Source organism: Oncorhynchus keta, chromosome 13 (assembly GCF_023373465.1).
Source record: "Oncorhynchus keta strain PuntledgeMale-10-30-2019 chromosome 13, Oket_V2, whole genome shotgun sequence".
NCBI classification, from domain to species: domain Eukaryota; kingdom Metazoa; phylum Chordata; class Actinopteri; order Salmoniformes; family Salmonidae; genus Oncorhynchus; species Oncorhynchus keta.
Window position 1 is genome coordinate 50,361,238 of NC_068433.1, and position 70,291 is coordinate 50,431,528.

The following is a 70,291-nucleotide window of genomic DNA, read 5'->3' on the forward strand; positions in this document are numbered from 1 at the left end:
ACAGCACTGAGCTGTTAGTCTGTGTTGTACGTGTCCCTTAGGAGCTCAACATTTCTATCATAACTTGAGTTAAAAATACATATGAATATTAAATACAACACCATACAACACCAGTCAAAAGTTTGGACACATACTCCTTCAATGGTTTTTCTTTACTTTTACTAGTTTCTACATTGTAGAATAAGAGTGAAGACATCAAAACTATGAAATAACACATATGGAATCATGTAGTAACCAAAAAGTGTTAAACAAATCAAAATATATTTTATATTTGAGATTCTTCAAAGTAGCCACCCTTTGCCAAGATGACAGCCTTGCACACTCTTGGTATTCTCTCAACCAGCTTCACCTGTAATGTTTTTCCAACAGTCTTGTGGGCTGATTTTCCTTCCCTCTGATGTCCAACTCATCTCAATTGGGTTGAGGTCGGGGGATTGTGGAGGCCAGGTCATCTGATGCAGCAATCCATCACTCTCCTTCTTGGTCAAATAGCCCTTACATAGCCTGGAGGTGTGTTTTTGGTCATTGTCCTGTTGAAAAGCAAATGATAGTCCCACTGTGCGCAAATCAGACGGGATGGCGTATCACTGCAGAATGCTGTGGTAGCCATGCTGAATAAGTGTGCCAAGAATTCTAGATAAATCACTGACAGGGTCACCAGTAACACACCTCCACACCATCACACCTCCTCCTCCATGCTTCACGGTAGGAACCACACATGCGGAGATCATCCTTTTAACTACTCTGCATCCCACAAATACACGGCAGTTAAAATCCAAGAATCTCAGATTTGGACTCATCAGACCAAAGGACAGACTTCCACCAGTCTAATGTCCATTGCTCGTGTTTCTTGGCCCAGGCAAGTCTCTTCTCATTATTGGTGTCCTTTAATAGTGGTTTCTTTGCAGCAATTCGACCATGACGGCTCCTCTGAACAGTTGATGTTGAGATGTGAATGTTACTTGAACTCTGTGAGGCATTTATTTTGGATGCAATCTGAGGTGCAGTTAACTCTAATGAACTTATCCTCTGCAGCAGAGTTAACTCTGGGTCTTCCTTTCTTGTGGCGGTCCTCATGAGAGCCAGTTTCATCATAGCACTTGATGGTTTTTGTGACTGCACTTGAAGTTCTTGACATTTTCTGCATTGACTGACCTTCATGTCTTAAAGTAATGATGGACTGTCATTTCTCTTTGCTTATTTGAGCTGTTCTTGACATAATATGGACTTGGTCTTTTGTCAAATAGGGCTATCTTCTGTATACCCCCTACCTTGTCACAACACAACTGATTGGCTCAAACACATTAAGGAAAGAAATTCCACAAATTATCTTTAACAAGGCATACCTGTTAATTGAAATGCATTCCAGGTGACTACCTCATGAAGCTGGTTGAGAGAATGCCAAGAGTGTGCAAAGCTGTCACCAAGGCAAAGGGTGGCTAATTTGAAGAATCTCAAATATAAAATATATTTTGATTTGTTTAACACTTGTTTGGTTACTACATGATTCCATGTGTGTTTTTTCATAGTTTTGATGTCTTCACTATTACTTTATAATGTAGTAGAAATAGTACAAATATTGAAAAACCCTTGAATGAGTAGGTGTGTCCAAACATTTGACTGGTACTGTATATTATCAGCAATGAACCAAGTTATTTGTGCACAGCTGTGTATTTTGCCACCATCGTGTGTCCTGGGATCTAACTGCATTAGTATAGCTTCATGAGACCTACCTTAAAGAGATGTGTGGTGCTGCAAAGATTGCCTGGTGTGGTACTGTGTTGTAAGGACAGTTTAGGGATGATGAGGCCTACCTTTCAGGGCTTTGAGGTGCTGCACAGCCATTCGCAGCACAGTGAGTTTGTCAAGCTTTCTGGCCATGGGGTTACAGGAGGGGATCATGGCTGACAGCTCGTCGATAAGGGTGTTCATTTTGTCCCTCCGCCGCTTTTCAATTTGGCTGTGTGGCTCCCTTTGAGTGAGGGCACAAATACACTTATTTGTCTCTCTCACACATATCTCACACACTTAAGTATACAGGTGTCTGATGGGTTGCTATCAAGTCAGCATGATATAATTTATAAAAGCAACAACACATGAAAGCGTGTGTGTTATTGTTATTATTGGCGTTACATTTATGTGGTCATTCGCATCATGCCACCAGCTTCAACTGTATTATTAGAGTATTAGGTAATATATAATATTAAAGTATCCTCCTGTTTTTTAACGCCAGTGCAGCAAAAATGTGATTTTCCTGTGTTTTATATATTTTCACATGAGGTTGGAATAATACTGTGAAAATTATGATAATGTCCTTTTAGTGTAAGAGCTGTTTGAAATGACCGCCTGAAATTTCAGCCAGTTTTGGTGGGATGGAGTTTTGGCCTGTCTGGTGACATCACCAGGCGGTAAATTAGTTATGAGACCAATAAGAGAGTTCCAAATTGCTTTTCAGTTTTCCCCTCCCCACTCAGACCACTCCCAGACAGTCCTAGAGAAATTCTTGCTTGAGAAACTGCTCTTGCTAAGAAGCTATTTTTGTTTATTTTCAACCATTTTGATTGAAAACCATCACAGTAAGGTACTTATTTGTTACCCAGAAATGATTTTATATATTTTTTAAACGGCTGCATTTGGCCTTTAACTCCCTTTTCAATATACCAAATGAATATGTATGCCCAGGCTCTTACCTGAAGCATTTTATTTTCACCTGTTGATCATCATCTTCCGATCTGAATTGGAATGGGAAATATATATTATTTAAAATGATTCATTTCAACACTTGGCCTGGCCCTGAGAGATCTTGCCAAGATTAGTGCTGAAATAAAATTAATTACTGCAGAATCTTCAAATACCTGCTCTGTTCCTCCTCTATTTGAGCATCACCATTTTCCCTGCAAGACATGGAGAACATAAAATATAAGTCCACCGGGTAAGAGACAAAAATAAGAATGTTATTTTTATCCTGCTTTATGAAAGGTGAGGTCTCTCTGCTCTTACCTGTTGTCTATATCCCCCTTCCGTTTCCTAGACAGCTCTTGGATTGGCATGGCTCCTGCCAGGTGGGGCGTTATGACGTCAGGCCGAGAAACAGGAAGGCTATTGGTTTCTCCTAACTGCAAGGGTCCTAAACCACAGGCACAAGAACCATACAAAACTGATACATTAGTTTTGATTTCTCATCATTTGTAATTCCTCCAATGTCAAAAATCTCCATGAAGAACATTCACATATCCCCGATAATCAACTGAAACCATCAACTGAGGACTGAGAAAATAAAATAAGGAATGCTTGCAGTTACTTGCTTTCCTCAGAAGATGGCACAAATACCAACTCAATGGATGACCTCAAACTGCCTTGGATTGTAACTTAATATTGTGCAAAAAGTTTTAAAAATAATAATAATTTTAAACCATCTTATAAATGTAAATGTTCTTGTGGTGATCAGTCACATGATAAGTGTGTATGCACTAACTAACAACCACTTGAGAGGACTGTAAATAAACTCTCAATTGTAAGCCCATTGACAAATGTTCCTCAGTGTAAATTAATTTCAGTTCAGTTCAGATAACTGGAAATGGCCTTCCAGCTTGTAACTAGTAATCTTGAAAGCCATAAACCTGGCAGGTGGGGTGAATGAACTCTCCAACCTAAATCAGCCTACGAGACACCAACCTCTGGCACTGACAGTTTCTCCCGGCTGTCATGCAGCACGTGATGAGTTTCCATGTAGCATGTAAAAGTCACCATAAGAGGGCGTCTAACCACTCACTGGCTTTATCCCAGTTTCCCCCAGCATGCAGCACGTGATGGTTTCTGCTATCGCCTTACTTCACTGCTTATATAATGCTGTAACATTGACCTACTTCCTGCACAACTCCCCATTATACTGTAAGCGGTGATATTTTATATAAAATATTGTTTAAAAGGGGGAAGATCTTTTGGGATTCTAATGCAAACAAATGTTTACGAATAATGAATAATGAACTAACCTTGGCTATGTCTAGAAATTTTGGGGTCATTACTGATAGAGGTGGAATGCAGAAAATATTCCGGCCCTGCCCTCTCTCTTCCTTTTCCTGCAGGCATCTCACCAAGCATGAGAAACTGTAGTAGCATAAAAGCAAAACAAGTGGAAATATTCCACAGGTAGAAATGGTAGTGGAACTATGGTAATTGTAATCATTTAGCTAATGCTGTAGTTGTATCATCATGTAGGGTTAATCTCCATTTATTTATTTTTCCATTTTCATGAAAATAGTTAAGACAAATCTGACAAAGTTTGTTGCCCAATCAAGTAGAAACATTGTGGCTTTTGGATGTTTGACTATGACAGTGAGCAGCTCAGGGTTGAGGTAAATTTAGAATGTACATTAACATTACCTAAAAATTAATATAAATTAGAAGATCATACATTTCATAAAATCCAACACAATTCTAAAGGGAAGAGTGAAGATCCCTATTTTGCAGTAACTAACTAAAGGGGAAGACAATGTCATATCAAATACAATTAGGTAGTTATGTGGGGAAATGGTTGTGCTACACGTCCATTTCGTTGACCCAGTTTGGATCAAAGTTCATCAGGGGACCGGAGCAACCCCTGGTAAATACGCAGCAGTCATTTCCTGGCTTGGCCAGCCTCTCTCCATGTCATATCCTGCTGTTGTGATTGAGCAAAGCAGTTAACCCTTAAATGCTCAGAGTGCTTCCGACCCCTTAGGGTGTGTGTATCTTGGGGGGATTGGGATGCAAGCAGAAACTCATTTCTGTTCTCTGAAAGTAAAGATTCACAGTACTCTTCTTAAATGTTGATCGAGTTCTTGACGCTAATAGGAGATGCAGAGGGAAACACAAACACACTGACAACTGAGAACCAGACATCAACAAGTTCACTGGTTGTGCAGGACATGAGTGGGTGGTGCAGAAACCAGGTCAATTGAATCACCTTGATTTCACTTCTGGTCCTGGCTTCCTAAGAGATGACTGTATGGCAAGTGAGGCCTGTGTGACGGAGTGAGAAGGCTGTGCACTGGAGCTCGATAACGCAGCCACGGAACCTTCCATGGATGATGCTCTCTCCTGGCTGGATAAATGTGGCGAGGATCGCACTACTCCATTGGTCCAAGTCTTCAGCTGATGATGATAATGATGAAGACCCTGGCAGTCACAGCCATATAAATGGACCCTCAAAAGGACTCTCCCTCATCAGATGAGCTTCCTGTGGCTGGTTCTACTGGTGCTGGTGCCTCATAATCAACCTCCCCTATCCCTCACTACTCACCTGTCGCTCTCACACAAGAACCCCAGTGTGTCGATAGGGTCTATGGTACAACTAGAACATTCATGTCTAAAAGTTGATTAGACAGCACAGCAGTATGATGTTATGGCAGTATCTAGTTAAAGCTGTATGCCATTATGGCAGTATCTAATTAAGGCAGTATGAAGTTAAGGCAGTATGATGTTATGGCAGTATCTAGTTAAGGCAGTATTGGTCAGTGGTGAGTATCCGAGTTCAGATTCTCTATTATATTCACTGTAAAAAAGCATGTAGTTTATTACCTGAGAGTTATTAGGTAATAGTGTCCAGGTTTACACTAGTTATTAGTGTCCAGGTTTACATTATGCACTTTATTCTCATCTCCCCATCATAACCCCACCCCCACATGGAAAAAGGGAAGTTCCATTGAAGTTGTCCTGCACAAACCTCTTCAATTTTCTTACATGTAAAAGCCTAGAATTAATTATGGGTTAATCATTAATTGCTAATCATACCTCCTTGTGTTTGCACATTTTCTTTCAGAGGAATCTGAGCTTTACACGTCACTTAATTTAAGGAAGCTTGTTTTTCTTATCTGAAAATAGATCCAATCCTTTGGCTGTCTTTTAAGTCAAGAAAAGAAAGGCAACTCTACACTGGTCACACTTGCCAATCTGACTACTTCACCTGAGAGCCATTCCCCTTCACTCCCACAGGAATCGCCCCCACACCAACCACTGCACTGGTTTTGAATAATACTATGGGCCAGGCAAAATGGCAATACCATGTTGGACACATGCATACATGAGATGAGGTACAATATTAAGAAAGAGGGCTGACAGTAGAATACATTTTGTTTATTCAATATACAAAACAGAGGGAATACATCTTGTAATGGAGGAATCTATGCTATTCAGGTGAAGTACAGTTGACTGTTGGCAATACGGTTTTAACAATTGGTTGCCTAACAGAGTGCTATGTAATACATTATTTCCTATGTCCATTCTCTTTATCCATTCCTGTGTAACGTTTGTCATCCTAGAACACCTTTAGGTCTGGTACTACTTTAAGTGCAATCATTATTAAGTCAGGAATAAATCAATATCGTTACAGAAATTGAGTGTTAAGCCTACAACACCATTAAGATTTGTCAACCAATGTCAAAATGTTTGCCTCATATTTGACACGTGCAGCTTGTGTTTGAAAAGTTATCAAATTATAGGCTCTGGTGTTTTACAAAATAACTGAACACTAGCCTACATAGCCTAAACAAGTTACTACAGTCATATTGGCCAAAGCGCAGCTAGCCTATTTGATGTAGCGTATAGGCTCAATTAAAATGTGTCAGGCAGGCCTATACATTTTTTACTCATGTTTTATGCTGCAAATAGCTATTATTTTCAAAGGAGCGTCCTGGGTTACCATATTCAACTACATTCATAACACGTACGGTATTGGATGTTATGGTCAACTTACAGAATGGGAAATTGCGTTATTAAGCATGAATGCAGAATATTAGCCTAGCTTGCACGTTCGGGAAGGATACTTGTTTTGGGCTGCGTTCCAATAAATCCACCCACCCACTTTAAGAATTTGGAAACTGTTTCATAACCCAATTCTTGGAAATATTATTTAACATTTTACCATGCATCGCCAAAGATCACAGTGTGGTCATGGAGATCAGTTTACGAACATGTGGCAATGCATCAGAATGCTTTAGACATCGGAAATTCTCGTCACCAAAAGTACAAACTTGCCGCGATACATTGAAATTCTACAACTATGAAAACCGGTAAATATGACTTTAGGCTATCCAAACACATAAAACACAATTTAGGCAATACGTGCGACTGAACAGGATATGGTGCAAGCATTATCCACGCATAAATTACGTGATTGGTGCCATTTTATTTGATTAACAGGCTAACCGACATAGACTATTAGTCTAAGAAAAAATACCAAAGGGATGAACATAAGATCTATTGACCGCCAATGAAAAGGCAGCTGAATAGTTTTACACCAGGTTTACCATAAATACAATTCCACCATGCACATATTGTTATAAAATCACAACAAATCCTACCTGCGAAATTACATGGTAGAATGCCACAAATATGGCCAAAATTATAAAATTTCCACGAGCGCGTCCCAGGACTTCCTGGTGTGCATTTGCTCCACTGATCTACTGACCTACATTTTGGGGAATAACCAGAATTGTTTTCAAAGCGAAAGAAACAGCTCCCCTCAAATCCCAAACGGCGCATAGCATCGACTACAATAAACTATTATCACCTCATAGTCTAGAGAATTCACACGTGGTGCTTTCAAGACAACTCGGAAAGATCAGAATCTCCCAAGTGAGAATTTGCGTACGGTTTTTGCGTAATGTTCCTATTGGTTGATTCTGAACCTTTTCAAACGTGAAACCCAGAGCTCAGTTCCCGAGTTCCAAGTTGTCTTGAACGCGGTACAAGTAGGTCTACCAGTACCTACCTACCTGTTCGTTTGTCTGAGGTCCCGTCATTGCCGCCGGCGGCAAAATTCTCTTTCGACATGGCTGGAGCCGGTCAGCAGCAGCCCGGCGCCGCAGAACATGAGGAAGTGGTAGTGTAGCCTAAATGTGGTAGAAATAGCCTACTGTAGAAGAGGCGGGGGATTGTAAACGTACTTTATTTTTTCCTCCTCTCTCTGTACTAAGGCGGGGAGGGGATAGACATAAAAACGTAGACCTACACGTGCAAGGATAAAGTAGCATCCTGGGTAATGAGGACACAACTCCAGGAAAACGCGGAAGAGGTCAATCTGTCTCCTCCTATATCACCACTACACTCGCATTCATTCACCCAACCACCCGTGAAGGGGACACTCTTGTCCATTGCATTCACACACACACAATCGTTTCGTAGGCTATAGTCTAACCCAGAGCAAATAGGACAAACATTCATGAAACACAGATTCGTTCATTTGATCCTCTAAAATGATAGGCTACAAAGTGTAATTTTTCACGTATTTGAGGGAAAAGTGGTTGTCTAAATAGGCTACGACGCAGGCTCCCTATAATTGAATGGTTTCGTGTTGTGAGTGAGCACTACTTTCTCATTTAAATATCCGTGTCCAACCTGAGAAATTACCATATAAATCAACTCATTCGAGTTGTATTTTTCCCCTTCTTTCGAACATGTTTTTTGTCTCACCTCAGTGTTATTCGAGACCTCTGCACGAGACTTTATGTAAGTGTGCACGTGCTAAACAAGAATCGCGCTGACCTAAATATTGTTGCGTTATACAACCATATAACCGTCACGTGTAGCAGCTGTCTCATTAACCCGTCTGAAGCCCGGTGTGTAATCATTAGTCCAAACAGTTGCATTCCGTTTGGCAACTAAAACGAGTTTCTGTTGGACAAATTGAGGCAAGTCACTCCACGTTCGTTCCGTTTAAGAAACAGTTTGAAACAGAATCGGCGGAATTGAATACACCCGTCTACAGCGAAAGTTAACGTGCGTCCCAGAACACTTTACAGCCCCCCACACAACGGTATATAAATGTGTGTGTGTAAATTGAACCACAAATTTGCCTACATGTATTTACGCTACTATTTAGCCTACAAAATATTGTCATATCTGTAAAATAGGCTGTGTTTTGGCAAAACGTCTTGCCTTGGCAAATATAATAGGCCTATGTCTCTGAGTGACAATAGGTAAATCCAATGACGGGAAAATCATAGGCTACAACCATGAGACATTTATTATTGTGTAGCCATAGCATTGTAGTTATACATGCAATGTCACAACATCCGTCATTTGAATAAAAAGGCACAACTGTATTTGCGTCATCAGTGGCTAAGATCCGCCCCGTCTCTAAAAGTGCATGCGATCTTCCTACATGAATGTTTGGAAATTAACAAAGGCTACCATCAATAGAATGGTATATATTCCTTACTGTATATATTCCCAAAATATTTTGGGGGGAGAGAAATATTGGTAATACTTTATAATAAGCGTAATTAATAATGTATAGTGTATATAGCATTAATACATGCATTTTGTTAATTGTGAACATTTAAAAGCATTATAAGCACTAATAATTCAGTAGTAGTGGAGCCAAAATACCGGCAGATGCGATATAGAGTAATTTCATTTTACTGTCCAAAGGGAATACATGCAGCCTTCTATTCTCCATTCAGGCTGCTGAGGTCAACTTCCTCCTTAACTCGATTTAATGGGGAGGCGAAAAAAAAAGAAATGGAATTCTCTGGCAACAGCTCTGATGTACATTCCTGCAGTCAACATGCAAATCGCACACTCCCTCAACACTTAAGACATCGGTGGCATTGTTTTGTGTGACAAAACTGCACATTTTAGTGGCATTTTCTTGTCCCCAGCACAAAGTGCATCTGTGTAATGATCATGCTGTTTTATCAGCTTCTTGATATGCCACAACAGGTGGGTGGATTATCTTGGCAAATGAGAAATGCTCACTAACAGGGATATAAACTAATTCCAGAAGCTTCTAATAGGCTAATTTACATCATTTAAGTCAATTGGAGGTGTACCTGTGGATGTATTTCAAGGCCTACCTTCAAACTCAGTGCCTCTTTGCTTGACATCATGGGAAAATCAAAACAATTCAGCCAAGACCTCAGAACATTTTTGTTGTTGTTGCAAAATGACTTAAGGAGTGGCTTAAGGAGTGGCCATCACAAAGCCCTGACCTCAATCCTATAGACAATTTGTGGGCAGAACTGAAAAAGCGTGTGCGAGCAAGGAGGCCAACAAACCTGACTCGGTTACACCAGCTCTGCCAGGAGGAATGGGCCAAAATTCACCCAATTTATTGTGGGAAGCTTGTGGAAGGCTACCCAAAACTTTTGACCCAAGTTAAACAATTTAAAGACAATGCTATCAAATACTAATTGAGTGTATGTAAAGTTCTGACACACTGGTTATGAGATGGAAAAAAATAAACGCTGAAATAAATCACTTTATTATTCTGACATTTCACATTCTTAAATAAAGTGGTGATACTGACCTAAAACAGGGATTTTTTTACTAGTATTAAATGTCAGGAATTGTGAAAAACTGAGTTTAAATGTATTTGGCTAAAGTGTATGTAAACTGTACATACGTAACATGTTTCACAAGCACGTGGTGACAAATGAAAACTACATTCGACTTCATTCAGAAAGAAGTTGACTGTTTTTTGATTAAATTGTCTGCGCTCGACTGATATTGTTTTTAGCGCAAGTAAATGGCGCACCCTACTGGGATACTTTCAGCAGCATAAATCTGACTGCATGCTCATTATTTCTTGTACCCAACACAGTAAAATCGTCAACCGATGTAGTGACTTACCCATTTAAATCATTTTTGTACCAATAGGAGCCTGGTTCTCAAAATTGTAAATAATTCTGGGCTTTGTAGTTTTGGAATCGTTTATTTTGAGTATGAGTGAACTCAAATATTCAAAAAGCTTAGTACATATATAGTTCTACAGTGAATATATTAATTACCCCATCCATCCTTACTATACCTATTACAAACAAACAACATAAAACACTTAGACATCCTTGGTCAGTATTCACTGACAGTTATTTCCTTTACCATTCAGTAACACTGGATCATTGTCCTGAGGCAATGGCCGATTAATGCTAAGATTAGAACCTATTAAATAAAACAAATCTATAAAACTAAGGCTGCGTTTACACAGGCAGAACAATTCGGATAATTTTTTCACATATGTCTATTTATTTTTTAACCAATCAGACCATATCTGAAAAATATCTAATGTGAAAATATCTACATGTGTTTGATCAAAAGACTAATTAGTGGGGAAAATATCAGAATTGGCCTGCCTGTGTAAGACCTTCTTTGACAGAGGCCATTAGATCAAGTTCATTTGGTTTTGGCGTGGTACTCAGTCATTACCATTTATCACCCAGTGAAATATATACATCACGTTCGGTTTCCAGTTCAGTCATATCCTTTATGTGGCTCCCTAACTATTTAATAAAAACAGCGATTATAAATGTAACAAACAAGCAATCTATTGCAAGTATCTATTGCACTTATACAATATGCACTACAATCGCTTAGTCCAACTGTCTTCAAGACCATTATTCAGAGTAGCCTATATTATGCGATTGTACCTATGGAATATATTGCTGTTTGCTGTGAAAGACATTACAACTAATGATTTACTCTGATGGAAATCAAGTCTTCCAAGGAAATCCTCTTGCGATCTCCTTTCCCAGGAATAGAAAACAACAGGGTTCATTAAAACACTTTTGCACATACCTCACAGGATTTTTTTGGGGAGGGGGAAATATGTTACCAACCATGTTTCCATCCAACCTTTTTACGCGAGTAAAATAGTTGAATAAAACGACACATGTCGACAAAACACGGTAGACAAGGTGCGATCTTTGTGCAGATAAAATGAATTACCGCTATAAATGGCGGTGGAAACTCCTTTATGGACGCGTATTGCTATAATAAACATCATTCGAAGTAAATTTGGAGTCACGCGATGATATTGAGTGGTCCTCCCACCACGACTCGGGAAAACATGCCGTTTATTACACTACAGATTAAATAAACGAGGATTAATTCCACCCGTAGTGAAAGTGAACAGTGATGAGCTTGATGCTCCTTTCCAATATACATTGAGGGTCTTATTCTGGTGACATGATGATCGATGCTTGGCTGCCTTTTCACAACAAAATAATAATAATCTTGCGGCAGGTTGCCTAGTGGTTAGAGCGTTGGGCCAGTAACCGAAATATTGCTGGATCGAATCTCCGAGTTGACAAGGTAAAAATCTGTATTTCTGCCCCTGAACAAGGCAGTTAACCAACTGTTCCCCGATAGGCCGTCATTGTAAATACGATTTTGTTCTTAACTGGACTTGCATAGTTAAATAAAAAGGTTAAATCGATGTTGTTTTTTACAAATGTACATTTATCCATAATAATCTCATCATGTAGGTGGCTTTCCCGCACTGTAAATACGAGCTGTTGGCTAGAGCGCACGTGCCAATACCAGAGTGGGCACATTCACTATATAACGCAACATTTGTTGTGACAAAACCATCAGTAGAGTTGAAAATGCGATAGAAACCCATCTAACATGTATTTTTTATTCGGTACATAGGAATTTAACCGCAAAAGTTTTTGTATGTGCACTGCGTCATCACGCACAGTCTTATCCACAACAAGTCGATTTGATGGAAACCTTTCTGGTGGGAAAATGCACATATTGTTTTAATGCAGATTGGAGAATATTCACATGAAAATCTGTCACCAATTGGATAGAAACCTATCATCATTTGGTGCAAATCACCTACCACACATACACAACCCGTCCCTGTTCCCGCCCAGTGCCAATCAGTTATATTAAAAGGGATAGTTCACCTAAATTACAGTTATTTGTGCCACAAATGCTAAAACATTAACATTTGGTAACAGTGCCAGGGAAATTAAAAACCAAAGCGTAGACTGCTTAAAGGGTAAGGTAACCAATGTGTAATTTGGGTGAACTATCCCTTTAATATATTTGTAACATGTTCCAGTGAAAGACAAATGAAGTTAAGAATGGACAAATAATGAATTTGAGTTAAACTACTTTTTTTATAAAAGTTACCTTAACTCTTCTTCTCTATGTAAACAATTAGTTTTTATTTCCATTCTTGAATCATTTACAAGTTAAAGGGATACTTCGGGATTTTGGCAATGAGGCCATTTATCTACTTCAATGCTAACTAGCATTAGCACAATGACTGGAAGTCTACAGGTATCTTCTAGCATTGTTATATTTTAGGTATTTCGTTTTAGTTATCAACAATAATTCCTCAATAACACATGATGCACCCTAATTTGTGGTGTGTTTGGGTGTTTATTTCAGCAAACATTTGGGGATTTATCAATTTGTTCATGGTCAAAATAAATAATTCCATACATTGAATTTACACCTACTCCAGATCACATTGCATTTGAACTTTGAGTGGTGCCAGATACAGTGGCTTGGGAAAGTATTTACCCCATTTTGTTGCCTTACAACCTGGAGTTTGTATAAATTAGATTTACACAACATGCCTACCACTTTGAAGATGCAAAATATTTATGTGTGTGAAACAAACAAGAAATAAGACACACAAAAAACTTGAGCGTGCATACCTATTCACCCCTCCAAAGCCAATACTTTGTAGAGCCACCTTTTGCAGCAATTACAGCTGCAAGTCCCTTGGGGTGTCTCTATAAGCTTGGCACATCTAGCCACTGGGATTTTTACCCATTCTTCAAGGCAAAACTGCTCCAGCTCCTTCAAGTTGGATAGGTGTACAGCAATCTTTAAGTCATACCACAGATTCTCAATTGGATAGAGGTCTTGGGTTTGACTAGGCCATTCCAAGACATTTGAAATGTTTCCCCTTAAACCACTCGAGTGTTGCTTTAGCATTGACCTGCTGGAAGGTGAACCTCCGTCCCAATCTCAAATCTCTGGAAAACTGAAACAGGTTTCCCTCAAGAATTTCCCTGTATTTAGCACCATCGTCCCTGCCGATGAAAAAGATCCCCACAGCAGGCTGCTGCCACTACCATGCTTCACTGTGGGGATGGTCCTTGGGGTGATGGGAGGTATTTTTCCTTGATGGCCAAAAAGCTCAATTTTAGTCTCATCTGACCAGAGTACCTTCTTCCATATGTTTGGAGAGTCTCCCACATGCCTTTTGGCAAACAGCAAACGTGTCCGCTTATTTTTTTCTTTAAGCAATTTTTTTTCTTCTGGCCACTCTTCTATAAAGCCTAGCTCTGTGGGGTATACGGCTTGAAGTGGTCCTATGGACAGATACTCCAATCTCCACTGTGGAGCTTTGCAGCTCCTTCTATGTTGTCTTTGGTCTCTGATTAATGCCCTCCTTGCCTGGTCCGTGAGTTTTGGTGGGCAGCCCTCTCTTGGCAGGTTTGTTGTGGTGCCATATTCTTTCCATTTTTTAATAATGTATTTAATGTTGCTCTGTGGGATGTTCAAAGTTTCAGATTTTTTTAATAACCCAACCCTGATCTGTACTTCTCCACAACTTTGTCCCTGACCTGTTTGGTGCGCTCCTTGGTCTTCATGGTGCCGCTTGCTTAGTGGTGTTGCAGACTCTGTGGCCTATCCGAACAGGTGTCTATATACTGACATCATGTGACACTTAAATAAAGTCCACCTGTTTGCAATCTAACTAATTATGTAACTTCTGAAGGTAATTGGTTGCACCAGATCTTATTCAGGGGCTTCATAGCAAAGGGGGTGAATACATATGAACGAGCAACGTTGACGTTTTAAGTTTTTTTAAAACAAGTTATTTTTTTCATTTCACTTCACCAATTTGGACTATTTTGTGTATGTCCACTGCATGAAATCCAAATAAAAATCCATTTAAATTACAGGTTGTAATGCAACAAAATAGGAAAAACGCCAAGTGGGATGTAGCAAGGGCAACATTACACGAGTTTAGATTATTGGATATGCAAGTTGCACAACTAAATCAGAATCACTGAAATGTTTGACCCTTACGTTTGAATATCTATTTTTATGACATCACCCACAGCGGGTTTTCACTAAAGTTTAGTAAATGTTTACTATAAAAAAATTAATTTAATTGAAAATGTAGTTCCTAACTTAAATGGATGCATTTTGGGGAGAGATGTGAAGTGGAGATCAAACATGATTTCCAATGTTCTTAAAAAAAAAAAAAGTGCCATCTGATATCTTTGTCAATAAATTTGAACAGAAATGTAACTAATGTAAAGTGACATTGCCACGAGCAGCACCGCAGATACGGAGATGAGCAAGACGTTGCTCTCCCGCAGTCACACATAGCATCTGCGCGGGTTCGCTTCACACCGTATACAGCGTGGTAGCCACTGGACCAAAAAAAACAGAGAAGTTAAGCATCACGCTTCAACGCACTTAGTTGTTGCAGAAATTGACCCAATATACTGTTTACTTTCTGCATCATATTGCTACTTTTTAGTATTAGTAGCATTGAATTTTCATTGACATCCATGACTTGTCCTCTAACTTGCAAAAACAAAATCTGCTTCTACATTACCGTTTCTTATCTCAACCACTAGAATGCAACACTTTTCTATGCATCTTTGACACCATTAAATAATTTACAGCTATTAAATTCCAGATTATCAAGGCATTAAATAGACACCACAATGGATGAATCCCAGAGCCAGATACATGTACGGATGGCTCACCATACTCCATGTTAGCAGCGAACGTTCCATGACGGAAGGATTACTATTTGCATTGTAACTAGAATGAAACTTTTTGGCTAACATGGCACCCATAAAAGACTTGAAACGTTAGAACTTTTTATACCTACAAGTTTAGCAAACCACGTTTACTTAACATTAACTACATGCATTTTTCTGCAGTCATACATGAGGTCACTAGGATAACCCCCAACGAATACCCTGTGTGTGGGGCAGTCCTTCTCCAGCGTTTTAGACCCTGCAAATCAGTGTGTAAACATGCAGATATGATGGTCGCGTTCCCCTGCTCAGACGTTGCATCAACCAATGGTTGCGTACCTCGTCATCGACTATGCCGCGGGACACCAGATTGCTATAACATGTGGTTAGCCGATAGGTAAAATACCTATCCAGGTGTTGTAAGATCGGGCATAATTCAGCAACGCCTGGGCAGAAGAACCACCCGTTGATTTAGTAGTAGTCACTTCAAAGGGGAAGTTCAGTTTTTTCAGGTTGAGGAACCATCTAACATCAAGTTGTAAAACACAAACTTCCCCTTTAACAGCCCAAGCAAGGCCTAAGACAAAATATGATATATGTATTATTTATATCCCTGTTCCTCTTGCCGTTGGTGCCCCAATGGATGTGGCCAAGCAGGAAAACCCTGGTGAAGCATGTAGCCAAGAACCTCCTCACCATTATTCTTGATCCTGTGCCTTCAGCACAGCAGGGGTTTACCGCCCAATCCTGTGTCTACATTGTCTCTCCCATTTCCCTCATGCCCTCATTTCAGGCCTTCCCTGCCTTCATGTATGTGGGGATGGTGCCTCGCTGAGTCAGCCCCTCAAACCTCTTGTAGGTGTAGTTCAGGAACACCCAGTCCTTGGATTTGTCTGGCTCCGTCACGTTGGAAACTGAAACAACAAGATGGTAAATTATTTACAACAGTGTATTAAGGTTAATACCAGTGTTATTGTCGCCTCCTTGCCACTAGAGGGCAAAACTGAATAGGAAATTAATCTTGATCTCAGAAGTGTAGGAATGTATGAATAACAACAGGACTGTGGGTCCTACTTCATCTAACTTGGAGATGACTCAAAGATTCCTGTACATCAAAGCAAACCTGCACTGCAGCACAAATGTTTCTTCTGCTTTCATAGTTTTTACATTTTATCATTCATTTCATAAATATTGGGAAAAACTTTTCATACATGAAATGTAGCTCAAAGTAGCAATAGAGATGTAACGGATGTGAAACGACTAGCTAGTTAGCGGTGGTGCGCGCTAAAATAGCGTTTCAAATCGGTGACGTCACTTGCTCTGAGACCTTGAAGTAGTGGTTCCCCTTGCTCTGCAAGGGCCGCGGCTTTTGTGGAGCGATGGGTAATGATGCTTTGTGGGCGACTGTTGATGTGTGCAGAGGGTCCCCGGTTCGCGCCCGGGTATGGGCGAGGGGACGGTCTAAAGTTATACTGTTACAGAGACAAAGTGATTATTATTACCTGGCTGAAGGATGTCTGATTCTGGGAACTCATCAAAGTTCGATGTGTCATCGATGCTCTTGATCTCAATGGAGATAGCGGCTGGTCTTTCCCTATGGAAGGAAAGCAAATGTGAGTCGGTCTATTTAAAACCTTTTTCCTAATGCATTTTGCTGAAACGCACCAAAGACAACCAATTTAAAGCTAAGTGACTTGGCTTTTGTTTGGGCTGTGATTTCATGTTATACCTCCTTTAAGATATTGCCATCACACATGCTTAGACACACACACACACGTATGTACTGAAGAACAAACACATACCTGATGTGTTCCCAGTCCACAGGCTCAAAAAAGGCGTGACTCTTCATCTCCTCAACACTCACAGCACCAACACGGTTCTCAGCATCATTACAGTACCTGAAATGGGTTCATGTTGTTGGAGCACCAAAGCCTTTTTCACAAAATAGGAAATTTATTGCGCTGAAATAAAATGTCTACTTTACTGCAGTTTGATACGGCGTGTTTTTGTGGATGTGAGCATTTTGGTAACTCAGCCTGCAGATGTGACTTACGATCCAGTTCTAATGTATTATAAGACATGTCATTAACATGCATGACCACCTTATGTCTTCGTCATTAACATCTCATAACGATCAAGAGTCCCAGCTATTTTGAGTTCTCCCAATCTAGCAGATGTGAAGCTATAGGCCTAAAATATAAGACGTTATAAAAGGCTCACACATCTTTATAACAAGTATTAAAGCACTAACTATAAGCGTTAGCGGTCAGAGCAACTTACAGATCACTCCACCTGTACACAGCCCACGCAACTACCTCATCCCCATATTATTTTTTTGCACCCCAGTAGCTCTACTTGCACATCATCATCTGCACACCTATCATTCAAATCACGTTTATTTATTTATATAGCCCTTCGTACATCAGCTGATATCTCAAAGTGCTGTACAGAAACCCAGCCTAAAACCCCAAACAGCAAGCAATGCAGGTGTAGAAGCACGGTGGCTAGGAAAAACTGTCTAGAAAGGCCAAAACCTAGGAGGAAACCTAGAGAGGAACCAGGCTATGAGGGGTGGCCAGTCCTTTTCTGGCTGTGCCGGGTGGAGATTATAACAGAACATGGCCAAGATGTTCAAATGTTCATAAATGACCAGCATGGTCAAATAATAATAAGGCAGAACAGTTGAAACTGGAGCAGCAGCACGGCCAGGTGGACACTGGATTCCAGTGTTAATGCTAAATTGTAATTATTTTGCCTATATAGCCTATTTATTGCCTTACCTCCCTAATCTTACTACATTTGTGCACAGTGTATATAGATTTAACTATTGTGTTATTGACTGTGCATTTGTTTATTCCATGTGTAACTCTGTTGTTTTTGTCTCACTGCTTTGCTTCATCTTGGCCAGGTTGCAATTGGAAATGAGAACTTGTTCTCAACTGGCCTACCTGGTTAAATAAAGGTGAAATAAAAAAGTATACCAGTAAAGTGTTAATACTTTTTTCCTAAGAGGACAATACCCTTTGATACATACACACAAGCGGATATCCTAGAAGGTTTCATATGACCACAAACCTGAGAATCAAGTCCTTGGCCCGCTCTGAGATGGGCACCTCAGGGGGGAAGACCAAGGTCTCCTTCCAGTTCATCACCTTCCTATACGTCTCCTGGGGTGTTTCAGAACAGAACGGGGGATACCCTGAGACACACAACAGGGGAGAATGTCAGTATGTTACAAAGTAGGAGCAATGAGTTAGCCAGCTAACTTTCTGAAAAAACATCCTAACATACTTGGGCATGTTGTAATTGACTCGGTTACATAGACATACCTATCAGCATCTCATACATGATGACCCCCAGAGACCACCAGTCACAGAGTTTGTTGTATCCCGTCTGCAGGAACACTTCCGGGGCAATGTAGTCCGGTGTTCCCACTGTGGAGTAGGCCTGTTGGTTAAACAAACAGATGGGGAGACACTAATAAATAAATACAACCCAAAGGCTACAGTATTGGGTGTGCTTGTTTCACAGTCCATGGTCTGTGGTGCTCAGAGGATCCTTAACAAAAACATTAATGAGATCCCTGAGAGGGAGCCTGCTCAAAGGACCAATGAGAAGGGCGGTACCAATATATAGTCTCTCACGTGCACAAACTTACCAGTTGCCTCCGGTTCTTCTTCCACGTCTCTGCTTTTCTCTTTGAGTTCATGTTTTGGAAAGCTGTGGAATATTTCAAGTTCAAAGACATGGCAGTGTTCTATCATTAAAACGACTGAATAAACAAATTATATTTTGTCTGAATGAAAATAAAAGTGAATGATTCACAAGTAGTAAAGAGTGACTCACAGAAGTCACTGGGAGGGTTGTGTGTGAGGTTCCTGTAGAACTCTGTGCGGTGGGCCTTCTTCAGTCCCGTACACAGACCAAAATCAGACAGCTTTACATGGCCCTGCAGAAGAAAAAGACTCTCCGATCACACCTTCAATACAAACAGTTATTATATACTTTAATTGAATTGGCCATCTGTAAGTGAATGCTTCTCTGTGTGCGTGTCTCTGAGCATGTGTCTGTTTGTGTACAGGGGTAGGCCTGGACCAGGCCAGTGTCTCACCCTGGAGTCCAGAAGCAGGTTATCAGGTTTGATGTCTCTGTGGATGAAGCCCAGCTGGTGGATAGAGTCGATAGCCAGGACAGTCTCAGCTATGTAGAACTGGGTAGCCTCTTCAGACAGGGTGTCCTTTTTCATCAGCAGGGTCATCATGTCACCTGCACATATTAATGACACTATGCCACTAACCCTGTTTTTTTTTTTACATGATGTGTGTAACAGATGACCAATTAAATTAAATAATAAACAGCATATACTCATTGGCCAGTTTATTAGCTACACCCATCCAGTACTGGGTAGAACCCCTTTTGCCTCCAGAACAGCCTGAATTCATCAGGGCATGGATAGTACAAGGTGTGGCATTCAGACGTTGCACAATTGGTATCAAAGGACCTAACGTGTGCCAGGAAAACATTCCCCACACATTACTACCAGCCTGTACCGTAGACACCAGGCCATGGACTCATGCTGCTTATGCCAAAACCAGACGCTGCCATCAGCATGACGCAACAAGGACCGGGATTGGTCGGACCAAATTATTCATTGTTCTTGTTAACTACACTCAGTGGAGCTGCTAGTAAAACTTTCTTAATTTGGACATTCATTTTTGGCTATGTTAAAGTTTATACTTCCCTCTCAATTATCATGTGGGGAGGTTAAAATAATGAAAAACGATCTACCAAATCTATTCATTGATTGCTTCTCCTTGACATTATCATTCACCCGATAAGATGTGAAAATAGTTTGTACTACTAACATGATGGGAAAGGTTAAAGAACCCTGCTCTAGATGTCTCTATGTACAATGTGTAATGTCACTATATCTATTCCTAATACAAAATGGTTTGATGTAATTTGTGGAGTCAGACTGTGGCCAGCAAGAGAAACCCACCTCCAGGTAGAAACTCCATGATAAGGTAGAGGTTCCTCTTATCCTGGAAACTGTAGAACATCTTGACCACCCAGGCCCCGTCCGCCTCCACCAAGATGTCCCTCTCTGCCCGAATATGAGCCACCTGCTCCTTCTCTAACATGTCAGCTTTCCTCAAGATCTTCATGGCATATATGTGCCCGGTGTCTTTTTTCTGCACCAAGCGGACCTGAGGACAAACGTAGAAGTCACACATGAGTATGCCACATTTGAGAGGCTTAAGTGTAATTAGTTGCTAACTGCTTTATAAAATGAGTGGTCAGACCAAACCATGCATTGCAAACTTTTTGGAAAACTTCAGTAAAGACAATATTAATCCACAATCAATAACAGCATACACACAAAGGTCCATATAAAGAAAATAAACTGGAGAGCGAGAGAGATATAATAACCTACCTCTCCAAAGGCGCCTCGACCAATGACCTTTAGTGACTCAAAGTCGTCCAGGCCCAACCGGGTCCTCTTCAGCCGCAGGAACTCTGTCTCCTTCCTGGCGTGCTGGGAGCGTCGCATTACCTTCTGTTGAGAAACGGGCACAGAGACACCGGTAATCAGTTCCATTTGGTTTCCTCTAAAATAGTAGATGTGACAAACATGCAAAGAAAGTGCTACCAATGACATTGATTCCAATCCCTTATTGGAATTAAAGCCATCATTCCACACGAGTGGAGGTTTACCTCTTCATCTATCAAGCCTTCGTCATCCATAACTTTCTCCAGCTTCTTCTGCCTGGAAAAACAGAGGGGAACATGCAGGTATTCTGAAGCCAGTCGACCCCAGTGTTGTTACTCTGAAGCCAGTCGACCCCAGTGTTGTTACTCTACAATTTTATTTCTGGAGTCCTTTGACAGCTCTTTGGTCTTGGCCATAGTGGAGTTTGGAGTGTGACTGTTTGAGGTTGTGGACAGGTGTCTTTTATACTGATAACAAGTTCAAACAGGTGCCATAATACAGGTAACGAGTGGAGGACAGAGGAGCCTCTTAAAGAAGAAGTTACAGGTCTGTGAGAGCCAGAAATCTTGCTTGTTTATAGGTGACCAAATACTCATTTTCCACCATAATTTGCAAATGAATTAATTAAAAATCCTATAATGTGATTTTCTGGATTTTCTATTCTTATTTTGTCTGTCATAGTTGAAGTGTATGTAACGGATGTGAAACGGCTAGCTTAGTTAGCGGTGAGCGCTAAATAGCATTTCAAATAGTGACGTCACTTGCTCTGAGACCTTGAAGTAGTAGTTCCCCTTGCTCTGCAAGGGCCGCGGCTTTTGTGGAGCGATGAGTAGCGATGCTTCGTGGGTGACTGTTGTTGATGTGTGCAGAGGGTCCCTGGTTCGCGCCCGGGTATGGGCGAGGGGATGGTATAAAGTTATACTGTTACATGTACCTATGATGAAAATTACAGCCCTCTCATCTTTTTAAGTGGGAGAACTTGCACAATTGGTGGCTGACTAAATACTTTTTTGCCCCACTGTATGTTATTGTTGTGTGTTACGGTTTCACCCTCCATAGTAGAGATGTCCTACAAAAGCCACCGTACTTTGGCTAATCAGTTGGGATTGTGATGCTAGCTCACAAACGTGAGGATGCTCGGGTTGGAATAAACCCCATCCATTTTATAAAGAACAAAATCTCTCCCATTCTCTCAACATAACAACCCACTATTTGGGTCCTCTTAAAATGTAGCCAAAACAAGCTTGCGCTGCCAAATGCAAATATTCGGAACACCTGGCTGTCACATTCATGGGTGGCCTATAGAAGACACGTACCTTGTCTCTCGCTCCTCGTGTTGTGTCAGCAGAGTGCTGTAGAAGTTCTCCAGTGTCAGCTTTGCCACGGTCACTCTCTCCCGGGTATGGTTGCTCATGGGAAGGGCAGCTGCAGTCCCTCCCGTCATGGCCATACTATCCTGTAGAGCAAAGGGAAACAATGACAACACTGACTGACTGAGGCCCAACACACATGTACTGATATTCAACATAAGCCTACTGTACATCCAATAGCTTTTAGTTCCAGTTGAGTAATATCTCAGAGACATTGTATTGCTACCGTCTATTACTAGCAGTGAGGAGCCTGTTTTAACTTGTCTTTGCATAGTACAGACCAGTTATGCCCACACTAAAACATCTAATCTTACTGCTGTACCCATTCGTAGTATATCTTATGTAAATTCATCCAATGTAGATACGTATAGATTGCATTTGGATGACTGTTAGTGGCATTTGGGTTGTTAAGTTAATTGGATTCATTCTGATATTTCTTCACCTTGTATTATTTATGTTCTTGCTTGACATTTTACTGCATTTTTAGGTGCTAGTAACATAAGCATTTTTCTGCACCTGCTATAACATCTGGTAAACTGTGTACGTAACCAAGAAAACATTGATTTGATGCAAGTTCACTCTTTCTTGAAAGACAGGTGCAGAGAGAGGGGCCATTGTGTGCAGTGTGGGGGATGGGGTGTTAAACATGCAATCAAGAAACCAAGTGGTCTCCACCCTGTGAGTCAGCATCGGACAGGAAGCAACCCCCCTTCACCATGAAAAGATCCAGTCATGATGCCAGAAGGAGGGGGACTGTCTGGTACACATACACACAGCCAAGAACAACACCAAGCTCCATGCCCTCAGAAACATCTCAATGGGCAGTGAGGAAGAGTGTCTTGGGGGACTGGTCCATAGGGTTGAGCTCATGTACCAGTCCAATGCCTGTTTTCATGAGTTGTGCACCAGGCTCCTACTCCGGTTGGCTAAAACTTCACCCTTAATTTCTTCTGCTTTCCCTATGCAAAGGCCATCTTTAATTATACTATTAGGTATGTCGATTTAGCAACATCGACATATTGTATTTTCCTGAGATTTAAGCTAGTAGTTAGTACTAGTAGTAATGTCCTTTGTTGTGTGGATTTCAGACATTCTGTATCCATCACTACTCAGGCATGATTGAAATAGGGATATTTCTGATGGCCTTACCAAAGCTTGTGAATTGTGATGTTTGATTTGAAACCAGTGCTTCGGAGGTCCCATTGTTATTTGTGAATTTTTAACTATTGAATTTGATACATAGCTAGATCCAAAATAGAAACGGATTGGACGTAGACGCAACATTGGAATGTTTTCACATGTTATTTCATTCAATTCCAATGACTCAATGTATATAACAAGATGGCCATGATGAGGACGCTGCTTATGTGGCGCCAGTGTTAATAATAAGGACTGTACGAGCAGGTGATGATGAACACGTCATTGCCATGATTTGTGCATTGAGTTGCGTAACAGACGTAAACATGACAAAACCACAGGTATGCATGCACCGAAACAAGTCTGCCAACGAGAAGATAACTGTATTGAATGATGTCATTGCAATTTGACATCTAGGCTAGGTGTAGGCTGTCTATGTCTTGATAGTTGTTGATCGACGTCAAAACTATCCAGACTTGGATTTAATAATAGCTTTCAGTTACCTACCTCTGTATCCTGCTCCAGATTCAATTGATGGCTAGGCTAACTGCCCAGCCCTGCTCCAATATGACAGAATTCAGGTCCGTCAATTTGGCTAGGGAATGAGGGGAAAGACTCGACGTTAGGTACTAGCTACCTAGCGTTAACGAGATACACACACTGCAAACACGGACTGTGTATGGAGAAAATAAAAGACTCGAGTCAATGACAACTATTTTTTGATATTTAACAAGACAAACAGTACAAGGGTTTGGTAAGCGTTGCTCGTCTCCGCTCGTCTCCACTCATCAATCTTCGACCTCAACCCTCCCTGTAAATAGTAAAATAGCCAATTAGTACCAGAATGGATGCACTAAAAACATAACGGTCACTCCACGATAGTACATGCTACAGAAATGACACCGAGATTAGCCAATAGAAGAAGAGAAAATGAAATAAATGTTTATTTTAACCAATCGGTCGTGGAAATATTGGGGGACGTAACCTAGCTAGCTACCAATCAGAGGAAAGTAATATGCCTTTTTTTCAGGTCCGTCCACCGGTTGACCCTAAGCGTGGTTGCGTTCCAGGCTGCCTATATTGTAGTAATTGAAAATACAGTACATTACAGGGAATGGTTTCACGATGATAGGACTACAATGTAGCCTGCCTCTGGAACACTTCTCACTCAATTAAACGTTGAAGGCCGGTTTCCCAGCTCGTGAGGGAGTTTTATCAATGTCCCGGGTGAATATTTTATGATAAATAATACATTGCTGAAAAAAATAAAGGGAACACTAAAATAACACATCCTACATCTGAATGAATGAAATATTCTTATTAAATACTTTTTTCTTTACATAGTTGAATGTGCTGACAACAAAATCACACAAATTATCAATTGAAATCAAATGTTTCAACCCATGGAGGACTGGATTTGGAGTCACACTCAAAATTAAAGTGGAAAACCACACTACAGGCTGATCCAACTTTGATGTAATGTCCTTAAAACAAGTCAAAATTAGGCTCAGTAGTGTGTGTGGCCTCCACGTGCCTGTATGAACTCCCGACAACGCCTGGGCATGCTCCTGATGAGGTGGCAGATGGTCTCCTGAGGGATCTCCTCCCAGACCTGGACTAAAGCATCCGCCAACTCCTGGACTGTCTGTGGTGCAACGTGGCGTTGGTGGATGGAGCGAGACATGATGTCCCAGATGTGCTCAATTGGATTCAGGTCTGGGGAACGGGCGGGCCAGTCCATATAATCAATGCCTTCCTCTTGCAGAAACTACTGACACACTCCAGCCTCGAGGTCTAGCATTGTATTGCATTAGGAGGAACCCAGGGCCAACCGCACCAGCATATGGTCTCACAAGGGGTCTGAGGATCTCATCTCGGTACCTAATGGCAGTCAGGCTACCTCTGGCGAGCACATGGAGGGCTGTGCGGCCCCCCAAAGAAATGCCACCCCACACCATGACTGACCCACCGCCAAACCGGTCATTATGTAGGATGTTTCAGGCAGAAGAACGTTCTCCACGGCGTCTCCGGACTCTGTCACATCTGTCATATGTGCTCAGTGTGAACCTGCTTTCATCTGTGAAGAGCACAGGGCGCCAGTGGTGAATTTGCCAATCTTGGTGTTCTCTGGCAATTGCCAAACATCCTGCACGGTGTTGGGCTGTAAGCACAACCCCTACCTGTGGACGTCAGGCCCTCATGGAGTCTGTTTCTGACCGTTTGAGCAGACACATGCACATTTGTGGCCTGCTGGAGGTCATTTTGCAGGGATCTGGCAGTGCTCCTCCTGGCACAAAGGCGGAGGTAGCGGTCCTGCTGCTGGGTTGTTGCCCTCCTACAGCCTCCTCCATGTCTCCTGGTAGCACCTTCATGCTCTGGACACTACGCTGACAGACACAGCTCGCATTGATGTCCCATCCTGGATGAGCTGCACTACCTGATCCACTTGTGTGGGTTGTAGACTCCGTCTCATGCTACCACTAGAGGGAAAGCACCGAAAGCATTCAAAAGTGACCAAAACATCAGCCAGGAAGCATAGGAACTGAGAAGTGGTCTGTGGTCACCACCTGCAGAACCACTCCTTTATTGGGTGTGTCTTGCTAATTTCCTATCATTTCCACCTATTGTCTATTCCATTTGCACAACAGCATGTGAAATGTTTTGTCAATCATTGTTGCTTCCTAAGTGGACAGTTTGATTTCACAGAAGTGTGATTGACTTGGAGTTACATTGGGTTGTTTAAGTGTTCCCTTTATTGTTTTGAGCAGTGTATGTTTCTGAATGATGCACAATGTTGACAATATCACGAGCTATGCAGATTACCGTTCGATTTGAGCAGGTTGCGCCTCACTCACGAGTCTACCCAGTCACGTTACGAGCTATAGTCGGTTCAACCCGGACTGCTCAATCGAATCCCCTTAATATAAGACTTGAACACTTTCAATTCAAGAACATTCTGAATGCCATCTTTCAGTGGGGCCAAGGTTTGTCTGTGTTGCATATCAAAATACAAAACATTAAAAAAGCACCAACATTCCATGTGAAATGCAAAAAGTCAACTTAATTTTAAAATGCCATTTATGCCTTGAAATAAACTGTTGATAAAAACATTGGTATAAAATAATACAAAACCTGACTTTCTAAAACAACAGGGCTTGCTTGTATAGGGGTAATATTTGTTGGTATGCAGCATGGGCTTCTATCAATTTAGGATTGTTGTTCCTTTCACCAGCTGATTTCAGTATGTACAAAAATTGCTACCAACAGCACTCAAGCAGACCCATAACTAGCATCCTCAAAATAACCAGGGTTAAGAAATTGACAGCAGATGTTGACACCGGAGCAGTGCTTTTTAATCCAAAATAGAGTGTGCTAAGAAAAGGACAGAGTAAACAGTTCCTTGCTGGCAAAACTCAAGGTCCTTGTGTAAAGAAACATGTGGGTTCATAGCTTGCCTCACTGAATTCCCCAAGCACCAACTTCCCAATGTCCCACTCACATATTGCAAGAAGTATTTTCCATAGATTCACATCCTTGAGAGGTCAGCTGTTCAGGTCCACCCAGTGGGTTCTTTATTTGATGTCCTGTACACATTTGCACCCTCTGGTGTATTTATGTGAGAAAGTGATGTGAGAATGTCTTTGCTCCATGTTGTGTGGGGTCATGATTCAGGTGGTGTGGTCTGGCTGGGCCCTCCACTGCGAGTACGAAGTTGTGACTGAGCAATATCAGCCAGGGCGCTTTGGATCTTCTCCAGTAGCAAGTCCCCTCGGTATACCACCTCTTCGAGACGTGCCGCTGCATCATGATTCTCCTCCTCCAACTGCCGCAGACTGGCTGCCTAGGGAGAGGGGCAGGGAATAAGATAAGAAAGGTGGTGAGGGGAAAAAGAGGGAGCGAAGAAAGTAATTAAAATCTCCATACAAAATGTATAGAAACGGTAGTTATTTGAAGTAATGTGTGCCAAAGTGAGAGTGGAGAGTAAATATTCCCATCTAGACTTCTTATAAGGTGATTTAACAAAGCTATTTGTTTGTATGCCCGGGACAGGGCTATGGTAACCAATGCTAAGGATAGCCACTTACAAGTCTGACTTGGATTGCAACCAAAGTAGTTACAGATTCCAGCCAGTCCTCAACTGGCTCCATATGCTATTTCCAAAGTAAGAGTATAGCAATACAGAATTAGAATTGAACTATCGCTTTCACTTGAAAGAAGGTACTATAATAATTTTCAACATGGGAATGGCATTCTAGTTGGAGGTTTTCCACTCCTGTTGAATCACAGGAGTAAATTCAACCTCCATACCTGTAGAGCTGCCGTGGACTCCTCACTAGGCAGTGAGTCAATCAGCACGTCCACATCCTTAGCTGTCCGGGCAATGAGTGCAGCAAATAGTTGGGCATACTCTAGGGAAAGAAATAACAACCCCATTTCAAATTAAAGATGTAATCCGTAAACTTTTCATATGCAAATAGCGCTGTTAGGTCAAAGTCGTTATCTCCGTCATATTGTATTATATTTATGCGACATAAGATTACATTTGTATCAGCAAGGTGTCAAAAATGATTTTCACATTGCTGGTGGCTAACAATGTAAGCAAATGGCAAGGGTATGTCTTGAACTTGGGTCACCCTGTCCGAAGGCAAACACACGGTCCACTGCTCCAACTTGGGGAAAGTCGTAACACACTTACATTGGCTAGGTTCCTTATACAAACCCCTCAGAACTGGAAGCACTCCAACTTTCTTTCAAGTGCCTTCCTATGTCCATCCTTACCTCCAACAGCATAACAGGAGTACATCAGAGAAATAGAATCCTTGATTCTATTTCTGTGGAGTACAACCCACTTCTGACACCAGTGCATTGTTGGTTAAGGGCTTGTATGTAAGCATTTCACTGTAAGGTGACCTGTTGTTGTATTCGGCGCAAATAACATTTGCTTTGTAGAAAACGATGGGTGTAAGTCTTGAACTCAGGTTGCCCCGCCCAAAGGCAAACATGCCCCAATGGTATCCCACTTGGATCTAATATTTGACATGTCCTTACCCTCAGTGGGGTTCGATGGCTGGTCCTTGTTGATTGCTGTCTGTATGTTGCTGAATGAAGCTGGCGGCGCACACTGCTGCAGCACCCCGATTGCATTGCAAAACTGATCAGCAAGCTGAAAGACATCAAAAACACGTCAGCATTTTGACCTAACACAAATATAAGACATTAAACAACGTGATTGTTTGTTAGGTAGCTAAAGTTAATTAGCTCAGCAAACCTTGCAACCGAGAAACGATAAAGAGAACTTAGCCAACTAGCTAGCTGTCATTATTCAGCCTAGTCCGCTTCCAAATACTAAGTGAGTCAATCTAAACGTGACATGACAATTTGCTGAGCATGAAAAAAAATGGTGGGGTGTACTAATAGCTAAATGAAAAAAATGTATCATACCGAATTGACTGCATCTTGAAGTTGCGTTAGCCTGTCCGCCATCTTTGTTGTTTCACCTACTTCTCCTAAATTGGATTTCCGGGCAGACTAAATGTTTCTTAGCGTGTTGTTGCCACCCACAGGTTGGAGTACACAACGCACACAGTGAAAGAAAATCAAATAAAGAAAACTGGAAAATGAGTATCCGAGATATTAAGTAATGTAATCAGCATCTGATTGGGAAAAAGTGTTTGATAGACCTAGCTATCCTAACTGGAATATAGAAGGAGGGGAGGCTATTCAGATTGACCGCAGCGCTTGTAATCTAAAGAATCCGGAACGTGTTTATACATTTCCCAGACTGCAGCAGTAACAACGGGAAGTGTACCGCTTGGCTAAGGAGTTTCTCGCTGAGGTAAATCTACGAGTATTGGTTCGTTTTGTGTGTAATTTCACTTTTCTTCTGACAGCTAAGTATAGCAACTTTTCAGAAAATACAATACCAACATGAGTCTCTTGCAGCTTTTGTTTGCTTGTATTTTCAGTGACCGATTCACCTGATTTCCGTAGCATTTAACTAGTTACTGTAGCTAGCTAACCTTGTTGATTCGCTAGCTAGTATCTGACTGACAACTGTCTAACAACATCATTCCGATTGCGACAGTCAGTAGGTTGTCGTAATTATCAGATAGCTAAAGTACCCTGTTCGAATACTTTGCAAACATCCTTTTGGTGTCCACTGGTCAGTCACTGGAAAAAGAGTCAAACTCTGAAGGTTAGCTGTATACCAGTGGCGTATTCATTACGCCGATTCTATTGTGAAACGTTTCCCAAACGCAAGCAAACGGGGCGGGACCTTCCTTAAATTGTCCAGTATAAACTCTTGTTTTTCTCTGTTTGGTTCTTAAAGGTTAAACGGTTTACGTAATGAATACGTCCCTGCTGACCGGGAGATTATGCGAGCTATTTAGGCAGTAGAGGTACAAGAATGAGGGTCCAGGTCAAATCATGATGTTTGGATATGGTGACTCTGTCAGGATTTTATTCCATGCATTTTGACAAGCTCATGTGCCAAGTATTTTTGTAATGCAACTTTGCCTAAGAATCTTAAATCTTCCTATTGGACTGATTTGATAAATCTGGTTGGATCTCCCTCTAGTTTAGCACATACTTATACCAATCCAATACTTTCAAATCCTTGAGGGGCAGTGAGCAAGTGCACATTCTAGGGAGAAGGGGGAGAAATTGAATGATGTATTCATGTTTGGTGAGGCTTTGGAGCAGCATCTTAACCTTATTTTCCTTCCAGTGTATTTATTCAAACAGAGATGTCGTGTTCATTAGAAAATGTATTGTCAGACGCCAAGTCGCTGGTGGAAAGACTTCGCAACCATGACAATGCAGCGGAAGTACTTATCGAACAGACAACGTCCCTTAACAAGAGGGTGGAGGCCATGAAACAGGTAATGCCAATGTCACTGGTGGTGCAGCTCTTTTGGTGTTGGAAAGGGTACACACTTGCCTTTAACTGACCTTTGAGTTGACTGGAGTTCTGTGTATCTGTTTGCAGTATCAGGAGGAGATTGAGTTGCTGAACCGGGTAGCCCGGCATCGGCCCCGTTCCAGCCTCGTCATGGGCATCCAGCAGGAAAACCGGCAGATCCGTGACCTACAGCAGGAAAACAAAGGTAGAGCAGAGTGTGATAAGCTGAAAAACAAATTAAGCTACTCTATTTATTGGTTTCATAACAGGCATATTACCAGTTGAAAAAGTACCCTGTCTGGATAAATCCATAGAAATGTGTGTATCTATATCTTCTCTCCCTGCAGAGTTGAGAACCTCCCTGGAGGAACACCAGTCTGCCATAGAGCTCATCATGACTAAATACAGGGAGCAGGTCTTCAGACTCCTCATGGCCAGTAAGAAGGACGACCCAGCCATCGTCAACCAATTAAAGGAGCAGCACACTACTGTGAGTGAACCACCCTCTTCTAGTGTCACATCGCACTCAGGAGCTACCCTTTCTTCTTGTATCGAAGAAGTTCAAAGCAAATATTTATATTGTTTCTATTCTATGACTCTGCAGGAAATGCAAGCGCACATAGAAAAGATCAACGAGATGGCTACGGTGATGAGGAAAGCCATCGAAGTGGACGAGGGGAGGTTGTGTGAAGATGAGGAGAGGATCAAGCAACTAGAGGTGAGTCACACAGGTTGTCTGTATTCTCACTGTTTACTAAAAGCATTTACATTTACATACATTTAAGTCATTTAGCAGACGCTCTTATCCAGAGCGACTTACAAATTGGTGCATTCACCTTATGACATCCAAACTGAGTACTAACAGTACTACTATTTCAAACATACTGTTAAAAATGTATGCATGTCTTTTTTTGAGCAGCTGGAGAACAGTGGTCTTCGTGAGCTGCTAGGGATCAGTCGAGAAGCCTTCCTAGTTCTGACGAGAGAGGAGGCCTCGGATAGCACATCCCTGTCTGCCCTGTTGACCAGTGCCGACATCAGCCTCCGGAAGAGTTAGGCCCACACCAGCACGAGCTTGGAGTGTGTGTATATGCCCCCCACCTTGTACAGACCATACCCCCCCCCAATCACCTACAGCCACACAGACTCCCAGAGTGCACTCAACAACGAACGATGCCCCAGGTCATACTGCCGCCCAACTGTCACACTACATTGGAGGTATACAGTTGGAAGCCTCTGAGACAAATGGGAAAATCCTCCAACAGTTTAGTCTGTCATGCATTTAGTCTTGGCACGCATTGAGCCTGTGGGGTTTTAAAGTGTGAATGAGTGGAAGTGCTGCTCTTGAATGACAATAAAACACTTGAAAGAAACATGTTAAAGTTTGGCCAGTGCCCTCCGGCTGAAACCTAGTGGTGGGAAAAACGTATGTGTGAACAGGACTATTTGGAATGCATATCTTACTGTATGGTTGCACCATGATACATCACAACTTCACTGATGACAAACGTTTGGGACAAGAGGAGCAGAGAAACAAGTGATTTTTAGGAAAAACAATTTATCAAATTTCTCACAACAAAACAAACACTGTAGAGTCTACAGAACTGTGATGTTCTGAAAGACGCATTCAAGCCCAACAGTCTCATTGACTTCTATGCCGCCCTCCCAAACGACACATATCCAAACATCAAAAAACACGCAATGAAAATGTCCACAGTTTTTGGCAGCACGTATATCTGCGAGAACCTTTTCTCGCATGAAACTGCTGAAAACCCCGATGAGATCAAGATTGACAGATGAACATTTGCATCAGTGCTTGAGACTGGCTGTAACTAGAATGGAACCTGATATTCAACTTCTCACCAGCCAGATGCAGGCCCACAGTTCACACTGATGAACATACATAGGTAAGCTCACTTTTCTGACTTGAATGAGTCATTCTGAGCATAAACAATATAATCATAAAATCTACTGGGATAAAATCCATCTTTACAACCATACTGGTAGTGAAATGTATTGTGCTGTGTAGGTGCTGTATCACTTAGTTCAGTTTCTCAACCTGCTTCTTTTGTGGTTTTCACAGGGAAGTTGATGAGAGAGAGCTGCAAACAGCGGTGTCTACAAGCCTACTGGAACCTACAAAAGGATTATAAGGAAGGAACACAATAACTTTAAGAGACTGCTCATATGTGTCAGAGAGATTCTGCTCTGACAACTGAGCTGAACTTTTATCTGTTAAGATTGTGCATGGCACGACAGAAAGTTAATGTTCCATGGCTTTTTTTTCTATGAAGAACCCAGAGAGTTATTTAGTTATTATTTATTTCCTGTTTTTTCTATGAAGAACTCAGAGAGGGTTATTTAGTTATTATTTATTTCATTAATAGTGTTATTATTTGTTTCCTGACTTTTTTTCTGTAAAGAACCTGGAAAGGGTTATTTGGTTATGTGTGGCTTTCTGGAAAACAATACATTTTTTAAGCTCCCCTACGATCGTCACACTTTTTCTGTTACAAACTGACACCGGCCCCCCATCAGAGAAGGGAAAAGTTATGTGGCCCTCACAGGAAAAAGTTTGGGGACCCCTGCTGTAGACAAACAACCCATTTTAAAACAAGACATGGCACATGAAAAGGTAAGTACCTAAGAGCTGTAGTGAAAAATACTGAAAGGTAACCTTGACCTTTAAGAAAGCTTCATCAGTAATCTTAGTGCATAGAAGCATTTCCTAGTGAGGCATTTCAACAGAATGGCTATAACTTTACAATGTCGGCCTCACCCCTGTGTGTTTTGGTTTGCAAACTGAGAAAAGTAGAAATGGCCATTTCTGCCTGCATTTCAGTCTTTCCCATCCTTGACATTGTAATCCTAATCTGAATCCTGTCAGGTGATTCTGCTAATCATAAAATATCAATAAATTCCCTATCAGATTTTAATTCAACATCCTGTCGTGTGCAAATGGCGAGTATTCATAAAATCACTGGTTGGATATTACACTGCATCTGAGGATACCTTGTTGTTTTGCACAAGAGGGAAAATAATCTCTTAAATTTCAATATTACTGAACATTTGGAGGAAAAACTGACATCGGTAAGGGAATGCATTAATAAGCCAGCTTTTCATACCAAAGCACATACTGGGTGGGCAATGAGAGAGAAATAACCTAAAGAAAAATTGGACTACCTTAAAATTAGTGTTTCCCCTAGGTTCAATAAATTGCCGAGACGCGCTTTTAAAGGGATAGTCGTTTGGTCAATGATTGCAGGTCTATGGGAACAGCTGGCAGGACATTGTGCTTACAATACTAGCAATGCACCCACCCAGCTACCCTTGCACCACTGCTAAAGAAAAGTCATAGGGGAAACACAAATGCTTTACCAAACGAAAGCTGGCAATAGAGAACATAAACTCAACACTTCAGGAAACCCCCCTTGGGTTGTGCCGTGGCGGAGATCTTTGTGGGCTATACTCGGCCTTGTCTCAGGATGGTAAGTTGGTGGTTGAAGATATCCCTCTAGTGGTGTGGGGGGCTGTGCTTTGGCAAAGTGGGTGGGGTTATATCCTTCCTGTTTGGCCCTGTCCAGGGGTATCATCGGATGGGGCCACAGTGTCTCCTGACCCCTCCCCTCTCAGCCTTCAGTATTTATGCTGCAGTAGTTTATGTGTCGGGGGGCTAGGGTCAGTTTGTTATATCTGGAGTACTTCTCCTGTCTTATCTGGTGTCCTGTGTGAATTTAAGTATGCTCTCTCTAATTCTCTCTTTCTCTCTCTCGGAGGACCTGAGCCCTCGGACCATGCCTCAGGACTACCTGGCATGATGACTCCTTGCTGTCCCCAGTCCACCTGGCCCTGCTGCTGCTCCAGTTAACTGTTCTGCCTGCAGCTACGGTATCCTGACCTGTTCACCGGACATGCTACCTTTCCCAGACCTATTATTTGACCATGCTGGTCATTTATGAACATTTGAACAGCTTGACCATGTTCTGTTATAATCTCCACCCGGGACAGCCGGAAGAGGAAGAGGACTGGCCACCCCTCAAAGCCTGGTTCCTCTCTCGGTTTCTTCCTAGGTTTTGGCCTTTCTAGGGAGTTTTTCCTAGCCAATGTGCTTCAACACCTGCATTGCTTGCTGTTTGGGGTTTTAGGCTGGGTTTCTGTACAGCACTTTGAGATATCAGCTGATGTACAAAGGGCTATATAAATACATTTGATTTGATTTTGGCTATATCACCATTTCCTATAAACGTCAGTGCTCAGGATCCACCTACACCTGCCACTTGTGGTTTATGATTTTAGAGTGCTATCAAACATGTCCATGAAATCAAGAGGATACATTTTATGCTACAAGTTCCCACCCATACCACTAATTGTTTGATTCAACAACTGTTTCACAAAAAGGGTCCCCAAAACACATGCATATTTCAATATAAACATTGCTCATATTTCTTAAATGTAATTGTTCATATGTGTAAATAGAAAAAAAATAGTGGCCTCAGTTTTACAGAACATGATGTAAAAGTGACAGTTTGCATACGAAAATGTTGACAAAACATTAAAAACAATTTGCAGCCATTGGAGCCAAAATGGGCATACCCAGAACAGTGGTGTCATACCCATTAAAACTGGCGGGACATATGCCCTCCAATTTCATTGAGTGGTATTAAGATAAACAAAGTATACTTACTTTTACACTAAAATGAATACCTACCTACCAAATGTTGCTGTCAAAGCCATTTCAAAAAGACTGTCTGCATGATGTGTCTGCATCTTACTGTTCCAAATCTTTTCTTGTGCTATTCAGTGGTACTAAAACACATATGTTGCCCATACCGGTATGCTGTAACCCTAGTTGTTTAAAGGCACTGTGATGTACTGGGGGAGATAGTGGCCAACTATTTTGGCACAATATTAAGTGGCCGCGGTAACAACTTCCTCAGTACCCTCTAAGAACATGCAGCCAAATACCACAAGACTGAGGAAGTGAATCAAATCATGCTTGAAAATAATCTTTTGAAAATTCTCTGTGTGCACTTTGTGACAAAGTTCCTCCCCAGGCATATAAACACTACCTTAATGGACTGTTACCATCATCAAAGGCATGAAAACATACATAATCTGGAATAGAAAGACTCCGAATGCAATGGTGCTTTCCCTGTAGATAGAGAGCCCATGCCCCATAGCACCCTCCTAGTGGGGTGAATCTGTCTACCTGGCTGGGTAAAATGAGTGGGTTTAAAGGAGGAGGGGTGTGCACTCGCCAGCGGACTCTCTCCTGCCAGTCAGCTGTCGGGCACGGGCGAGGAGACGGGAAGGGAGTGAGGACGTGTGGTGGCTTGGGTCCAGAATGTTGGTCTTGCGGCGCTCCCGCTCTTGCAGCCACATGAGGTAAGGGCTGGGGGGAAAGAAGGGCCGTGTGCGTTCCCGGTAGAGCTGTAGCACGATACCAGACACACCTAGAACCACCCACACTGTGATCATGATGAAATCTGGAAGACCAAGAGGACAAAAATATGTTAGGTTGAAAGATCAAAATCAGGTGCACAACATATGGCCTGCCTGCAGGTTAAATAAAAGAAAACTCTCTGAAGTGATTTTACTCACCAATGTCCTGGAAAGGCACATCAGTAAAGGCCTTGCTGAAGTTGTCGTTGAGGAAGCGTTTGAGGATGTTAAGGGTGATGTAGGAGAGGCTGGTATATATGTAAGCATTCACAGCCAGCACCACAGCATAGGCTCCAGCTACACCACACGTAGTGATGTTACCCTGCAGACAGACAACACCCACAAAGCAATTTTACCCAGAGGCTCCATTTCCATATTTGTCCTCCCAACCCACCCACCCGACGTGAGGAAAACATTTAAACGTGTCAACCCTCGCAAGGCTGCAGGCCCAGACGGCATCCCCAGCCGCGCCCTCAGAGCATGCGCAGACCAGCTGGCTGGTGTGTTTACGGACATATTCAATCAATCCCTATCCCAGTCTGTTGTTCCCACATGCTTCAAGAGGGCCACCATTGTTCCTGTTACCAAGAAACCTAAGGTAACTGAGCTAAACGACTACCGCCCCGTAGCACTCACTTCCGTCATCATGAAGTGCTTTGAGAGACTAGTCAAGGACCATATCACCTCCACCCTACCTGACACCCTAGACCCACTCCAATTTGCTTACTGCCCAAATAGGTCCACAGACGATGCAATCTCAACCACACTGCCCTAACCCATCTGGACAAGAGGAATACCTATGTGAGAATTCTGTTCATCGACTACAGCTCGGCATTTAACACCATAGTGCCCTCCAAGCTCGTCATCAAGCTCGAGACCCTGGGTCTCGACCCCGCCCTGTGCAACTGGGTACTGGACTTCCTGACAGGCCGCCCCCAGGTGGTGAGGGTAGGCAACAACATCTCCACCCCGCTGATCCTCAACACTGGGGCCCCACAAGGGTGCGTTCTGAGCCCTCTCCTGTACTCCCTGTTCACCCACGACTGCGTGGCCACGCACGCCTCCAACTCAATCATCAAGTTTGCGGACGAAACAACAGTGGTAGGCTTGATTACCAACAACGACGAGACGGCCTACAGGGAGGAGGTGAGGGCCCTCAGTGTGGTGTCAGGAAAATAACCTCACGCTCAACGTCAACAAAACTAAGGAGATGATTGTGGACTTCAGGAAACAGCAGAGGGAACACCCCCCTATCCACATCGATGGAACAGTAGTGGAGAGGGTAGTAAGTTTTAAGTTCCTCGGCGTACATATCACAGACAAACTGAATTGGTCCACCCACACAGACAGCATCGTGAAGAAGGCGCAGCAGCGCCTCTTCAACCTCAGGAGGCTGAAGAAATTCGGCTTGTCACCAAAAACACTCAAACTTTTACAGATGCACAATCGAGAGCATCCTGTCGGGCTGTATCACCGCCTGGTACGGCAACTGCTCCGCCCACAACCGTAAGGCTCTCCAGAGGGTAGGGAGGTCTGCACAACGCATCACCGGGGGCAAACTACCTGCCCTCCAGGACACCTACACCACCCGATGTTACAGGAAGGCCATAAAGATCAAAGACAACAACCACCCGAGCCACTGCCTGTTCACCCCGCTATCATCCAGAAGGCGAGGTCAGTGCAGGTGCATCAAAGCTGGGACCAAGAGACTGAAAAACAGCTTCTATCTCAAGGCCATCAGACTGTTAAACAGCCACCACTAACATTGAGTGGCTGCTGCCAACACACTGACTCAACTCCAGCCACTTTAATAATGGGAATTGATGGGAAATTATGTAAAATATATCACTAGCCACTTTAAAACAATGCTACCTAATATAAAGTTTACATATCCTACATTATTCATCTCATATGTATACGTATATACTATACTCTATATCCTCTACTGCATCTTTATGTAATACATGTATCACTAGCCACTTTAACTATGCCACTTTGTTTACATACTCATCTCATATGTATATACTGTACTCAATACCATCTACTGTATCTTGCCTATGCCGCTCTGTACCATCACTCATTCATATATCTTTATGTACATATTCTTTATCCCCTTACACTTGTGTCTATAAGGTAGTAGTTTTGGAATTGTTAGCTAGATTACTTGTTGGTTATTACTGCATTGTCGGAACTAGAAGCACAAGCATTTCGCTACACTCGCATTAACATCTGCTAACCATGTGTATGTGACAAATACAATTTGATTTGATTTGAAATCTTTGAAAGTTCTAAGCCCTTCTTGAGTTTAAAGTGGGAGAAGACTATGGCGTTGAATTGGACAGCCACTGTAGAGAAAGTGCAGAGGGGTAGGGACCCGGGCCTACCTCTCTTGGCCAGCGGACAAAGAAGAGCGGTACCCCCACCACGATGCAGCTGAACGTCACCCAGAACACCACATTCGAACGGAACACCTGTATGTCACCTGAGGAAGTGATGAGATTTGTTTTACAACTTTGTTACAATACTTTCTGTGTCATACAACATTAAGCTGATTGAGCATTATCCTGCTTGAACTAGTCAATCAAATAAATAATAATCTGACATAGGTGTTTTTTTGGTTCTTTTACCGACAGGCGTGAAGAAGACAATGGAGGAGATGAGGAACCCCAACATGAGACCGACGACGACGACACAGGACATAACTGAGCCGAAGCGCCACCAGCTCATCACCAGGATAACTCCCCCCACTACGCCAAACACTGCTGTCAGGGTCAGGCGGACTGCAGGGAGGAAACACAGACACTTCTGTCAGGGTCAGACGGAGAGGGAGTTGGACAAATATCTTTATTTTTCATAGAGCCATAGAAGAATGATAACCTGAGCTTCTGGCAGGGGGTCCAACTCAGACTGACCCCAAATAAATGAAAGCAAGTCCAGGAATTTCTCCATCAATTCTAAACTCAACTTCTCTACAGATAGATTAAAATTCTTGAATTATCTATATACTAAACCATGTGTTCTTCAGCATGTTGGAACCCGTGCGCCAACTTAATTACTGGAATGGGCTTTTACAGTGAGATGTTTGTACCATGCAGAAATGTGTTGTTTCACACTGAACTGTGTGTTGTGCACTGGGGAAGTTTCCCATTGCTTCCTGGATGAGTTCTGCCACCCATCCATCAGCTCCACCACTGACCAAATCACATTAGGGTTTGTGTGTGTAATTCTGAATTCAAACGCTCACCGCCATCCTCTATGACTAACACATATACAAGCCAACACTGACATCACCTTGCATATGGGGAGCACAAATACCCATGCAAGCCATTCTAGGTTTCTCCAAATCAAAATACACAAACTGTAAAATAAGCATAAAATGCATACGTGATATGTTTTGCTCTGCCTTTTAGATGGCATGTGAGGCGGCAGGTATCCTAGTGGTTAGAGTGTTGGGCCAGTAACCGAAACGTTGCTAGATCGAATCCTCGAGCTGACAAGGTATAAATCTGTTGTTCTGCCCATGAACAAGGCAGTTAACCCACTGTTCCTAGGCTGTCATTGTAAATAAGAATTTGTTCTTAACTTATTTGCCTAGTTAAACAAAGGTTAAATTAATTTTAAAAAATTAAATATCACTCATCTTCATACTGTAACAACTGTACTGACCTAGTACTGGCGAATCTGATTGCATTTCCCCGTTAATGAAACCAACAGGAGTTTCTTTCTACTGAGCTGACCTGATTGAATCACAGAAAAACTCTATGCTTTCAGGAGCTTCCAAATTAAAATAGGATAATTTTTTGGGAAAATCATATTGACATGGCATGACTATCTAATTCGCATTTATGAAAGACCTGTGACGATTAATGCAATTTGTCTGGCCGCAAAGCCAGTTTGTATAAGCACAAGCATATGACCAAATAAACTGAAGACCAATATTTACTATAGAAAAAACACACAACATAATTAATGTCCTCATCAACCTGGCTGACAAGGTCTACAATCTTATGTTCATTTGAAATCACTTGAACCTACTGTCATAGTCCAGTTTTGTAGTTCTTGTGATCAGGACAAAAAAAAGAAACGCTGCAAAGCCAAAGCCCATACAGAATAGCTCTAAGAGAGATGAGGATGGAGAGGGGAACAAGGAGGAAAGTTTAATACGGGAGAGCAACACAGTAAACACACATTTTCTAGCATGACATCTACGACTGGTTTCATAGACCCAGATTAAACTTGCTACTGAACTAAAAACATGACCAGCGAATAGTCTATTTATTATTTTTCTTTCGCATTATTTTTGCCCATTATGTGGGAGCAACAGTTTACAAAAAGACCTTTAACCTCCAGGCCATATTTTCATTAGTTGGCTGGCATGAACTTTAAATGACACTTGGACTTTCACAAACCATCAATTACTGGGATACAGCTAGTTGGGAGCGGCTATTTATTACTGGTGTTCTACAGGGAGGAAAAGCCCTCGACTTCCCAGACTTATCTTCCAGTGATGTAGTGGAAAACTTGGTAAGTCAACACTTGTTTCCACCTACTCACCACATTTGAAAAAGCGGTGCCCAAAGAAGCATACGAAGAGGCCAGCTAAACCAGCGATGGTGAAGAAGATCCTTGTGGATATCTTCCCTAGAAGAAAAGAAAGTACATCAACCTTTAGTCATTCTGTCTTTCCCCATAGTTGGTCTAACTTGTTGTTGGTCATACAAGAGACACTGTGTCGATTGTTTCTCTTTTATCTCCTGCTCTGAAATTGCTTATTGCTCCATTACAGTGTGTTACTGTTGACAAGAGTTGACATATGGGCTCATAAGTCAGTTGCTAAACAAGATAGAGGCTGAAATCAGCTGACAACATATTCCCAGGGGACTGGTGTTGATCTTCCCTGGTCTTAAATGCATGCTCTCCTTCAAGGTGCATTCTATAAGATTTCCACAGAAGTAGCCCTCAAGGTCTCAGCAAGAACGATTGCAGTAGAGTAAACGTCTTCTGTGTAGAATGACATGATGCTCTTCTTCCACTCAACAACAAGTCTCATTGAATAAGGCCCCGGGAATTCAGACAGGAATACTCAGATATCTTTAGAAATGTCTCTATTATAGAAATATATTGACTGACGTTTCCCTGCAAAAAGACCCTTTTGACCCAGTGCTGGTTGTCCCACTTACCCAGAGTGTCGCAGCCATCTAGGGTGGAGGAGAAGCTGCATGCGTAGGTGTGGACAGGGATATACAAGGAAGAGGTGTTAAGCACTGGGTCTCTGACTATGACAGAGTAGATGACACCCTGGCCCGGGATGGAGCTAAACACTACCTCTGTCTTATCATTGGATGATAGTGTCATGACCTGCAGGGAGAAAAAAAAAAAAAGAAAATCTCACCATACCATTACACCACAACCAGCAAGTTTACAGTCTACAATCCCAATCTGTATTTTTATATATGTCCATTTTGCACTACATTCACACTATTATCAACTCACCCTTTTCCCATGCTCTTTCATGGTCTGCACATTGGCCACACTCTGGATGCTGGTGATGAGGCTCTGCTCTGATAGGTCGCTCTCAGGCAGGAAGTACTGGTAGATGTCATACCTCAGGCGCCATCGAGTGTTTTCACCTTCTTCAGTGTCACAGGCGGGCGGATTGGAGCCCCTGAGGAGGTTAAAACAGAGGTCAGTTCACAATGGATTCTGAAAGTTTGCTTTAAAGTACGAATGTGCATTTGGGGGAAACAGCACCACTGTTCGCCCCCCAGTGCATTTGTTATTGTTTTGTTGATGAAAACAAAGCAGAGAAGAGTCCGGCTGCGGGGGGAGTGCACTGCATATTTGGCTGTTCTATCGTGTGTACAGTGATGTCAGAGGAGAAAAACAGTGGTTGTTTACAGTAACTTCTTTGTTGTTGTAATATCCTAAACGGACATTCACCTATTAAGGATTCTAGCTTTAAAACATAAATGTTGTAGATTTTTTTTATTTTAAAAAATTCAAAATTTTTCACAATGAAATAAGATGGCTCAGAAGGGCCGTCACAAATAATAATAACACAACAATATGAAACTGCAACGGAAAGGGCCGGAGTCTCTTTTTTTAAATACAATTCAAATCATTGTTACTCTAACTTCCGCGACGCATATAAGGCCCTGCCCCGCCCCCTTTCGGAAAAGCTGACCACGACTCCATTTTGCTGATCCCTGCCTACAGGCAGAAACTCAAACAAGAGGCTCCCACGCTGAGGTCTGTCCAACGCTGGTCAGACCAAGCTGCCTCCACACTCCAAGACTGCTTCCATCACGTGGACTGGGACATGTTTCGTATTGCGTCAGATAAAAATATTGACGAATACGCTGATTCGGTGTGCGAGTTCATTAGAACGTGCGTCGAAGATGTCGTTCCCATAGCAACGATAAAAACATTCCCTAACCAGAAACCGTGGATTGATGGCAGCATTCGCGTGAAACTGAAAGCGCGAACCACTGCTTTTAATCAGGGCAAGGTGTCTGGCAACATGACCGAATACAAACAGTGCAGCTATTCCCTCCGCAAGGCTATTAAACAAGCTAAGCGTCAGTACAGAGACAAAGTGGAATCTCAATTCAATGGCTCAGACACAAGAGGCATGTGGCAGGGTCTACAGTCAATCACGGACTACAAGAAGAAACCCAGCCCAGTCACGGACCAGGATGTCTTGCTCCCAGGCAGACTAAATAACTTTTTTGCCCGCTTTGAGGACAATACAGTGCCACTGACACGGCCTGCAACGAAAACATGCGGTCTCTCCTTCACTGCAGCCTAGGTGAGTAAGACATTTAAACGTGTTAAACCTCGCAAGGCTGCAGGCCCAGACGGCATCCCCAGCCGCGCCCTCAGAGCATGCGCAGACCAGCTGGCCGGTGTGTTTATGGACATATTCAATCAATCCCTATACCAGTCTGCTGTTCCCACATGCTTCAAGAGGGCCACCATTGTTCCTGTTCCCAAGAAAGCTAAGGTAACTGAGCTAAATGACTACCGCCCCGTAGCACTCACTTCCGTCATCATGAAGTGCTTTGAGAGACTAGTCAAGGACCATATCACCTCCACCCTACCTGACACCCTAGACCCACTCCAATTTGCTTACCGCCCAAATAGGTCCACAGACGATGCAATCTCAACCACACTGCCCTAACCCACCTGGACAAGAGGAATACCTATGTGAGAATGCTGTTCATCGACTACAGCTCGGCATTCAACACCATAGTACAACACCATAGTACCCTCCAAGCTCGTCATCAAGCTCGAGACCCTGGGTCTCGACCCCGCCCTGTGCAACTGGGTACTGGACTTCCTGACGGGCCGCCCCCAGGTGGTGAGGGTAGGCAACAACATCTCCTCCCCGCTGATCCTCAACACGGGGGCCCCACAAGGGTGCGTTCTGAGCCCTCTCCTGTACTCCCTGTTCACCCACGACTGCGTGGCCACGCACGCCTCCAACTCAATCATCAAGTTTGCGGACGACACAACAGTGGTAGGCTTGATTACCAACAACGACGAGACGGCCTACAGGGAGGAGGTACTCTACATCATCGACTGCATCCTTATGTAATACATGTATCACTAGCCACTTTAACTATGCCACTTTGTTTACTTTGTCTACATACTCATCTCATATGTATATACTGTACTCGATACCATCTACTGTATGCTGCTCTGTACCATCACTCATTCATATATCCTTATGTACATATTCTTTATCCCCTTACACTGTGTATAAGACAGTAGTTTTGGAATTGTTAGTTAGATTACTTGTTGGTTATCACTGCATTGTCGGAACTAGAAGCACAAGCATTTCGCTACACTCGCATTAACATCTGCTAACCATGTGTATGTGACAAATAAAATTGGATTTGATTTGATTTGAGACTACGCAAAATAAGTGTCCCCATCACTTTTGTCTCATTCAAAATCTTTGAGACTCTTTTTTTGTTTCGCCACAGACCTCCCTAGACCTCCTTCGTCTTTTGAATCACTGCTTTTCAAAACCTATTTATTTTTGTTCCAGGTAAATTTAGATACAGTTCAGTCTACAGACCACTGTTACATTATAGCTGCTTGATGCACAATAGGAAGAGTGTGTGTGTGTGTGTGTGTGTGTGTGTGTGTGTGTGTGTGTGTGTGTGTGTGTGTGTGTGTGTGTGTGTGTGTGTGTGTGTGTGTGTGTGTGTGTGTGTGTGTGTGTGTGTGTGTGTGTGTGTGTGTGTGTGTGTGTGTGTGTGTGTGTGTGTGTGTGTGTTTCCACTCTGCGGTCCGTGTAATGCGAGTGAGTAGGTACTGTATGTGGAAATTCTAAAAGCCAGCACTTCCCATATCCTGGTCACCAGATCTGTTTGGGCTGTCTTGCCAACTCCTATGATCATTATCACACCATAGCCTGATTAATAGCAACAAAGTTTTTTCTTTATTTACATAAGAAAATATCAATCATATCCCTCTCCCAAAATGCTGAAGAGGTTGGGTTCCAATCACTGTACCTCGCCACTTGTGGGTAAATCTATTTTCTCTACTAAAGCACATTCCTAGCCAGAGCCCTGGCATTAAAACATTACTTACTCTGCTTCCACCACAACGAAAGCCACACAAATGTAGGACAACACATAATGCACTCATAAGAATGCATTGTCTTTCAGTCACAGGACTATTTCTTTGGCTAATTGTTGACTTTTCACCAGGGTTAACTTTAAAACGAATAAGAGCGTCTGCTAAATGACTTAAATGTAAATGATATGCAGAGTGTGCCCTGCCTCACATCTGTTTGCAGTGAGACAGAAGTGATTAAATCAAAGATTCTCATTCATAAACCCTCTCGTGTGTTGTTACCTTGAATATCCAATATTTGCAGGTGCAAAGCGGATAGTAGTCTCAAAAATGTTGTAGTGGAGATAGATATTTGGGTCAATGTCCAGGCCAAACTCCAGATTACAAGCTCCAGGGACTGGGTCTGCAGAGAGAGAGAAAACACGTTATTAAAACCAGCCAATCAAGTTACTGTTTTTTCTTGAAGTCCATTGACAGTACAGTAGTAGCAGACTGTTGAGAGTTTGTACCATTGGTCTATGCAGATGGCCTACTGGTGACTGAGGAGAAGTTGTAGAGTGCAGATTACTCTACACAGATACAATCAGTTTGGTGGAAGACAAAACAGCTTTGAAATTTGTTCTCAGTTGACTATTTGTTTTGTTCAATAATCCACCTGATATACTTTGTTTTGGGGTTTGTTTGAAACAGTCCACATCTACAAGATACTCTTGCTATTGTTTTGACATGGTATATGGAGTGGTTAAAACAATGGTGGATTGAGGGTGAGTAGTCAGGTAAAATATCCTGGAACACTAAAAGTGATGTACGGCATTGACAGATAGTGGGAGGCCACCTAAAACTTAGAGGAATTGGTGGATTATTTTGGGAAGCGGAGATGGAAGGGCATACATACCAGAGCTGGTGTAGGGGAGGATGACCCCAGTGCCGGCCACAGAGTCCCCATCAGGGGCCAGCAGGAACCAGGAGAGCTTGGTCTGACCGGGGATCAGGGGTGAGAGAAGGCCTGAGTCCACTGCTGTTAGAGAGAGGCCAAGCTCTGGCATCTGCCCAAAGTAGTCAACCAGACAACCAGAAAATCACTCAAATAGTCAGTCTAACAACACAGCCCTATTTCCATCCAACTCTGTCACCAAACCAAAGCCTGAAATCCCATGAAGACCCGTGCTCTAAAGCTCTAAGTCAATATTTAGTTGATTTCAATGCACTGATTTGCCTGAAAGTTTCAGTTGCTCTCAATTTTCTATGTATCCTGGCAAATAATGTCTCCATTGTGAGTAACTCTAACATAGTAGTTACCATACTACCACCATGTTATTACTGCTTTATTCAGTGCTGTAATGTAAAGTACTACTGAAATGTGCACAGATGCCCGACTGACCACCTCTTCTCACCTAGCTGTAGGCTATACCTGCCAGATGGTTTTGACAAACAGTGGAGAAAGAACGACTTGTAGTGATATTCACTTCCAGACGACACTCATTAACAGTCTACGCTGTGTTTGGTACATTTGCCCCTTAATAGTTGGGGACAGTTTTCATTGTTGACTTCACTACAGTCAGAGCATGTTTACTGCTTTAGCCTATTCCCACCATGAGTTACAACTACTTTGAGTTACTTGTGTTACGACTACTTTGAGTTACAACTACTTTGAGTTACTTGTGTTACGACTACTTTGAGTTACGACTATTCTGAGTTACAACTACTTTGAGTTACTTGTGTTACGGCTACTTTGAGTTAAGACTATTCTGAGTTACAACTACTTTGAGTTACTTGTGTTACGGCTACTTTGAGTTAGTTCAAAGCATTTTCAGTAGAAAGAGGGAAAGGCGTTCACAAAGGTTTCCGTCAGCACCAAAAAGCTTGTGACCAGCCTAACACATGACCACAGCTCTACTCAGAGTGTCTGCAAATCTCACAAGACTCTGCCGCAAGTGGGTCACTAGAAATGGTGTGTGTGATAGGGTGATTGGCGATTGTTTCGTCACCCAACCCTTAGGATCTCTGGGACCAAGGCCAGGATTGGTCAATCCATCTTACCCTTGCCTCACGCCCGTCTTCCTCCCAAGATGAGCAACCAGCCTGGTTCCACATCATCTGACTTCCCTCCACAAGTCAGTGGACCAATCAGTGCCGATCGTGTGTGTGAGTTTGTTTGTATGTGTTTGATAGGGTAATAGGTCATATTGAATGAATGAACATTGACCTGAATTAGACTAATTAGACTAAATCTATCTTACTGTGAGCGTGTGTGTTTGTGTTTGTGCGTGAGCCAGTGTCTTACCCTGGTGTAGGACAGCGTAGCATTGCTGTGCTGTGTGTGGAACTGGAGGGTGATAAAGGCCACGTCAAGGGGGATTCTGGAGACCACAGCCTGCACGGTCTCGTTCTCATTCACATTCACGTTCTGAAAGGTGTTGAACAGGAAAACCACCTGATCTGAGGGAGGAAATACATGTTACAGCATTATCCTCCCAGGCTATCCACAACCTGTTACTAGGTTTATTTATATACAGTGGTTCGTAAATTATTGACACCGTTAAAGATGAGCCAAAATGACTGTATAAAATCAAAAATTCAAATACTGAGCTACAGTATATTCTATGCTCAACAAATTTGGAAATGATATTGTTTTAAACTAATACAATTGCTCAGAGAAAGAGATTCTGTTTAACTAGTAATACTTTTTTCTCAAAAAGGTAGTGGTAAAAAGTATTGACACCGCTGTTTTCAATACCACTCAATACCTCACCTTGCAAGGATAAAATCACTGAGCCTTTTTCTAAAATGTTTTATGAGTTGGCCACCCGTGAGTGTGAATGTCTTTCCAGTTCTGCTGTTCTGATTTCCATTGACGGCCCACTGATAAATCTCGCACAGGGTGCTGTGACTATGTGGTTACCCCTGTGGTTGTGACAACATCATCCAGGATGTGAGCCTATCGTAAGTACATCTGAGAACACCTTTAATCCGCAACATATACCAAAAACAAATCAGGCCAGATCCTCATACAACACAACTATTGTATTGTAACTATTGCGACACCAAATAGACTGCTGGTTGTTCTCACTGATTGTGTATTGCACATACTTTTTCACTTTCTACTCTCCCCATCCTTTGCACAGCCTTGTGTCTACTTTTCTTGTCTCTGTCTATCCATACCTCCTGAATTTTCACCTGGCTTTCTCACCGGTCTCTTTTCTCTCTCTCTCTCTCTCTCTGTCTGTTGAATCTTCCAACACGTGATGGTTTGTTATAGACTGAAAAAGAAGCATGACTGCCATGATGGGTTCTTTTCCATTCGTTTAACAAAAAAACATAAGCAGCCAATTCCTAATGCCTGCTGCTTTCTCAAGCATTAAATATGTCAATGGCATCCAACCTGTCCACTAGGGCCAATCCAAAGATGCCTCACTAGCGGCCATTTCACTTGCAGTTTAATTAGCCCTACATTTCAATTATATGTAGTGTTAAAGGAATTAGATTCCATGAGAGAAATATATATTTTTTAATGTTGTGCATACTGGCATGGCAGGAGTGGGTGTATACAATCAGCATTTAATCCTATGTTTACTGTAGCATTTACATAGCCTATACAACCTGGGTATGAAATTGAGTGAAAGATAACCCTTTTTTTTATTTACCATGAACAATAAAAGCCTTTTTTGAAATCCCAGACTAATTCCACATAACTATTTTACTGAAGACATTCAAAGAAGGCGTATGTATATATCTTCTTCATATAAAACAATAAGACGCTAACGTTAGCTAGAGTATGATTGGCTTTCAACCAGCAACCTTGATGTAATCTGAAAGTTATGCAAATTAATCTCTTGCCAATTTTATTTTAAAATATTAAAAGCACGACTTACTTTCCACTTGTGCTACAACTCCATCACAGACCAAGACATATAAAAATATGTACATTAGCCAGGAGGACGGCATTTTCTTCAGGCCCACGTTCCTACTTCCTAGTCCGCTACATTCACTTGCAACACAGTTGCTGAGATATTCAATAAAGGCTACAGGCCAGTGCAACATAGTGTGGCTACAAATTCGTTTTCATTGCTGTTGTTGCTTCCGCGGAACAACTCCAACCACGTCCGGTCGCTCAAACGTACTACGAATGTCAACTGCTGCAAGCCACTTCCTTTCCCCAGGAGACGTCAAAATAAACTGGGCAGGTCCCAGTCCCTAGTCATAGCGGGCGTTCCAGAGCACAGAGATTGTAACCTCGTGCTGGGTTTACATTTGCCCAATCACTGAACAAAACAGCAACTGGGTGATTATCATGAAACCAGTTTTAAACATATCTGTAGCAAATTTATTTACAAAACCATGATGCATCTGCAAAAATCAACTATCATTCTAAGGACGAGTGTGTATCATTTTTGGCAAAGTGTATATTTTAAATCGGTTTTTAACGTTCTACAGAATTTTGTAAATATTCATACCAAATTCTCATTACCGAAATGCATCCAGACTAAATTCTCGGGTCCAGATTGTATACAATTTTACTTAAGAAAACCAAATGTATTTGAATAAAACACAAAATATGTTGCTGTAGTTTGTCCATAAATCATCAAATGTAACACACATTTACATTAAACTATCATATTTAGTTTTATTTACCTATGATGCACCATCTAGAGTTGTAGAGGTTAAGTTAATTGATTTCATGTCAATGCCTTCAGAATGAAGTTCTTATTCTCAATCACCCACTTTATGCAATTGACCTTTTCCTTACAACGCCCGCTAGGACTAGGGACTGGGACCTGCCCCAAAAACAGCTAAAACACTCAAATTGGAAAAAAGTCTGATATAATTGTATAGCTTTTTTATAATTTAATTTATTTTCAGTGTTATGTTTAACTCAGGCTTTTTTATTTGGCGAGAAATGTGAACAAAATATTAGAATGGTATTGGTTTATTACTTTTTGGACTATTACGGTAATGAGAATTTTGTGGAAATTTAAGTAAAATGCACAATATCTGATTTTAAAAAAACATAATAATAATTATGAAACCGATACATTGGCCTCAAAAAGTATTCACACACCTTGACTTTTTCCACATTTGGTTGTATTGCGGCCTGAATTAAAAATGTATTAAATTGCATTTTTTTCATTGTCTCTGGCCTACACACAATACCTCATATTTTCAAAGTGGAATTATATATATATTACATACACTACCGTTCAAAAGTTTGGGGTCACTTAGAAATGTCCTTGTTTTCCATGAAAACATACATGAAGTTAGTTGCAAAATTAATAGGAAATATAGTCAAGATGCTGACAAGGTTATAAATAATGATTTTTAATTGAAATAATAATTGTGTCCTTCAAACTTGGCTTTTGTCAAAGAATCCTCCATTTGCAGCAATTACAGCCTTGCAGATATTTGCTATTCTTGTTGTCAATTTGTTGAGGTAATCTGAAGAGATTTCACCCCATGCTTCCTGAAGAACCTCCCACAAGTTGGATTGGCTTGATGGGCACTTCTTACATACCATATGATCAAGCTGCTCCCATAACAGCTCAATAGGGTTGAGATCCAGTGACTGTGCTGGCCACTCTATTATAGACAGAATACCAGCTGACTGCTTCTTCCCTAAATAGTTCTTGCATAGTTTGGAGCTGTGCTTTGGGTCATTGTTCTGTTGCAGAAGGAAATTGGCTCCAATCAAGCGCTGTCCACAGGGTATGGCATGGCGTTGCAAAATGGAGTGATAACCTTCCTTCTTCAAGATCCCTTTTACCCTGTACAAATCTCCCACTTTACCACCACCAAAGCACCCCCAGACCATCACATTGCCTCCACCATGCTTGACAGATGGCATTAAGCACTCCTCCAGCATCTTTTAATTTTTTCTGCATCTCAAGAATGTTCTTCTTCGTGATCCGTACACCTCAAACTTAGATTCATCTGTCCATAATCTCTCCAGTGTCTGTGTTATTTTGCCCAGCTTTTCTTTTTTTTTGGCCAGTCTGAGATATGTATTTTTCTTTGCCACTCTGCCTAGAAGGCCAGCGTCCCAGAGTCGCCTCTTCACTGTTGACGTTGAGACTGGTGTTTTGCGGGTACTATTTAATGAAGCTGCCAGTTGAGGTCTTGTGAGGCGTTTGTTTCTCAAACTAGACACTCTAATGTACTTGTCCTCTTGCTAAGTTGTGCACCGGGGCCTCCCACTCCTCTTTCTATTCTGGTTAGAGCCAGTTTGAGCTGTTCTGTGATGGGAGTAGTACACAGCATTGTACGAGATCTTCAGTTTCTTGACAATTTCTCGCATGGAATAGCCTTCATTTCTCAGAACAAGAATAGACTGATGAGTTTCAGAAGAAAGTTATTTGTTTCTGAACATTTTGAGTCTGTAATCAAACCCACAAATGCTGATGCTCCAGATACTCAACTAGTCTAAAGAAGGCCAGTTTTATTGCTTCTTTAATCAATACAACAGTTTTCAGTTGTGCTAACATAACTGCAAAAGGGGTTTCTAATGATCAATTATCCTTTTAAAATGATAAACTTGGATTAGCTAACACAACGTGCCATTGGAACACAGGAGTGATGGTTGCGGATAATGGGCCTCTGTACGCCCATGTAGATATTCCATAAAAAATCAGCCGTTTCCAGCTATAATAGTCATTTACAACATTAACAATGTCTACCTACAGTCGTGGCCAAAAGTTTTGAGAGTGACACAAATATTAAATTCCACAAATTTCCACAGTTTGCTGCTTCAGTGTCTTTAGATATTTTTGTCAAATGTTACTATGGTATACTGAAGTATAATTATAAGCATTTCATAAGTGTCAAAGGCTTTTATTGACAATTACCGGAAGTTGATGCAAAGAGTCAATATTTTCAGTGTTGACCCTGCAATTTGCCCTGGCATGCTGTCAATTAACTTCTGGGCCACATCCTGAATGATGGCAGCCCATTATTGGGCAGCCCATTCTTGCATAATCAATGCTTGGATTGTCAGAATTTGTGAGTTTTTGTTTGTCCACCCGCCTCTTGAGGATTGACCACAAGTTCTCAATGGGATTAAGGTCTGGGGAGTTTCCTGGCCATGGACCCAGAATATTGATGTTTTGTTTCCCGAGCCACTTAGTTATCACTTTTGCCTTATGGCAAGGTGCTCCATCATGCTGGAAAAGGCATTGTTCGTCACCAAACTGTTCCTGGATGGTTGGGAGAAGTTGCTCTCGGAAGATGTGTTGGTACCATTCTTTATTCATGACTGTGATCTTAGGCAAAATTGTGAGTGAGCCCACTCCCTTGGCTGAGAAGTAAACCCACACATGAATGGTCTCAGGATGCTTTACTGTTGGCATGACACAGGACTGATGGTAGCGCTCACCTTGTCTTCTCCGGACAAGCTTTTTTCCGGATGTCCCAAACAATCGGAAAGGGGATTCATCATAAAAAATCCCTTTACCCCAATCCTCAGCAGTTCAATCCCTGTACCTTTTGCAGAATATCAGTCTGTCCCTGATGTTTTTCCTGGAGAGAAGTGGCTTCTTTGCTGCCCTTCCTGACACCAGGCCATCCTCCAAAAGTCTATGGGATCCCATAGAAAATCTATGGAGGGAGCTGAAGGTTCGAGTTGCCAAACGTCAGCCTCGAAACCTTAATGACTTGGAGAAGATCTGCAAAGAGGAGTGGGACTACATCCCTCCTGAGATGTGTGCAAACCTGGTGGCCAACTACAAGAAACGTCTGACCTCTGTGATTGCCAACAAGGGTTTTGCCACCAAGTACTAAGTCATGTTTTGAAGAGGGGTCAAATACTTATTTCCCTCATCAAAATGCAAATCAATTTATACCATTTTTGACATGCGTTTTTCTGGATATTTTTGTTGTTATTCTGTCTCTCACTGTTCAAATAAACCTACCATTAAAATTATAGACTGATCATTTCTTTGTCAGTGGGCAAACGTACAAAATCAGCAGTGGATCAAATACTTTTTTCCCTCACTGTATGTAAATGGGTAAAAAGAAAATGCAGACATTAAATGTCTCTTTGAGCATGGTGAAGTTAAAAATGACACTTTGAATGGTTTATATATACATCCAGTCACTACAAAGATACAGGCCTTCGTAACTCAGTTGCTGGAGAGGAAGGAGACTGCTCAGGAATTTTTCCATGAGGCCAATGATGACTTTAAAACAGTTACAGTTTAATGGCTGTGATAGGAGAACTCTGAGGATGGATCAACAACATTGTAGTTGCTCCACAACACTAACCCAAATGACAGTGAAAAGAAGGAAGCTGATACAGAATAAAAATATTCCAAAACATGTATCCTGTTTGCAACAAGGCACTAAAGTAGTACTGCAAAATAACGTGGCAAAGCGATTATATTTCTTGTCCTGAAAAGAAGGTGTTATGTTTGGAGAAAATCCAATACAACACATTACTGAGTACTGCACTTCATATTGTCAAGCATAGTGGTGGCTGCATCTTGTTATGGGTAAGTTTGTAATTGTTAAGGACTGGGGAGTTTTTCAGGATAAAAAATAAACGGAATGGCACAGGCAAAATCCTAGAAGAAAACCTGGTTCAGTCTGCTTTCCATGAGACACTGGGAGATGAATTATCCTTTCAGCAGGACAATAACCTAAAACACAAGGCCAAATATAAACTGGAGTTGCTTATCAAGAAGACAGTGAATGTTCCTGAGTGGGCAAGTTACAGTTTTGACTTAAATCTACTTGAAAATCTATGGCAAGACCTGAAAATGGTTGTCTCAATATCTAGCAATGATCAACAACCAATTTGACACAGCTTGAATAATTTTTTAAAGAATAATGGGTAAATGTTGCACAATTCAGGTGTGGAAAGCTCTAAGAGACATACCCAGAAAGACTCACAGCTGTAATCGCTGCCAAAGGTGCTTCTACAAAGTATTGACTCAGGGGTGTGAATACTTGTGTAAATGAGATATTTCTGCATTTAATTTTCAATAAATGTGAAAAACATTCTACAAACATGTTTTCAAGGCAATGATTTTTAATTCAGGCTGTAAAACAATAACATGTGGAATAAGTCAAGGGGTATGAATACTTTCTGAAGGCACTGTAAGTACATATCCTAACTTCAGTGATACAAGAGGAAATTTAGTGGAAAATGACCCTTGAGAATATTTGGGTCAAATGTGACCCAGCTACAGTTTATGGGGAAAATAAGTAATATTATTTGTGTAAAATAATATTTTGTGCAATATGTTTGAATTCTTGTTGTATGAAAAATATATATTTGTCTTTTACATTTTTCTATCACAATTTTAGTCCTATTTCACCTCCAGTTCAAACCACCAGGAGGCCTGAGTGTACCACATATAGAACCGTACAATTGGGAGTTTAAACACTTGAGTTGAGGCACAAGCATTTTGGCATTGATTGCCCTGGAAATGAGTTTCAGTTGGGTTGATTCAGACAGTCTGTTGGTTTCCGCTATGGAAGTTTGCAAGATTATTATATGGTTATCAGGGTCATATTCATTAGGACATGCATACCATAGCAAATGTGGATGGATTGAATCTCATCTCTTTTAAGAAATGGCACTGGGTATTACATTTACATAACATTTGATTAGTTTAGCAGACAATCTTATTTTCAATTTACAGTTAGTGCACTCATCTTAAAGGGGTAATCTTCTACATCCATAGAAAATATGTAATTGCTACATCAATATTGGGACTTTTAAATTAATGATATGTACCTATTGCTTCTTGAAGAATATAATTTATACACCGAGTGTTCAAAACATTAGGAACATCTGCTCTTTCCATGACATACATTGCCTTCAGAAAGTGTTCATAACCCTTCACTTATTCCACATTGTTGTGTTAAATCCTGAATTCAAAATGGATTAAATATATTGTTTTTCTCACCCATCTACACACAATACCCCATAACTGGAAAACATGTTTTCAGAAATTGTAGCAAATTTGTTGAAAATTAAATTCAGATAGATCTAATTTACATAAGTAGTCACACCTCTAAGTCCCCCCTTGCAGAAGCATGTTTGCCAGCAATTACACCTGTAAGTCTTTCTGGGTAAGTCTCTTAAGAGCTTTCCACAACTGGATTGCGAAACATTTCCCCATTATTATTTTCAAAATTCTTCAAGCTCTGTCAAAATGGTTGTTGATCATTGCTAGACAAACTTTTTCAGGTCAAACCATAGATTTTCAAGTAGATTTAAGTCAAAAACTGTATCTCAGCCACTCAGGAACATTCACCGTCTTCTTGGAAAGCAACTCCAGTTTAGATTGGGCCTTGTGTTCTAGGTGATTGTCCTGCTGAAAGGTGCATTCATCTCCCAGTGTCTCTTGTGGAAAGCAGACTGAACCAGGATTTCCTCTAGGATTTTGCCTATGCTTAGCTCCATTAGTTTTTAATCCTGAAAAACTCCCCCATCCGTAAGGATTACAAGCGTACCCATAACGTGATGCAGCCACCACTATGCTTGAAAATATGAATGGTGGTACTCAGTAATGTGTAACACTTTGTATTCAGGACAAAAATGTAATTGCTTTGCCACATTTGCCAGTATTACTTTAGTACGTTGTTGCAAAGAGGATGCAGGTTTTATTTTTTTATTCTGTACAGGCTTCCTTCTTTTCACTGTAATTTAAGTTAGTATTGTGGACATTGTAACTACAATGTTGTTGATCCATCCTCAGAGTTCTCCTATCACAGCCATTCAACTGTAACTGTTTTAAAGTCACCATTGACCTCATGGTAAAATCCCTGAGTGGTTTCCTTCCTCTCTGACAACTGAGTAAGGAAGGCCTGTATCTTTGTAATGACTGGGTGTATTGATACACCATCAAAAGTGTCATTTATAACTTCACCATGCTCAAAGGGATACTGAATATTTTTATTCTGTACAGGTTTCCTTCTTTTCACTCTGTCATTTAGTATTGGGAGGGTGCTCTAGCCAACAAACAGCAGAGACCTGAGGACACCATTCCAACCTGGAACTGAGCCAGATACAAATTCAATTGGCACTAAGGTGTGAAGTAAAAGGCCTTTGGGCCCAACAAGAGTCTTTGAAGCGTCCTCTGAAACCCCCTCTTGCTGTTCAAAGACCATTCACTGGCATTTTCTACAAGAAATCTGCCTCCAGAAATAAAAGCTTCTCCCAAGTGGGTGTGACACCTGCTCCCATTGACTGCTGCACTGCTGCTTGGATTCCACCAGGCAATCGGTTCACCGTCTGCCCTGGCCTGTCTCCCCCTGTCTGGTACAGGTACCTCCATCACATTCACCCCTCTCTGTTCACCGTCTGCCCTAGCCTGTCTCCCCCTGTCTGGTACAGGTACCTCCATCACATTCACCCCTCTCTGTTCACCGTCTGCCCTGGCCTGTCTCCCCCTGTCTGGTACAGGTACCTCCATCACACTCACCCCTCTCTCCCTGGCCTGTCTCCCCCTGTCTGGTACAGGTACCTCCACCATACTCACCCCTCTCTGTTCACCGTCTGCCCTGGCCTGTCTCCCCCTGTCTGGTACAAGTACCTCCATCACACTCACCCCTCTCTGTTCACCGTCTGCCCTGGCCTGTCTCCCCCTGTCTGGTACGTCTGCCCTGGCCTGTCTCCCCCTGTCTGGTACAGGTACCTTCATCATACTCACCCCTCTCTGTTCACCGTCTGCCCTGGCCTGTCTCCCCCTGTCTGGTACAGGTACCTCCACCACACTCACCCCTCTCTGTTCACCGTCTGCCCTGGCCTGTCTCCCACTGCCTGGTACAGGTACCTCCATCACACTCACCCCTCTCTGTTCACCGTCTGCCCTGGCCTGTCTCCCCCTGTCTGGTACAGGTACCTCCATCACACTCACCCCTCTCTGTTCACCGTCTGCCCTGGCCTGTCTCCCCCTGTCTGGTACAGGCACCTCCATCACACTCACCCCTCTCTGCCTGGCCTGTCTCCCCCTGTCTGGTACAGGTACCTCCATCACATTCACCCCTCTCTGTTCACCGTCTGCCCTGGCCTGTCTCCCCCTGTCTGGTACAGGTACCTCCATCACACTCACCCCTCTCTCCCGAGCTTTCGCTCGCCTCCAGCACACAAGCACTGTTGGGGCGACTGACTTGAACTTACAATGGCTCCAAGTCGTTAAATATTTGTATTTTTTTCTTGTGCATTTTGCTATTTGCCTCATGACTCCTGCATACTTTGTTGACTACAAACTTTCTTTACCCAACCGTGGGACAGACTATGTTTGTTCCCACACTCGGGACTCTGACTCTCTATTGGTTACACAGACTTTTGGCCTCCCATTCTATTCTAACCACCTCTCGCCGGCTTTGTATTCATGTTACCTGAGGAAATTGCTGTACAATATGATCTTGTTGCAATCTGATGCACATTCAGATGTCATAAATCAGCACTGCAGATCTCTCCCTGTACTATGTCGTGCCTTGATTGTATTACTGTTGATGGTATCTGGAAATGTACATGTACACCCTGGCCCATCTATAGTTGCTAGCCCCAATTCTGACTTGTGCTCTGATATCTGCTTCACTGATTTCTGCTCTCGTAAAAGCCTGTGTTTTCTGCACGTTAACACTAGAAGCTTATTACCAAAAATGGATCAATTGAAATTGTGGGTTCACAGCTCCAATCCAGATGTGTTTGTCATTACTGAGACATGGTTAAGGAAGAGTGTTTTGAATACTGATGTTAACGTTTCTGGTTATAACCTTTTTCGGCAAGACAGATCTTCCAAAGGTGGGGGAGTGTCGATCTTTACCAAGGATCACCTTCAGTGCTCGGTTGTCTCCATCAAGTCTGTCCCCAAACAATTTGATTTGCTGGTTTTAAGCATTAAACCTTCAAATAAACTCAGCAAAAAAAGAAACGTCCTCTCACTGTCAACTGCGTTTATTTTCAGCAAACTGTAAATATTTCTATGAACATAACAAGATTTAACAACTGAGACATAAACTGAACAAGTTCCACAGACATGTGACTACCATAAATGGAATAATGTGTCCCTGAACAAATGGGGGGCGGGGGTCAAAATCAGAAGTAACAGTCAGTATCTGGTGTGGCCACCAGCTGCATTAAGTACAGAAGTGCATCTCATCCTCATGGACTGCACCAGATATGCCAGTTATTGCTGTGAGATGTTACCCACTCTTCCACCAAGGCACCTGCAAGTTCCCAGACATTTCTGGGGAGAATGGCCCTAGTTCTCACCCTCCGATTGTGCTCAATGGGATTGAGATCCGGGCTCTTCGCTGGCCATGGCAGAACACTGACATTCCTGTCCTGCAGGAAATCACTTACAGAACGAGCAGTATGGCTGGTGGCATTGTCATGCTGAAGGTTCATGTCAGCATGTACCTGCAGGAAGGGTACCACATGAGGGAGGAGGATGTCTTCCCTGTAAAGCACAGCGTTGAGATCGCCTGCAATGACAACAATTTCAGTCCGATGATGCTGTGACACATCGCCCCAGACCACCCTCCACCTCCAAATCGATCCAGAGTACAGGCCTCGGTGTAACGCTCATTCCTTCGACGATAATCGCGAATCCGACCATCACCCCTGGTGAGACGAGAAACCGTGAATCGTCAGTGAAGAGCAATTTTTGCCAGTCCTGTCTGGTCCAGCGATGGTGGGTTTGTGCCCATAGGCGACGTTGTTGGGCCTACCAGCCCTCAGTTCAGCCTCTCACAGCCTATTGCGGACAGTCTGAGCACTGCTGGAGGGATTGTGCGTTCATGGTGTAACTTGGACAGTTGTTGTTGCCATCCTGTACCTGTCCCGCAGGTGTGATGTTCGGATGTACCGATCATGTGCAGGTGTTGTTACACGTGATCTGCCACTGCAAGGACGATCAGATGTCCATCCTGTCTCCCTGTAGCGCTGTCTTAGCTGTCTCACAGTACGGACATTGCAATTTATTGCCCTGGCCACATTTGCAGTCCTCATGCCTCCTTGCTGTATGCCTAAGGCACGTTCACACAGATGAGCAGGGACCCTGGGCATCTTTCTTTTGTGTTTTTCAGAGTCAGTAGAAAGGCCTCTTTAGTGTCCTAAGTTTTCATATCTGTGACCTTAATTGCCTACAGTCTGTTAGTGTCTTAACGACCGTTCCACAGGTGCATGTTCATTAATTGTTTATGGATAATTTAACAAGCTGTCACGTCTGCTCCCACTCTTCCCTTCCCCTGGCGCTTGAGGGCGCCAGATTACCCTGCATCACATGCTCCTGCCATCATCACTCACACCTGCCCTCCCTCGTCACTCGCGTCAGTGTTATTGGACTCACTTATCACCTGTAATTTCCTCCCCTATATTTGTTCGTTCCCCAGCTCTGTTCCCCGCTGCTGCATTGTATTGTTTTTGTCTTATGAATTTGTTTCTGACGCTGTTCCTGTCTCGTCTCTGTCCGTTATAATTAAATGTTTACTCCCCGTTCCTGCTTTGTCTCAACAGCGTCATTACGCCTGACAGAATGCAGCAACCAAACATACGAATCATTCGGAGGTACTGGCGTTCCAGTTGGAATGGCGGCAGCGACTCTGGGTCGCCACCGATGGAACCGGGGTGCCTAAGCCAGCCCGTCGGGCTCTCACGCCCTGGCTGGCCCGAGAGGTTTTCCTGGCTCGGTGGCTTCCCATCCCACGTCACACTCCACTGGATCATCGGGCTCTTCTTCTGTAGCGGGATCATCAGGCTCTCATTGCCTAAGCTTAGTCTCAACAGCGTCATTCCGCGTGACACAAGCATGGGAAACAGTGTTTAAACTCTTTGTTACGTACCCCAGTTTCTATGTTGTGGTTTTGTTTGTATGTGTGTGTGTTTCAGGATGGCTTCCTGGATTCCTCTAAGCAGCTGATTTTTTCGGCCCCATTGATTGGAGCTGACCCTGCCCTCTCGTCAGCAACAGCTGTCTTCAATTACCAACTTCATCTGACGCTATAAAAGTCAGTGTTCTGTTGCTCAGAAGAGAGCTGATTGCTGAGAGATGAGGGGGATATCCTGAGTTGGTTGTTAGGAGAGAGATGATTAGTGTGTCCTGTGTTGGTTGAGTGAGAGAGCTGATTGGTTGTGTGTCAATAGGATGCAGTGGTTTGATTATTGAAATTGTTTGTTTTTTATCTGCTTTTGTTCCCAGGCGGGAAGGGGAAGGCACCTTGGGAGTGCTTAGGCAGGAGGCCTGTGGGCATACATATACCCATAGTATATACTCTGTCTATGCACACTAGGTAAGACCTGGGCGGACCATCCCCTGTATTTTGGTTAGTGCTCCAGGTGGTACTAGTTAAGTAAGGGGTAGGTAGGGGAGGGGGCTTTGACATTTACTTTCTTTGCTTTGATTCTGTCCAGACCCTTTTCCCAAAATTTACCGCGTGAAGGAATAAAATCCCTGTAAATGCTCTGCCTTTTGTCGTCCTTACTTGCACAGTTCCATACCTCTTTCACTCCGCGGGGAGTTGAGTTGTAGCAGGGTGTCACATTCCCTCTTCCAAGAGGCGTATGTTACGTACGCCTCTAGGAAGAGGGAACGTGACACCCTGCTACAACTCAACTCCCCGCGGAGTGAAAGAGTTAAGGTAGGAGAGGGGGCTTTTACATTTACTTGCTTTGGTTCCGTTCAGCCCCTGTTCCCCAAAATTACCATGTGATGGAATAAATTCCTTGTAAATGGTACCACTCTCTGCCTTTGTCATCCTTACTCGCACCTACAATCACATACCTCTTTCACTCCACGGGGAGTTGTGTTGTAGCAAGGTGCTGCGTTCCCTCTTCCTAGACGCGTGCGTCACACCTTTACAACGAAGATCTGTGAAGTTATTTGGATTTTTACAAATTATCTTTGAAAGACAGGGTCCTGAAAAAGGGACGTTTCTTTTTTTGTTAAGTTTAGCTCTTTGTTGCTGGGTGCTTTTGTTCTCCATCAGCACCGGCCTGTACCCTACCTGCCCTAAGCTCTCTCCTGGCCCCTTACATTAAGTATGAATTTGTCCTGCTAGGTGACCTAAACTGGGACATGCTTAATCCACCTGACCAACTCCTAAAGCAATGGGACTCCCTAACTCTTTCTCTGATTTTCACCAATCCCAGAAGGTATGACTCCAAACACCCAGAAAAGGCGACTCTCCTCGATGTTATCCTCACAAATAATCCTGATCAGTCTGGTGTTTTCAGTAATGACCTTAGTGATCCCTGTTTTATAGCCTGTGTTCGTAATGGCTGCTCAGTGAAACGACCTGTCCTGATTTGTCATAGACGCTTGCTAAAACACTTTAATGAGCAAGCCTTCCTTCATGAACTGGCCTCTGTAAAATGGTATAGAATCAGCTTGATTCCCTCTGTCGAAGACGCTTGGACCTTCTTTTTTGATATTTTCAGTGGTATTGTTCACAAACACGCCCCCATAAAGAAAATGAGAATTATAATCAGGTTCAGCCCCTGGTTCGACCGTGATCTTACAGAGTTACTCCACCTCAAGAATTGCATTTGGCGAAAGACTCGGCACATGCATACTCAAGCTGACTTATTTCTCATTCAGGCAAATGAGAAATAAGTGCACTCAGGCTATCCGGAAGACTTAAGGAGCAGTTCTCTCTCTCTGTGTCTAACCCCAAAAAGTTCTGGAAAAGGGTTAAAGACCTGGAGAATAAACCCTCCTCCTCACAGCTGCCCATGTCCCTTAATGTTGATGATGTGGTTGTTACTGACAAGATGCACATGGCTGAGCTCTTGAATCACCACTTCATTAAGTCAGGATTCCTATTTGACTCAGCCATGCCTCTTTGCCTGTCCAACATTTCCTCATCTCCCACCCCTTCTAATGCAACTATCCCTGATGCTTCTCCCTCTTTGTCCCCTGCCCCACTACAAAGTTTCTCCCTGCAGGCAGTCACTGAGTCTGAGGTGCTAAAGGAGCTCCTTAAACCTGACCCAAAAAACCATCTGGGTCAAATGGTTTAGACCCTTTATTTTTTAAGGTTGCTGCCCCTATCATTGCCAAGCCTATCTCCAACCTTTTTAACCTGTCTCTCCTTTCTGGGGAGGTTCCCATTGCTTGGAAGGCAGCCACAGTTCGTCCTTTATTTAAAGGGGGAGATCAAGCTGATCCTAACTGTTATAGGCCTATTTCTATTTTGCCCTGTTTATCAAAAGTGTTGGAAAAACTTGTCAATAATCAACTAACTGGCTTTCTTGATGTCTATAGTATTCTCTCGGGTATGCAATCTGGTTTCCGCTCAGGTTATGGATGTGTCACTGCAACCTTAAAGGTTTTCAATGATGTCACCATTGCTCTTGATTTTAAGCAATATTGTGCTTCTATTTTTATTGACTTGGCCAAAGCTTTTGATATGGTAGACCATTTCATTCTTGTGGGTCAGCTAAGGAGTATTGGTGTCTCTGAGTGGTCTTTGGCCTGGTTTGCTAACTACCTCTCTCAAAGAGTGCAGTGTATAAAGTCAGAAAATCTGCTGTCTCAACCACTGCCTGTCACCAAGGGAGTACCCCAAGGCTCAATCCTAGGCCCCACGCTCTTCTCAATTTACATCAACAACATAGCTCAGTCAGTAGGAAGCTCTCTCATTCATTTATATGCACATGAGTCTTATACTCAGCTGGCCCCTCCCTGAATTTTGTGTGAAATGCTCTACAACAAAGCTTTCTTAGTGTCCAACAAGCTTTCTCTACCATTAACCTTGTTTTGAACACCTCCAAAACAAAGGTCATGTGGTTTGGTAAGAAGAATGCCCCTCTGCCAAACTAACCCTGATTCAGATGACCATCCTACCCATGTTAGATTATGGAGACATAATTTATAGATTGGCAGGTAACGATGCCCTCGAGGGGCTCAACGTTCTTTACCATTCGGCCATCAGATTTGCCGACACATCACTGCACTCTATACTCCTCTGTAAACTGGTCATCTCTGTATACCCATTGCAAGACCCACTGGTTGATGCTTATTTATTAAACCCTCTTAGGCCTTACTCCCCCCTAGCTGAGATATCTACTGCAGCCCTCACTTTATTAAACCCTCTTAGGCCTTACTCCCCCCTAGCTGAGATATCTACTGCAGCCATCACCCTCCACATACAACACTCATTCTGCCAGTTACATTCTGTTAATGGTCCCCAAAGCACACACATCCCTGGGTCGCTCCTCTTTTCAGTTCGCTGCAGCTAGGGACTGGAACGAGCTGCAGCAAACATACAAACTGGACAGTTTTATCTCAATCTCTTCATTCAAAGACTCAATCATGGACACTTTTACTGACAGTTGTGGCTGCTTTGTGTGATGTATTGTTGTCTCTACCTTCTTGGCCTTTGTGCTGTTGACTGTGCCCAATAATGTGTGTGCCATGTTTTGTGCTGCTACCATGTTGTGTTGCTACAATGTTGTTGTTATGTTGTTTTGCTACCATGCTGTGTTGTCACGTGTTGCTGCCTTGCTATGTTGTTGTCTTAGGTCTCTCTTTATGTAGTGTTGTCTCATGTTGTGATGTGTATTTTTAATCCCAGGCCTCTGTCCCCGCAGGAAGCCTTTGGTAGGTCGTCATTGTAAGTAAGAATTTGATCTTAACTGACTTGCCTAGTTAAATAAAAGGTTAAATAAACAGAATAAAATAAAAATTGTGGAGTAACTATAATATTGTTGATCCATCCTCAGAGATGGAGAAGAGGTAGTCATTCAAATATCATGTTAAACACTATTATTGTACAGAGTCCATGCAACTTATTGTGACTTTTTTAGCACATTTTTACTCCTGAACCCATTTAAGCTTGCCATAACAAAGAGGTTGAATACTTATTGACTCAATACATTTCAGGTTCAGTTAAAACATAATTCCACTTTGACATCATGGGGTATTGTTTCTAGGCCAGTTACAAAAGATCTATATTTAATCCATTTTAAATTCAGGCTGTAACGCAAGTCTCCCTCAACAAATTATATTTAAAAACAAGTTTTATTAGATATAATTACTGGGAATAAATATAGTGTCATAACACATTGTACACAGAGACATCTAGAGCAGTGAACTTGAACCTTTTCATATTCTAGGCCAGGCCACACTACTGTGCCAGCCTGGTTACACATCCATTGTAGTTGCTAAAACTTCTGGAAAGGACCTTGTGAAAGCCAGCTCCGTACGGTTAGGGTTAGCACAACAGTGTGAAAAGGGTATGAGTATGCTTAGTTCCTGGAAGTCAATATCAATACCATTTCCACTGACTTCAAATGTTACTGTCAATTATAAAGCACAGACATGTTTTGCAGGAAGTCAAGGAAGGAAGACAAGCATTTCGCTACACTCGCATTAACATCTGCTAACCATGTGTATGTGACAAATAAAATTTGATTTGATTTGGTTTGGCCTTTTATTGGACAATGTAACAAAGGTAGATCAGACAACACAAATCAACAGACTCAACATCCAAAGTGACAAACGCACCAAGAGGTTTTCATAAAGTGCTGACCAAGAAAACAGACAAAGTAACTTAGACATGAAAACCACATTGAAAAGTAAAAATATGATCAATGAAAAGACTCAGATGACAAAACAAATTAAAATCTAACTCACGATAAACTTCCGCCTCTGGAAAATGATTAATGGCTTTGCTTGTCCCTTAGTTGCCATCGCCTCTACGAGTTCAAAGGGCGTGTAACAGGCATATTATCAGTAGTAATTCATTTGAGATTTGACCATGTAATAAAAAAAATAAAAAATAAAAAATTTAAACTCGGTCCGAGCGCTTGTACTTTGTGCAATTTTCATTTGTAGAAAAATATTAAAACCCTAGTTTCTAGTACATTCTAACACCACTCAGCAACAGTCATTTCTAAAGGCACACGGGAAACATTCCAACAGTGCTTAATTTGACCTCTAAAATGGAAAACACCCCATCATCATCATCATCCAGTCTGTGAAAGTAAAACAAATGTCGATATTCAATCAAACCTCCATCAATGAAAAGCTTATCCACACCGAGGACAAACATTCAGTCCAGTTATATTTCCTGTCAAAAAGTTGGTTACAATAACCTGCTTTGTAACGAATAATTAACATGTTCAATGTGTGCTGCCTTAGTTTGCTCTGCTTTGCACAGAAATTACCCTTTCTGAAAAGAAAATGCCAATGTTTAAAAAGTATAACTTTTATATGCAGAGAAAAATATGTATCAGATGGACAAAGATGGAGCCCTCTGTAGAGAACCTCAAGACCAATGAATAGTTAGAAAGCTTTCAAAAACTCAAAAGGATAAGAAAACAAAAGGCTGTTGATGGGATGTTGGTTTACAACGTTTCCATTGAGTGTTTCGGTGTTAGGCTTAAGACTGAATTGAGCTGACCTCAGATAAAATCAGTATCATTCACTTCTCAACCCATTCAAAGACAGCATAAAAACTTACTTATTGTCAAATGCTATTGAAGCATGAGCTTTTGACAACAGGACAATTAAATGAGACAAAGTAAGTAACATTTAAAAAAATCTGACCAACTGAGAAATAAATGTAAAAATGTGAGCGGTGCAAATGGCGTTTTGAAAGTTAAACACTAGCTTGTGTGTTGACAGTTGCTGCATCTATACCCGGTTGGGTATATATTTGTGTGGACATTGGTGTTCTGCTGAATCCTGGTTGGGGACTTATTCAGACAAATACCGTGATGGAAGCACTAATGTTCAGTAGGACAGTACAGTCCTTCCCAGTCACATTACTATGTCCCCCAACTACGTCTCACGTCTTCTGATGCCTTCTGCCGTTCATTTCAAAATAAGGGTCCTCGCTTTTGTTCTTGAGTTGGGTCTTCTTTGTGAGAGCAGTGTTCTTTTGGGAAGGGAGGGCTTTGATGTTGGGGCTGGTATTTTGGGGGGCCGTTTTGGTGGGCAGCGGTTTGAGAGAGGGGGTGATGGCAGAGGGCGCTTGCCTCCGTACTGCCCTCTGGGCAGTTGGTACCGTTCTCTGGTTGGTCTTGCCAACAGCGATAGAGCCACTAGGGACCACATGTAACCGCCCAGTGGTGCCGCCACGTAGGGGCACAACCACTTTGGGGACGGCCCTGGTTTGGGCCTGGCTTTTGGCTGTGGTGTCTTTGCTCTTGGGGAGCGAGATGGTGGATTTGGGCAGGGCTGTTGTGGCAGTCCTGGGGGTAGGGGTTAGTGTCCTGGTGGGTTGGGCCGTTGCCGGCCTGGGTGTTTGCACAGTCACACGGGGGGTTGGACGGACCCGTCTGGCAGCATCTGGACGAAGGCGTGAGGCCGGGGAGGCGGGCCGCCTCTGAGACAGACGGCGTTGAGTGGCGCCGGTTGGGGGTCGACCCTCTTTCTGGAAGGGGACCCTCGATGGGGCTGTGGCGGGGCGTGGCACTGTGATGGAGGTGTGGGTGGATGGAGTGGAGGAGGGTTTAGGAAATTTACAGGAGGGCTCGGGGCACACAGGGCTACGAGGCTGGGAGAGGGCGCCGCGAGGGGACGGCCTGAGCTTCAGCTTGGGGGCAGAAGGAGCCACAGCTGGGGAAGAAGAGGAATGGAGCAGTGGTGCAGTCTGCTGGCTCTTGCCACTGTGAATGGAAGGGCTTGGGGCCTGCTGCGAAGACAGGGTGGGCGACACAGCAGCCACCTTCTTGGGGATTGGCAAGGGCTTCTGGGTGGGCTTCTTGGGGGAGGGAAGGGGCATCTGCAGGATCTTTTTGGGTGCTGCGGCTGCTTTCCTGGGCAGAGTAGGGGTCGAGACGGGGGTGCAGGTGGCTTTGGAGGCCGAACCAGAGGAAGACGAGGAGGAAGACGAGGGGATGAGGTTGACTGCAGCGAGAGGGTCCATGTCAGGTGGAGGGGCTGCTGCTGCAGAGCCGTGGACCAGTGGACCCTTCTGGTATGCCAGGATCTTCTGCTCCAGAGTGGTGAACTGGAGCACCCGGCCAGGGTCGTACTTGAGCAGGAAACCCCTTAGGGTGTCCCAGCCACCCCCCACACGCACCATCACATGCTTCCCATGCAGCATCTACCACAGTGAGAGAGAGGGAGAGACAGGGATACATGTGAGACATTGCAGTTCGTCTCTTTAAAGGGTTAACATGGTTATTTTTTTTACTTAACTATTCCTCGAGACCGGCATCTACACTCACTCCTACTACTACTACTTTACCACCCACTACTCACTCCTACTACCATCACTACTCACTCCTACTACCACCAACTAATATCTACAGTGCTGCCAACTACTATCTACAGCCACCATCTATTTTCCAGCTGCTGTTTGATGGAAGTGTTAAGGCTGTACCTTGGCCAATAAGGGTGTAATCCCTCCTGTAGGTCCAGTACTAATGAGATCCACTCTGCTTCCATAATGAGCTTAGGGAGTGATCTGCTGCTGTGTGGAAACGTGAGACAGACCTCTCCTCCTTCCTTTATCCTACACCGCTATTTTAAACACTTGGCACAGTTTTTTACTTTCCAGTTATATAAGCATTTTATCAGCCTTAAATACCCAACATCGGTACTAAGCTTACTTTTCCAAAATGTCTAAGTCTACAGAACTATCTTGTAGGTTGGTCTCCAGTCTACAGGACCATCTAGTCTACTGGTATATAGCAGGTTGGTCTCAAGTCTACAGGACTATCTAGTAGGTTGGTCTCAAGTCTACAGGACTGTCTATATAGTAGGGTTGGTCTCAAGTCTACAGGAATATCTAGTCTATATAATAGGTTGGTCTCAAGTCTACAGGACTATCCAGTCTATAGTATGTGAAGGTATAAAAGGACCAGACAAGTACTGACCATAGAATTAGGTCATGTGTAGTAATTTAATTTATACGGTGCTGACGCAGCCAAACGTGTGCCAGGCACCGAGACTGAACCTTTGGATTAGTGGCCAGGTAATGAATGAGGTTACGGTGGAGAGATGTTTCCTGGTCTCTTGGCAGAGGACAGAAAGGGTGTGTCACTAGCTACAGGTCTAATGCTCACTTAGCAGTGGAATTGACCCCAACACTGGTGTTCAATATTTGGGAGTGTTCAGTGTGTCACTATACAGTGTGTGCTGCTCACCCGGATGAAGAGGGTCTTGTCTCCCAGCCTGTAACGGCCCTCTGACAGGTATTCAATAGATACTCTCTGGGAGCAGTTACACGGCGGCTCGTCCGTCAGATGTTGCTCCTGTAACACAGAGGGAGAATTAACATGGGCCTATAGAGTCCTGGCTAAGGAAGCAAGAACATGAGAATGAAATGTTCTAAAACATTGAGAAACCCTGTTTCATTAACCCATCACCTAAGGATAAAGCAGAGTTGCTAACAGGAAAACTCAATGAACCGATGAACTCAACTGAACCAATTTTAAGTTGCAAAGACTTGAAAGGCTAGAGAGCAGCACTCAGTAGCAGCCTCTGAATACTGTAGTTTAAGAGGACCGCTTTGGCAAACACACTAATCAAAGGCTAAGTGTCATGCAGCTTAGGCTGTGGACACAGGAAGCGTTCTGATGTCCGTTGATGTTGTGACTGCGCTGCATTGGTGCCACAGGCTACAGAGTCACATGACCCCGGATGGATGGAGCATCACAAGGACCATAATGACTCATACAGCCCTGAGCAGCGAGGCAACTAGAGCCACTGCTGCCACCATTTTGAATCTGATGAACTGGGTCACCAACTAACTATTTTAATAGAACAAGAGATGAGATGAAAGTAGAGCCGAGTCACTATTTAGTCAGTACAAATTTGACAATAGCAGTTTTAACTCCTGGAGTGACTTACCCCAGGCTGGTAGAGGCCCCCATGCTGGCAGCACACCGTGAAGGTTTTGACTGCAGGAGCAGGCTCTGTAGTCTTCAGCAGGGTCTCCTCCAGCTCAATCTCCTTCTCCAGTTTCACCAGCACCGGAGGCTCCACCCCATACCTATGGAGAAAAACAGATCAGTTCAGTGCTCTAAAAGGACTGTTAGGAATGGAAAAAAAGATGCCACACACAATAATTTTTCCTGCATTGTCCATCTTTCTACCCCAACATACCACATTGCATAACTACAGGATCAGTGAAAGGTCAAAACAAAACGTGGTGGTCATATTCCAGAATGATCTCATCTTACATTTGTCACAGTGCAACACCAACAGCACACATAGTGCCAGTCAAAAGTTTGGACACACCTACACATTAAAGGGTTGTAATGTATCAAACAACACCAAGGGCAACGTAGTAATGTATTAATCAACTCCTAGGTAATTAACTCCAAGGATAATGTCGTAATGTTACAAGAGTGGTGGAGTGGAATGGATTGGACCCTACCTCAACTGTACAACCATGGTTCTACTCCACTGATTACACAAGACTGAATGGGTTTTGGTTTGATTGATAGACCTGTGATACCTGTCACAGTGCAACACCTACAGCACATACAGTGCCAGTCAAAAGTTTGGACACACCTACACATTCAAGGGTTTTTCATTATTTTTTACATTGTAGAATATTAGTGAAGACATCAAAACTACGAAATAACACATGGAATCACTGTAGGCGTGTCCAAACTTTTGACTGGTACTGTACATCATCTATCAACCAAGGGAAACTTACTTGGAGACGATGCGGCCGATCTCTAGCAGACACAGACACACCTGCCGGGGATCCTTGTGCAGAACTGCGAGACACAGAAAATACATACTGTAGAGAGACGACATGGTTGTATAGTATAGTAGCAGTGTCACAAACCCATTACTTATAATGAGAAGGTGTCCACATAAAGAACTTATGTTAATTGCTCTCTATGGTGGATCCTATTATGTCATTAAGGAGGATGGCTTAAACAAAAGCCAGAAAATGGCTTGCAGTGGAGGCATCTGCTCCGTTCAGTCATTAAAGGCTTACAACTCAGCCCATGTTCCTTTGAACCGATTAAGCTAAGAAGCCATTAATCAACTCCAAGGGTAATGTTGTAATGTATCAAACACGAAGGGCAACATAGTAATGTATTAACCAACTCCTAGGTAATTAACTTCAAGGATACTGTAGTAATGTTACATGAGTGGTGGGATGGAATGGGGTTGGACCCTACCTCAACTGTACAACCATGGTTCTGCTCCACTGATTACACAAGACTGAATAGGTTTTGGTTTGATTGATACCCGTGGACATTCGTGCTAGAATGCTAAGCTAACTAGAGGCTGCCGAGAAAAAATAACCCAAAATATGCACTTCAAAACTGTCTGGAGCGATGGCCGTTTGTGATTAGCTCCTACTTGCTGTGTCTACTGGTCAGTACAGCCTCCCCACCAACTAAAACACCTACCTAGGCCCTCCGATTCAAACAGGTACGTCTCCTCCACGCCTATGTGGCGACACCAGCCCAGGAAGTTGGCAGTGTTGTCGCGGGCGAAAAATGACCCTGGAGAGGCATTGCACTTACATGCCACCTTCTTCATGGGAAACAACTGCAGGGAAAGGCATTCGAAAAGTACAAAAAATTAACCACACATGCATTGGCATCACAGTTGACATATGACCATTCTTGGTTAGGTAATATTTTCAAATGGACAGAAAAACAAATAATTTCAGAACCAAACACAACAACTCTTTTCAGATGGGAAACAGACCACCAACTCAAACTACCCTATCCTTACCACTCTCCCCACTCCCCTACTTTTCATTAATATCCTGTTCCCACCGCCATTCCTCTCATAACAGCTCACCTTGCCCATATCCGAGGCCATGCTCTGAGAGATCCTGCTCTGCAGAGCTCCAATTAACCGACACAGCTTCACACCGTTGTTCAGCTCCTCCATGAAGCTCTCCGCTCTCACCTCCTCTCCTGTGTATCAGAGACAGAGAGGAAAATATTAGCATGAGTATGTTTGAGTGTATGAGT

At 42.6% G+C, this 70,291-nt stretch overlaps 6 protein-coding genes across 25 annotated transcripts in view; 1 reads left to right on the top strand and 5 right to left on the bottom strand.

Moving 5' to 3' along the window:
- The window catches only part of LOC118392595 (aryl hydrocarbon receptor nuclear translocator-like protein 2), a 17,445-nt gene extending 9,429 nt beyond the window's left edge, over positions 1-8,016 (bottom strand). For 2 of the 12 annotated variants that reach the window (XM_052460594.1, XM_052460593.1), the window contains exons 1-2: positions 670-1,279; positions 350-530 (exon numbers count right to left, since the gene is read on the bottom strand). In XM_052460594.1, coding sequence (XP_052316554.1) covers positions 350-530; positions 670-720 — 232 coding nt within the window. In that variant the 5' untranslated portion in view covers positions 721-1,279. Of the gene's footprint in view, positions 1-349; positions 1,280-1,814; positions 1,973-2,690; positions 2,733-2,855; positions 2,895-3,000; positions 3,128-3,992; positions 4,112-7,340; positions 7,680-7,750 lie in introns of those variants that run through there. The other 10 variants (XR_008062983.1, XM_052460592.1, XM_052460591.1 and 7 more) reach the window with 10 other exon arrangements.
- Positions 8,017-11,663: 3,647 nt separating this feature from the next.
- On the bottom strand, positions 11,664-24,406 carry LOC118392508 (serine/threonine-protein kinase 38-like). Its single transcript, XM_035784547.2, has 14 exons — positions 24,250-24,406; positions 24,012-24,099; positions 22,314-22,453; positions 21,222-21,273; positions 20,941-21,063; positions 20,506-20,713; positions 19,618-19,772; positions 19,353-19,455; positions 19,165-19,226; positions 18,836-18,953; positions 18,582-18,705; positions 17,309-17,404; positions 17,009-17,100; positions 11,664-16,420 (listed from the first exon to the last, which is right to left on the bottom strand). The coding sequence occupies exons 3-14, from the start codon at positions 22,445-22,447 to the stop codon at positions 16,296-16,298; spliced, it is 1,392 nt and encodes a 463-aa protein (XP_035640440.1). The 5' UTR covers positions 22,448-22,453; positions 24,012-24,099; positions 24,250-24,406; the 3' UTR covers positions 11,664-16,295.
- Positions 24,407-26,839: 2,433 nt separating this feature from the next.
- Positions 26,840-29,043, bottom strand: LOC118392511 (mediator of RNA polymerase II transcription subunit 21). The gene is made up of 4 exons (XM_035784557.2): positions 28,947-29,043; positions 28,554-28,668; positions 27,813-27,913; positions 26,840-27,345 (listed from the first exon to the last, which is right to left on the bottom strand). The coding sequence occupies exons 1-4, from the start codon at positions 28,986-28,988 to the stop codon at positions 27,166-27,168; spliced, it is 438 nt and encodes a 145-aa protein (XP_035640450.1). The 5' UTR covers positions 28,989-29,043; the 3' UTR covers positions 26,840-27,165.
- Positions 29,044-29,198: 155 nt separating this feature from the next.
- Positions 29,199-32,899, top strand: fgfr1op2 (FGFR1 oncogene partner 2). 5 transcript variants are annotated; one of them, XM_035784553.2, is made up of 7 exons: positions 29,199-29,340; positions 30,235-30,388; positions 30,496-30,613; positions 30,756-30,898; positions 31,013-31,126; positions 31,328-32,315; positions 32,492-32,899. In XM_035784553.2, exons 2-6 carry the CDS (start codon positions 30,254-30,256, stop codon positions 31,463-31,465), a joined length of 648 nt encoding a protein of 215 aa, XP_035640446.1. In that variant the 5' UTR covers positions 29,199-29,340; positions 30,235-30,253; the 3' UTR covers positions 31,466-32,315; positions 32,492-32,899. The 5 variants fall into 5 exon arrangements, with proteins under 5 accessions (XP_035640446.1, XP_035640443.1, XP_052316558.1 ...); XM_052460598.1 differs by having other exon boundaries at positions 29,201-29,340; positions 30,285-30,388; XM_052460597.1 differs by having other exon boundaries at positions 29,323-29,340; positions 30,270-30,388.
- On the bottom strand, positions 30,459-48,675 carry LOC118392509 (transmembrane 7 superfamily member 3-like). Of its 3 annotated transcripts, none has more exons than XM_052460596.1 (13): positions 48,309-48,675; positions 46,721-46,875; positions 45,332-45,413; positions 44,719-44,839; positions 41,344-41,515; positions 41,031-41,208; positions 40,405-40,491; positions 39,886-39,966; positions 38,478-38,630; positions 38,235-38,332; positions 36,010-36,172; positions 35,667-35,894; positions 30,459-30,594 (listed from the first exon to the last, which is right to left on the bottom strand). In XM_052460596.1, exons 1-13 carry the CDS (start codon positions 48,475-48,477, stop codon positions 30,557-30,559), a joined length of 1,725 nt encoding a protein of 574 aa, XP_052316556.1. In that variant the 5' UTR covers positions 48,478-48,675; the 3' UTR covers positions 30,459-30,556. The 3 variants fall into 3 exon arrangements, with proteins under 3 accessions (XP_052316556.1, XP_035640441.1, XP_035640442.1); XM_035784548.2 differs by having other exon boundaries at positions 45,332-45,482; positions 48,309-48,673; XM_035784549.2 differs by lacking the exon at positions 30,459-30,594 and having other exon boundaries at positions 31,947-35,894; positions 45,332-45,482; positions 48,309-48,671.
- Positions 48,676-63,792: 15,117 nt separating this feature from the next.
- LOC118382306 (GAS2-like protein 3) overlaps positions 63,793-70,291 on the bottom strand; it is a 24,734-nt gene continuing 18,235 nt past the window's right edge. For all 3 annotated transcript variants that reach the window (XM_052460602.1, XM_052460600.1, XM_052460601.1), the window contains exons 4-9: positions 70,116-70,234; positions 69,716-69,857; positions 69,004-69,067; positions 68,190-68,331; positions 67,484-67,591; positions 63,793-66,438 (exon numbers count right to left, since the gene is read on the bottom strand). In XM_052460602.1, the coding sequence (XP_052316562.1) occupies positions 65,176-66,438; positions 67,484-67,591; positions 68,190-68,331; positions 69,004-69,067; positions 69,716-69,857; positions 70,116-70,234 (1,838 nt within the window). In that variant the 3' untranslated portion in view covers positions 63,793-65,175. The remainder of the gene's footprint in view (positions 66,439-67,483; positions 67,592-68,189; positions 68,332-69,003; positions 69,068-69,715; positions 69,858-70,115; positions 70,235-70,291) is intronic.

Bases quoted from the DNA above. Each gene is read 5' to 3' on its own strand.
- LOC118392508 (XM_035784547.2), bottom strand. From the start codon at position 22,447: ATGGCCATGACGGGAGGGACTGCAGCTGCCCTTCCCATGAGCAACCAT. The intron at 19,773-20,505 runs GTGGGTTTCTCT...TAATATGTGCAG, and splicing joins CATGGAGTTTCTACCTGGAG to GTGACATGATGACCCTGCTG. The intron at 17,405-18,581 runs GTTTGTGGTCAT...AACCCATTTCAG, and splicing joins GCCAAGGACTTGATTCTCAG to GTACTGTAATGATGCTGAGA.
- fgfr1op2 (XM_035784550.2), top strand. From the start codon at position 30,254: ATGTCGTGTTCATTAGAAAATGTATTGTCAGACGCCAAGTCGCTGGTG. The intron at 30,389-30,495 runs GTAATGCCAATG...ATCTGTTTGCAG, and splicing joins GGGTGGAGGCCATGAAACAG to TATCAGGAGGAGATTGAGTT. The intron at 31,127-31,327 runs GTGAGTCACACA...TTTTTTGAGCAG, and splicing joins AGAGGATCAAGCAACTAGAG to CTGGAGAACAGTGGTCTTCG.
- LOC118392509 (XM_035784548.2), bottom strand. From the start codon at position 48,477: ATGTTGCACTGGCCTGTAGCCTTTATTGAATATCTCAGCAACTGTGTT. The intron at 45,483-46,720 runs GTAAGACACTGG...TACTTTGGGCAG, and splicing joins CTACGCTGTCCTACACCAGG to ATGCCAGAGCTTGGCCTCTC. The intron at 41,209-41,343 runs GTGAGTTGATAA...TTCTCCCTGCAG, and splicing joins TGAAAGAGCATGGGAAAAGG to GTCATGACACTATCATCCAA.
- LOC118392511 (XM_035784557.2), bottom strand. From the start codon at position 28,988: ATGGCGGACAGGCTAACGCAACTTCAAGATGCAGTCAATTCG. The intron at 28,669-28,946 runs GTATGATACATT...GATGTCTTTCAG, and splicing joins TTCAAGATGCAGTCAATTCG to CTTGCTGATCAGTTTTGCAA. The intron at 27,914-28,553 runs GTAAGGACATGT...TTCTTTCCCTAG, and splicing joins GCCATCGAACCCCACTGAGG to AGTATGCCCAACTATTTGCT.